This window comes from Aegilops tauschii, chromosome 1, assembly GCF_002575655.3.
Source record: "Aegilops tauschii subsp. strangulata cultivar AL8/78 chromosome 1, Aet v6.0, whole genome shotgun sequence".
Classification (NCBI taxonomy): Eukaryota; Viridiplantae; Streptophyta; class Magnoliopsida; order Poales; family Poaceae; genus Aegilops; species Aegilops tauschii.
In genome coordinates, this window is record NC_053035.3 from 440,533,258 (window position 1) to 440,605,346 (window position 72,089).

At 46.1% G+C, this 72,089-nt stretch overlaps 2 protein-coding genes across 6 annotated transcripts in view; one reads left to right on the forward strand and one right to left on the reverse strand.

Moving 5' to 3' along the window:
* Positions 1–33,187: 33,187 nt before the first annotated feature.
* LOC123496885 (ADP,ATP carrier protein, mitochondrial-like) lies at positions 33,188–34,318 on the reverse strand (the record flags this gene model as incomplete). The annotated part of the gene is made up of 2 exons (XM_045232285.1): positions 33,188–33,738; positions 33,827–34,318. Coding segments are annotated over 2 exons (753 nt in total), but the record flags the coding sequence as incomplete, so codon positions are not given.
* A 30,614-nt stretch (positions 34,319–64,932) lies between these two features.
* LOC109744125 (uncharacterized) overlaps positions 64,933–72,089 on the forward strand; it is a 7,473-nt gene continuing 316 nt past the window's right edge. The window contains exons 1-8 of one of the 5 annotated variants that reach the window (XM_073500544.1): positions 64,934–69,547; positions 69,648–69,749; positions 69,856–69,963; positions 70,068–70,164; positions 70,612–70,712; positions 71,614–71,726; positions 71,817–71,865; positions 71,978–72,089. The exon at positions 71,978–72,089 is cut by the window's right edge and continues 316 nt beyond it. In XM_073500544.1, the coding sequence (XP_073356645.1) occupies positions 69,657–69,749; positions 69,856–69,963; positions 70,068–70,164; positions 70,612–70,712; positions 71,614–71,726; positions 71,817–71,865; positions 71,978–72,089 (673 nt within the window). In that variant the 5' untranslated portion in view covers positions 64,934–69,547; positions 69,648–69,656. Of the gene's footprint in view, positions 69,548–69,647; positions 69,750–69,855; positions 69,964–70,067; positions 70,165–70,611; positions 70,713–71,613; positions 71,727–71,816; positions 71,866–71,977 lie in introns of all 5 variants that reach the window. The other 4 variants (XM_073500545.1, XM_020303218.4, XM_020303219.4 and 1 more) reach the window with 4 other exon arrangements.

Sequence of the window (72,089 nt, forward strand, 5' to 3'; positions counted from 1 at the left end):
GCATCAATTGTTGATGGTTAGTAAAACCACTAGTTTCTAGAAGGGCCAGGGCAAGAAGGGATACTTCATGAAACGGCAAATCAATTGCTGCTCTAGTGAAGAAACCCAAGGTTGAACCCAAACCCGAGACTAAGTGCTTCTGAAATGAGGGGAACGGTCACTGAAGCAGAACTACCCTAGATACTTCGTAGATGAGAAGGCTGGCAAGGTCGACAGAAGTATATTGGATATACATTATATTAATGTGTACTTTACTAGTACTCCTAGTAGCACCAGGGTATTAGATACCGGTTCGGTTGCTAAGTGTTAGTAACTCAAAATAAAAGCTGCGGAATAAACGGAGACTAGCTAAAGGTGAGATGACGATATGTGTTTCCAAGGTTGATGTGATCAAGCATCGCATGCTCCCTCTACCATCGAGATTGGGTTTAAACCTGAATAATTGTTATTTGGTGTTTGCGTTAAGCATAGACATGATTGGATTATGTTTATCGCAATACGGTTATTCATTAAAGGAGAATAACGGTTACTCTGTCTATTTGAATAATACCTTCAATGGTCTTGCACCTAAAATGAATGGTTTATTGAATCTCGATCGTAGTGATACACATGTTCATGCCAAAAGATATAAGATAGTAATGATAGTACCACATACTTGTGGCACTGCCACTTGAGTCATATTGGTATAAAACGCATGAAGAAGCTCCATGTTGATGGATCTTTGGACTCAGTCGTTTTTGAAAAGATTGAGACATGCGAACCCTGTCTATTACTATATATGCATGAAGAAAGTCCATACAGATGGATCATTTGGACTCACTTGATTTTGAATCACTTGAGACATGCAAATCATACCACATGGGATAGATGACTGAAAGGCCTCGTTTTCAGTAAGATGGAACAAGAGAGCAACTTGTTGGAAGTAATACATTTGATGTGTGTAGTCCAATGAGTGCTGAGGCACGCAGTGGATATCGTTATGTTCTTACTTCACAGATGATTTGAGTAGATGCTGATAATATTTACTTGATGAAACACAAGTCTAAATTATTGAAAGGTTCAAGTGATTTCAGAGTGAAGTTGAAGATCGTCGTGACAAGAGGATAAAATGTCTGTGATATGATCATAGAGATGAATATCTGAGTTACGAGTTTGGCACACAATTAAGAAATTGTGGAAATTGTTTCACGACTAATACCGCCTGGAACACCATATTGTGATGGTGTGTCCAAACATCATAACTACACCCTATTGGAAATGGTGCATACCATGATGTCTCTTATCGAATTACAACTATCGTTTATGGGTTAGGCATTAGAGACAACCGCATTCACTTTAAATAGGGCACCACGCAATTCCGTTGAGACGACACCGTATGAACTATGGTTTAGAGAAACCTAAGCTGTCGTCTCTTAAAAGTTTGGGGCTGCGACGCTTATGTGAAAAAGTTTCAGGCTAATAAGCTCGAACCCAAAGCGGATAAATGCATCTTCATAGAATACCCAAAACAGTTGGGTATACCTCCTATTTCAGATCTGGAAGCAAAAGTGATTGTTTCTAGAAACGGGTTCTTTCTCGAGGAAAAGTTTCTCTCGAAAGAATTGAGTGGGAGGATGGTGGAGACTTGATGAGGTCATTGAACCGTCACTTCAACTAATGTGTAGCAGGGCACAGGAAGTTGTTCCTGTGGCACCTACACCAATTGAAGTGGAAGCTTATGATAGTGATCATGAAACTTCAGATCAAGTCACTACCAAACCTCATAGGACCACAAGGATGCGTACTACTTCAGAGTGGTACGTAATCCTGTCTTGGAAGTCATGTTGCTAGACAACAATGAACCTACGAGCTATGGAGAAGCGATGGTGGGCCCGGATTCCGACGAATGGCTTGAGGCCATAAAATCCGAGAGGATCCATGTATGAAAACAAAGTATAGACTTTGAAAGAACTACTTGATGGTCGTAAGGATGTTGGGTACAGATGGATTTTAAAGGGAAGACAGACAATGATGGTAAGTGTCACCATTAAGAAAGCTCGACTTGTCATTAAGATTTTTTCCAGCAAGTTCAAGGAGTTGACTGCGATGAGACTTTCTCACCCGTAGCGATGCTAAGAGTCTGTTAGAATTATATTAGCAGTTACTGCATTATTTATGAAATCTTGCAGATAGGATGTCAAAACATTGTTTCCTCGACGATTTTCTTGAGGAAAGGTTGTATGTGATACAACCAGAAGGTTTTGTCAATCCTGAAAGATGCTAACAAGTATGCAAAGCTCCAGCAATCTTTCTAAGGATTGGAGTAAGCATATCGGAGTTGGAATGAACGCTTTGATGAGATGATCAAAGATTTTGGGTTTATACAAGGTTCATGAGAAACTTGTATTTCCAAAGAAGTGAGTGGGAGCACTATAGAATTTTTGATGAGTATATGTTGTTAACATATTGTTGATCAGAAATGATGTAGAATTTCTGGAAAGCATCCAGGGTTATTTGAAAAGTGTTTTTTAATGGAAAACCTGGATTAAGCTACTTGAACATTGAGCATCAAGATCTATAAGGATAGATCAAAAACGCTTAATAGTACTTTCAAATGAATACATACCGTGACAAGATTTTGAAGGAGTTCAAAATAGATCAGCAAAGGAGTTCTTGGCTGTGTTACAAGGTGTGAGTATTGAGTACAACTCAAGACCTGACCAGGACGAAGGTCGTCCCCTATGCTTTAGACGTAGGCTCTACAGTATGCTATGCTGTGTACCGCACCTGAAGTGTGCCTTGCCATGAGTTAGTCAAGGGGTACAATAGTGATCCGGGAATGGATCACATGACAGCGGTCAAACTTATCCTTAGTATCTAGTGGACTAAGGAATTTTCTCGATTATGGAGGTGGTAAAACAATTCGTCGTAAAGGGTTACGTCGATGCAAACTTTGACACTAATCCGGATGACTCTGAGTAGTAAACCGGATTCGTATAGTAGATCAGTTATTTGGAATAGCTCCAAGTAGCGCGTGGTAGCTACATCTACAAGATGACATAGAGATTTGTAAAGCACACACGGATCTGAATGTTGCAGACCCGTTGACTAAAACCTCTCTCGTAAGCATAACATGATCAAACCCTAGAACTCATTGAGTGTTAATCACATGGTGATGTGGACTAGATTATTGACTCTAGTGAACTTTGAGTGTTAATCACATGGTGATGTGAACTAGATTATTGACTCTAGTGCAAGTGCGAGACTATTGGAAATATGCCCTAGAGGCAATAATAAAATGGTTATTATTGTATTTCCTTGTTCATGATAATTGTCTGTTGTTCATGCTATAATTGTATTAACTGGAAACCGTAATACATGTGTGAATACATAGACCACAACATGTCCCTAGTAAGCCTCTAGTTGACTAGATCGTTGATCAATAGATGGTTATGGTTTCCTGACCATGGACATTGGATGTCATTGATAACGGGATCACATCATTAGGAGAATGATGTGATGGACAAGACCCAATCCTAAGCATAGCACAAGATCGTGTAGTTCGTTTGCTAGAGCTTTTCTAATGTCAAGTATCATTTCCTTAGACCATGAGATTGTGCAACTCCCGGATACCGTAGGAATGCTTTGGGTTACCAAACCTCACAACGTAACTGGGTGGCTATAAAGGTGCACTGCAGGTATCTCCGAAAGTGTTTGTTGGGTTGGCACGAATCTAGACTGGGATTTGTCACTCCGTATGATGGAGAGGTATCTCTGGGCCCACTCGGTAATGCATCATCATAATGACCTCAATGTGACCAAGTGTTTGGTCATGGGATCATGCATTATGGTACAAGTAAAGTGACTTGCCGCTAACGAGATTGAACAAGGTATTGGGATACCGACGATCGGATCTCGGGCAATTAACGTACCGATTGACAAAGGGAATTGTATACGGGATTGATTGAATCCTCGACATCGTGGTTCATCCAATGAGATCATCGTGGAACATGTGGGAGCCAACATGGGTATCCAGATCCCGTTGTTGGTTATTGACCGGAGAGTCGTCTCGGTCATGTCTGCATGTCTCCCGAACCCGTAGGGTCTACACACTTAAGGTTCGGTGACGCTAGGGTTGTAGAGATATTAGTATGCGGAAATCTGAAAGTCGTTCGGAGTCCCGGATGAGATCCCGGACGTCACGAGGAGTTCCGGAATGGTCCGGAGGTAAAGATTTATATATGGGAAGTCCTATTTTGGCCATCGGAAAATGTTCGGGGTTTTTCGGTATTGTACCGGGAAGGTTCTAGAAGGTTCCCAAGTGGGGCCCACCTGCATGGGGGACCCACATGAATGTGGGTAGTGGTGGCAAGGCCCCACACCCCTGGTCAAGGCGCACCAAGATCCCACCTTAGAAGGAATAAGATCATATCCCGAAGGGATAAGATCAAGATCCCTAAAAAGGGGGGATAACAATCGGTGGGGAAGGGAAATGATGGGATTTCTTTCCCCCACCTTTGCCAACGCCCCAATGGACTTGGAGGGCAAGAAGCCAGCCCCCTCCACCCCTATATATAGTGGGGAGGCGCATGGGAGCAACACCCCAAGCCCTGGCGCCTCCATCCTTCCCGTGACACCTCTTCCTCCCCGCTTGCGCTTGGCGAAGCCCTGCCGGGATCCCGCTACTTCCACCACCACGCCGTCGTGATGCTGGATCTCCATCAACTTCTCCTCCCCCCTTGCTGGATCAAGAAGGAGGAGACGTCCCCGCTCCGTACGTGTGTTGAACGCGGAGGTGCCGTCCGTTCGGCGCTAGGATCATCGGTGATTTGGATCACGACGAGTACGACTCCATCAACCCCGTTCTCTTGAACGCTTCGGCTCGCGATCTACAAGGGTATGTAGATGCAATCCTCCCCTCTCGTTGCTAGCATCTCCTAGATTGATCTTGGTGACACGTAGGAAAATTTTGAATTTCTGCTACGTTCCCCAACAGAACCCAATATCATAGATTTCTGCTTTTCTGCATTCGACGATCTTCAATCTGCATAATATAGTGAGGATAATTATATATACATGCAATGAAAGAGCTGAGCTATATATAGAGACTTAATGACAGAAGTAGTACTTACAGACAGTAGCAAGTGACCGTTAGTTTTCGAGGGCCTTTTGATTGAAAAACTGGAAGAACTCCTCAAATGGAACAGTCAACAGATCAATTCCAACGAGGTCGTGCTCCTCTTTAACTCTCAGCATCAAAGTATCCTCCCCCCTAGACTCTCTGCAGGTTTTCATGTACCAATCATGGAATCTTCGCATCATCGTTATTAGAGGAGGACTTCCATCTTTGACGAGCGCCTTCCCGTACTGGTATCTGAATTCGTCCACCTCCATTATATCAAAATGTGCATCGTCGTCGTGCATGTAATCTGCAGGATTGGTATCGGCCAAGATCCCCGGATGATTAGCGACGATATCGCTAGACACCATGAGCGGGGGGCACGATTGGTTCGCTTGTTCACCGAGCTGGGGATTTTTTTCCCACTTCTTCATTCTCCTAACCTTCGATAACTGCAAGTACTTCCCGACCGCTCCACTTCGATATATGACCTTTCAATAATGCGCTCATAGTTGGTTGGTTTTCGGCGGAGACGGTGGTGGTTTCTTCAGGGCATCGATAGTGTGCTTTGCTTTCACCGGATCTATCTTCTCCTTCGAGGTGGATGTTTCTTAGCTCTTTTCGTTTCAAAGAAGTTCTTCACATAGGCTTGACAGATCTCCGCATTTTGCTCCACGGTCCTCTCGTATGGTAACTTCTCTACAGGCTTGAGAGATGGACCGAATCTGTATTTCCTCGCGGCTCTGGCTGTACTGCTAGACGCTGGAGCAGACGGAGCGGCTGCGGCTGTCTTCTTTCCTTGCTTACGAGGCGAAGGCGAAGGACTACGACGTGCCGGAGCAGCCGAAGCGGCGGCAACTCTCTTCCGCCCATCCTGACGAGGCGGAGGAGGAGGCGGGCTGCTCGGACGCGCCGGCGCAGGCTGAGAAGGAGGCGAAGTGCCGCCACGCGCCGGAGAAGGAGGCGGAGTGCCCTGATCACTCGCCGGAGGAGGAGGCGGAGGAGGAGGCAGAGTGCCCCCTGACTCACCGGAGGAGGAGGAGGAGGCGGAGGCGTCCAGTTAGGAAGGTTGATGAACTCCTTCCGCCATAGGCATGGAGTCTTCAGAGCAGAACCCAGCCGAGTCTCCCCTTCACTGGTAGGGTGGTCAAGCTCGAGCTCCTCAAATCCCTCCATTATTTCATCCACCATCATCCTAGCATATCCTTATGGAATCGGCCGACAGTGAAAAGTTGCGCTGGGTTCAGGAGGTGCAACAGAGCCGACAACCGCCTTGACTTTGAAGTTCTGCCATTGCGTCATAAGGTGGCAATGTTGAGACTCCGTGATAGTATCCACGGGGTAGCTAGCAGGAGCCGTGAAGACAGGCTCCTGAAGCAGCTCGGTGGAAGCCACGCTGCTTCTCCGCTGAGATGGCGCGGTAGCTTCGGCAGGTCTCTTGCTGTGAACTACTTCTCATTCCTCTAGCGCTTGTACCCTTGCGTGCAGTGCCTGCAGTTGGGCCTACTCCACTTTCCTCCTCCTCTCCCGGCCTTTGTAACCGCATGCGTCCAGAAAACCAGCCCTCCACGGAATGGAGCCTGGCGTGCCTCGTGTCCGTCCAGGGTGCTCAGGATTCCCGAGGGCCATTCTGAGCTTGTCGTTCTCTCTGTTGGGAACGAACGTCCCTTCCTACGTTGCGGCGATATAGTCCTGAAGCTTCGTGACGGGTATTCGCAGTTGCTCGTTCGTCCAAACGCACTTCCCTGTTTCAGGGTCCAAGGTTCCGCCAACCTCGAAGAACCAAGTCCTTGAACGGTCTAGCTAGTTCAATGTCTCTGGTTCGACCCCTTTATCAAGCAGGTCATTCTCAGCCTTCTCCCACAACGACCGGGCTTTGAGGTAGCCACCTGACCCCGTGCGATGGTGATGCTCCTTCTTCGCAGCATTTATCTTGTTTGTCGCTGACATCTTCTTACTCTTGTCTGATGTCTTGTGCGCCACAAATGCGTCCCAGTAATGTCTGATCTTCTCAAACCGGCTGGTGAATTATGGTGTCCTTTCTTTGTCGACAAACTTTGTTTTCAGCTCATTCTTCCACCTCCTGAATAGATCTGCCATCTTCTTAAGAGCATGGGACTTGACCAATGGATCTATAATAGCTGGCTTCTCCAGATCCTCCTCTGGCGGTAGGATGAAATTTGCCTTCATCGTGGTCCAAAGATCATCTTTCTGCCTATCGTTGACATAAGACACCTCAGGGTCTTCGTTCTTAGGCTTGTACCATTGGTGGATGCTGATCGGGATCATGTCCCTAACAAGAACCCCGCACTGAGCAGAAAATGCTTCCTTGGTCCGGATGGGTTCAATCGGTTGGCCATCGCGCGTGATTGATGTGATCGTAAACCTTTCATACGAGCGCAACTTTTTCTTCGGGCCTCTTCTCTTTACCGAAGTTGTGCTCGATCCGGAGGGCTAGAAAAAAGAAGAAAGAAGAGAGTTAATATGTGTACATACCAAAGCAATTAATGCATCAATTAGCTATAGTCAGCACAGGCTTAATTAATATATATATATACCTAGCCGGACTCCGTTCGGTCACCGGAGCCGTCATCACGGTGTCCTTCTTCCACCGGCATTCGATCACCGGAGCCATCATAATCATGTCCTTCCTCCTCCATTGTTCGATCACCGTAGTCTGCTTCACCCTCTCCTTCCAGACCATCGGTGTCGTTGAGATACGACAAGACATCACCTCCAGCTGCGATTATGTCCCCCAACACCTGTTCTGCTTCCTCGTCTCGGCCGTGCTCCATAGTTTCTGCAAATAATACAACATGGCAATTATTATACAAAACATGACAGATGGATATATTAGTGGCAAACGTAGACCTAGCTAGCTAATCACAACAAGGAATCATATTTGTAGCCTCGACGCTTCTCTAGGGTTTGGGGTGGCCTCAGCAACACTTCTAGGGTTCGGGGTGGCCTCGACGACAATGCTCTTTTAACTTGGTAAATTTGGGTAGCCTCGGCAGCGCTTCTAGGGTTTGGGCCGGACCGCCTCTCTCGCGTTTGTCTAGCGTCAAAGGATTCAACAAAACCATGTCTTCATCATTAGGCGAAAGTAACAGGCGCATGATGGTACGAAGCTCTCCAAGACTCCGTTCCAGAATAACTTTGGAGAGCTTCGTACCATCATGCCCCAGTTACTTCCGGCTAATGATGAAGCCATGGATTTCTTCAATACTTTGACACAAGGCAACCTCTCGACCCCTCGGCGATCCTCGACCCTCGACCGCTCGGCGATCCACGACCCTCTATACCCTAGTTCCCGGCCCTCGATACCCTCATGTCACGTTTGTATAGTGTCAAAGGATTCAACAAAACCATGTCTTCGTCATTAGGCGAAAGTAACAGGCGCATGATGGTACGAAGCTCTCCAAAGTTATTTTGGAACGGAGTCCCAGATAGGATAATTCGCTTTTTGGTACAAAGTTCAGCAAGAGCCTTCCGAATATCGCTATTTGGAAGGCCTTTGCTGAAATTCGTACCAAAACACGAATTATCATATTCGGGACTCCCTTCCAAAATAACTTTGCAGAACTTCGTACCGTCATGCCCCGGTTACTTCCGGCTAATGATGAAGCCATGGATTTCTTCAATACTTTGACACTAGGCAACCTCTCGACCCCTAGGTGATCCTCGACCCTCGACGACCCTCGAACCCTCAGCCCCTCGACGACCCTCGAACCCTCGACCCTCGACCCCTCAACCCTCGGACCCTCGGCAACCCTCGACCCCTCGGTGACCCTCGAACCTCTACCCTAGCTAGTTCCCGACCCTCGACCCCTCGGTGATCCTCGACACCCTCATTCCCGATAAAAAGAAGAAGAAAAAAAAGAGGAGAAGAAGAAGAATAAAAAATAGAAGAAAAAAAAGAGGAGAAGAAGAAGGAATAAAGGAGTACTTTTTCTTCTTCTCCTCTATTCCTTCTTCTTCTCCTTTTTTTCTTCTACTTCCTCTTCTTATTTTTTTCTCCTCTTCTTCTCCTTCTCCTTCTTCTTCTCCTTCTTCCTTCTTCCTCTTTTCTTCTTTTTTCTTATTTTCCTTCTTCCTCGACGACCCTAACCCTAAACAGTACAACTTCCTCGACGTCCCCGCCTCTCTCATGAACAAAAAAAATCTATGAATAAAAAAACATCATATTCTACGAACAAAAAACATCTTATTTTCCTTTTTCCTCTCCTTTTTCTTCTTCTTCCTTCTTCCTTCTTCTCTTTTCTTCTTTTTTCTTATTTTCCTTTTTTCCTCTCCACTAACCTAAAATGCACTAATAGTACAACTAACCTAAAATGCGCTAAATCAACTAACCTTAAATGTAACTTTTGCAACTCAATTTTTTCTAAATATGCACATATATATGAACATACACATAAATTGACAAAAAAATCATACATCAATGCATACATATCCATGGATCATACATACATCTGCATATACACATATACATACAACATCCATATGTACATACATCAATGAACAAAAAAATTATAAAAAAAGTAGCAGAGAGTAGGCCAGGGCGGCGGCGCACGGCAAGCAGAGCAGGCAGGAGCGGCAGCGCGGGGGAAGGGAGGGCTCACTGGGCGGCGATGGCGAGGTCGGGGAAGAGGGCGGCGACGGAGAGGTCGGGGCAGAGGGTGGGGCAGAGGGCGTCGACGGCGAGGTCGGGGCAGAGGGCGGCGACGGTGTCGACGACGAGCTTGATCGGGCAGCCTGGCTGCGGTGTCGGGGGCAACTGAAGATGAAATCTGAAAAACGCTAAGTGTTTGTTTATATAGCAAAGCCATTAGTCCCAGTTCGTGGTACCAACCGGGACCAATGCCCCCTTTTGGTCCCGGTTGGTGCCACCAACCGGGACCAAAGGTCTCTTTTCAGCAGCCCAAAGGGCGGGAAGCAGAGACCTTTGGTCCCGGTTGATGGAACCAACCGGGACTAAAGGTGGGCATTGGTGCCACCAACCGGGACCAAAGGTGGGCATTGGTCCCGGTTCGTGCCACTAACCGGGACCAATAGCCTGTGCTTGGCACAGCCGCGGTGGATGTTTAGTCCCACCTCGCTAGTTGAGGGGCTGCCGCACCAGTTTATAAGAGCGGCTCTGCCTCCTCTTTCGAGCTCATCTGAACTGCAGGCTTATGAGGCTAAACACATTGTATCTGCCTGTGGGCCTACTGGACTTTTTGCGGGCCTGAATCCTGGCCCATGGGTGGGTTTCTAGTCGTATTCGCGCCGTGGTGGCCCAGTAGGTGGCATTTTTCCAGTTTTTTTTTCTTTGTTGCTTTATTTTTTTAATTTTGTTTCTACTTACAACAAAATACGTACAGTTACTATTTCTATTTATTTTATTTTATTTTGTTTTATTTTATTTCTACTTATTTATTTTATTAAAGTTTATTTTGTTTCTACTTATTTATTTTATTTAAGTTTATTTTATTTTATTTTGTTTCTACTTATTTATTTTATTAAAGTTTTTTTTGCTTCTACTCATTTATTTTATTAAAGTTTATTTTATTTTTTTATTTTATTTTGTTTCTACTTATTTATTAAAGTTTATTTTGTTTCTACTTATTTATTTTATTTTATTTTTTGCTTTTTTATTTATTTTATGCAAATTCTATTTGCTTTTAATGTTTTGAACAGAAAATACTTTGATAATTTTAGTTACATAAATTTTATATAATTTTAGTTTCAATAATACTAGAGGTTTAGAAAAGCTTTTTAGTTGATTCCTTTAGCTATTAGAGTTTCATAGTAGAGGTTCTAAGGAATTTCAAATGAACTCCGAAAAGGTTGAAAGTTGGCATGGTATCATCATTTCACCCACATAGCATGTGAAAAAAAGTAGATAGGGTTACGGCAAAAACTGGATGCACTTCATACGGAAACTCGTCTGTTACAACAGGCATTTCATTTCTTCACATGTAACTGCAGTGATATTCTAGATCAAAGGCATCATCATAATAGTTGTGGAGAGAAAGTCTTCACTTTTTCTTCGCTTGTGTTCTCTGCTTATTGCGTCGTAACCATGGATAATCTTCATCGTTTACCAAGGTGCTTGGGTCAGCCTTGACTTTGAAGGGAGGTATTTCATGAAACTTTTCATAATCTTCGGACATGTCTGTCTTGCCCTCCACTCCCACGATGTATCTTTTTCCTGAAAGAACTATGTGGCGCTTTGGCTCATCGTATGATGTGTTCGCTTCCTTATCTTTTCTTTTTCTCGGTTTGGTAGACATGTCCTTCACATAGAAAACCTACGCCACATCATTGGCTAGGATGAACAGTTCGTCTGTGTACCCAAGATTGTTCAGATCCACTGTTGTCATTCCGTATTGTGGGTCTACCTGTACCCCGCCTCCTGACAGATTGACCCATTTGCACTTAATAAAAGGGACCTTAAAATCATGTTCGTAGTCAAGTTCCCATATGTCCACTATGTAACCATAATATGTGTCCTTTCCCCTCTTGGTTGCTGCATCAAAGCGGACACCGCTGTTTTGGTTGGTGCTCTTTTGATCTTGGGCGATCGTGTAAAATGTATTATCATTTATCTCGTATCCTTTGTAAGTCAATACAGTCGAAGATGGCCCCCTGGACAACGAGTACAGCTCATCACAAATAGTGTTGTCACCTCCGAGACGTGTTTCCAACCAACTGCCGAAAGTCCTGATGTGTTCACATGTAATCCAGTCGTCACACTGCTCCGGGTGTTTGGAGCGCAGACTGTTCTTGTGTTCATCAACATACAGGGTCACCAAGGTAGAGTTCTGTAGAACTGTGTAGTGTGCTTGAGACCAAGAATGTCCGTCCCTGCATACTATTGAGTCCCCTCCAAGCGTGCCTTTTCCAGTCAGTCTCCCCTCATACCGCGATTTAGGGAGACCAATCTTCTTAAGGCTAGGAATGAAGTCAACACAAAACCCAATGACATCCTCTGTTTCATGGCCCATGGAGATGCTTCCTTCTAACCTAGCGCGGTTACGGACATATTTCTTTAGGACTCCCATGAACCTCTCAAAGGGGACATATTGTGTAGAAATACGGGGCCCAGAATGACAATCTCGTCGACTAGATGAACTAGGACGTGCGTCATGATATTGAAGAAGGATGGTGGAAACACCAGCGCGAAACTGACAAGACATTGCGCCACATCACTCCTTAGCCTTGGTATGATTTCTGGATCGATCACCTTCTGAGAGATTGCATTGAGGAATGCACATAGCTTCACAATGTCTAATCGGACGTTTTCCGGTAGAAGCCCCCTCAATGCAACCAGAAGCAGTTGCGTTATAATCACGTGGCAGTCATGAGACTTTAGGTTCTGGAACTATTTCTCTGGCATATTTATTATTCCCTTTATATTTGACGACAAGCCAGATGGGACCTTCATACTGAGCAGGCATTCAAAGAAGACTTCCTTCTCTTCTTTGGTAAGAGCATAGTTGGCAGGACCTTCATACTGCTTTGGAGGCATGCCGTCTTTTTCGTGCAGATGTTGCAGGTCCTCCCTTGCCTCCGGTGTATCTTTTGTCTTCCCATACACGCCCAAGAAGCCTAGAAGGTTCACGCAAAGGTTCTTCGTCACGTCCATCACGTCGATTGAAGAGTGGACCTCTAGGTCTTTCTAGTAGGGTAGGTACCAAAATATAGATTTCTTCTTCCACATGGGTGCGCGTCCCTCAGCGTCATTCGGAACAGATAGTCCGCCGGGACCCTTTCCAAAGATTACGTGTAAATCATTGACCATAGCAAGTACGTGATCACCGGTATGCACAGCGGGCTTCTTCCGGTGATCTGCCTCGCCTTTGAAATGCTTGCCTTTCTTTCGACATTGATGGTTGGTCGGAAGAAATCGACGATGGCCCAGGTACACATTCTTCCTGCATTTGTCCAGGTATATACTTTCGGTGTCAGCTAAACAGTGCGTGCATGCGTGGTATCCCTTGTTTGTCTATCCTGAAAGGTTACTGAGAGCGGGCCAATCGTTGATGGTTACAAACAGCAACGCGTGCAGGTTAAATTCGTCATGTTTGTGCTCATCCCACACACGTACACCGTTTTCATTCCACAGCTGTAAAAGTTCTTCAACTAATGGCCTTAGGTACACATCAATGTCGTTGCCGGGTTGCTTAGGGCCTTGCATGAGAACTAGCATCATAATGAACTTCCGCTTCATGCACATCCAAGGAGGAAGGTTATACATAGATAGAGTCACGGGCCAGGTGCTGTGATTGCTGCTCTGCTCCCCGGAAGGGTTAATGCCATCCGCGCTTAAACCAAACCATACGTTCCTTGGGTCACCTGCAAACTCAACCCAGTACTTTCTCTCGATTTTTCTCCACTGCGACCCGTCAGCGGGTGCTCTCAACTTCCCGTCTTTCTTACGGTCCTCTCTGTGCCATCCATCAACTTGGCATGCTCTTTGTTTCTGAATAGACATTTCAACCGTGGTATTATAGGAGCATACCACATCACCTTCGCAGGAACCCTCTTCCTGGGGGGCTCACCGTCAACATCACCAGGGTCATCTCGTTTGATCTTATACCGCAATGCACCGCATACCGGGCATGCGTTCAAATCCTCGTACGCACCGCGGTAGAGGATGCAGTCATTAGGGCATGCATGTATCTTCTGCACCTCCAGTCCTAGAGGGCATACGACGTTCTTTGTTGCGTACGTACTATCGGGCAATTCGTTATCGTTTGGAAGCTTCTTCTTCAATATTTTTAGTAGCTTCTCAAATCCTTTGTCAGGCACAACATTCTCTGCCTTCCACTGCAGCAATTCCAGTACGGTACCAAGCATTGTGTTGCCATCTTCACAATTGGGGTACAAGCTTTTTTGTGATCCTCTAACATGCAATCGAACTTCAGCTTCTCCTTTTGACTTTCGCATTGTGTCCTTGCATCAACAATGACCCGGCGGAGATCATCATCATCGGGCACATCGTCTGGTTCCTCTTGATCTTCAGCAGCTTCCCCCGTTGCAGCATCACCGTATTCAGGGGGCACATAGTTGTCATCGTCCTCTTCTTCTTCGTTGTCTTCCATCATAACCCCTATTTCTCCATGCTTGGTCCAAACATTATAGTGTGGCATGAAACCCTTATAAAGCAGGTGGGTGTGAAGGATTTTCCGGTCAGAGTAAGACTTCGTATTCCCACATATAGGACATGAGACAACACATAAAACCATTCTGCTTGTTTGCCTCAGCCACTTCGAGAAAATTATGCAGGCCCTTAATGTACTCGGAGGTGTGTCTGTCACCGTACATCCATTGCCGGTTCATCTGCGTGCATTATATATAATTATGTGTGTCAAAAACCATTACAGATTCACATGGATAGATAAGTGACCAAATTAATAGAAGTTCATCATCACATTAAAACCAAAGTACATACATAGTTCTCATTGAACAACATATAGCTCTCCAGAGCATCTAATTAAACCATACATTGAAACTATGTAAAACCTTTCAATGGAACAACAAATGCGATCATAATCACAACCAGGGTAACAATTGATCCAACGGCATAATGATACCAAGCCTTGGTATGAATGGCATATTTTTTAATCTTCAACCGCATTGCATCCATCTTGATCTTGTGATCATCGACGACATCCGCAACATGCAACTCCAATATCATCTTCTCCTCCTCAATTTTTTTTATTTTTTCCTTCAAGCAATTGTTTTCTTCTTCAACTAAATTTAACCTCTCGACAATAGGGTCGGTTGGAATTTCCGGTTCACATACCTAGATAAATAAAATCTATGTCACGTTGGTCGGCATAATTGTCATAAACAATAAATGAACCAAATAGTTATGAAAGATAACATACACCACATCCGAATCATAGACATGATGAGGGCCGATGGGGGCGGATACCAAAACCATCGCACTATATAATAACAAGCAATAATAAAAGTAAGAAAATTAGACAAGTATCTATGTAAAGTATGATTTTTTTTCTTTTAGAAAGAAGATAAGAACAAGAGGCTCACCACGGTGGTGCCGGCGACGAGATCGACGCGGGTGCTCGACGGCGGTGAAGACGGGGACGGAACGTGACGGACCGCTAAACCTAGACAAATCTCGGGGAAAATGGAGCTTGGAGGTCGAGCTTCGAGAGGAGAAAGCTTAACTAGTGTGGCTCGGCCATTTCATCGAACACCTCATGTGCATAGGAGGTGAGCTAGAGCAGCACAAAGCTCTCCCCTTGCCGGCCAGAAAAAACAGAGCACTGTGGAGTGCTCTGCCGCGGCGATGGGGTATATATAGCCACCTCATTGGTCCTGGTTCGTGGCTGGAACCGGGACTAAAGGCTCCCCTTCTGTCCCGGTTCTAGGCACGAACCGGGACCAATGGCTCAATTGGTCCCGGTTCGTGCCTAGAACCGGAACAAATGGGTCCACACGAACCAGGACAAATGCCTCCCGAGGCCCGGCCGGCCCTCTGGGCGCACGAACCGGGACGTATGCCCTCCATGGGTCCCGGTTCGTGACAGAACCGGGACTAATGGGCTGGCCAGGCCCCAACCAAAGCCCTGTTTTCTACTAGTGGCTGCTGATAGGATTGTGATGGTCCATCTGTAATATTTGTTTTGACTTTATCCTTTTATTATTGTGTGTAGGATGTGGAGTCCCTGGAGAAGTGGAAAGGTCCCAAGGCTGCCGCCAAAGAAGAAGCTAAGGTCACGGACAAAACAAGAAACGTCATTCTGAAATTCGGACCTATAGAATTGTGATGCTTTCAATCATTTCTAAAGATGGCAAGGATGTACTTTTGTTACTTTCAAACATTGCGAAGATTTCATGGACCGAAAAAGAAAGATGCGTGTCATTCTGAAACTTGTTGTTTGATGCTGGCACTCTCTCAGGTTGTTAATTAACGAGCAATGCCAGTGTTTTTGTAATCCTGTGTACATGTAGAGTTAGCCTATGTTTTTTTTTAGGAACAGTTAGCCTGTGTCTTTGCTTATTATAAGTGTTAGCCTGCATCTTCATACCTGGAAGAAAAAACCTGCGTCTTCATGGTCTTTGCTGACTGAAACATTTCATGTATTGTTAAAACTGAAGCTTACAGTGTACGGCTTTTTTTTAGAAGGGTGTACGTGTTTGCTTTTTTTTAGATGTGGGTGTACGCGTTTGCTGATCCAACGCAACAATAGCAGTGAGCAGGCCGCCGCATTTTGTAAAGCACGACGAGCGGACGTGGAGTTTCGGGAGTGAACACTAAAATCAGAAAAAAAATAAAAAAGCATTCAGAAAATTTTGAATTTCTTTTGTGCCATACTTTCACAAATGTTTGTTATGCATGCAAAATTTCATTGCAAAATCACATTGGTGGAATGTGTGATAAAAAAACAAAATCGATGCTCTGAAAATGTTAGTTATAAAAGCATTTTGGAGCTCTAATTTTGTTTTTTTGGCATGACTTACACCAATGTGATTTCGTGATGAAATTTTGCATGGACAACAAACATTTGTGAAAGTGTCACACAGATTTTTTTGCATTTTTTTCTTCTTTTTTTTTACTTTACTGTTACGTAGAAAGGTACTTTCGAAAACGAGCAGGCGTTTTTCCTTTTTTTTTTTGAGGGGACAAGTGAAATATCGGATCAGGCCTTTGCTCAAAATGGCACCGGCCCGACTCGGTTCGATTACGGCCAGAGGCCCAGGACGTGCCTATATATATACTAGTAGCAACAAAGGAGAGTGTATCCGTTTCAATTAAAAAAAAGAGTGTGAGATCAAAAGCGGAGCGGCGAGGCGAGGCGCCGCGCGGCGACAAACCCTACTGATCTTGGAGGCGAAGGAAGCGGGAGGCCATGCCGCTACGCGTGATCAAAGGGTTTCCTTCACCTGATTCAGCGCTCCACAGCATCATCTTTTGTTAGATGATCAAAGGGTTTCCTTCACCTGATTTTTCATCAAGAAAAAACCAAATATTTTCTGCTCATCAGCATCATCTTTGACTGAACTTGTTAGGTACTAATCATTGTCATGGTGAGTGAAGTAAGGTTTTGCAATTCTCTTTACAAAGTGACAGTAGATGGTGATTCCCATAATAAAATTATTGTTACCGTGGTTGGATGAATGGTAGATGAACAATTTCTCGAGGATGCTACATGACAACTTGTAACACTGAGTAAATTACGAAGAAGCATTATCTTTAAGGTTAGGTCATCAGAAAAGCATCACTTGTCGTTTTTACATCTAACCACCATCATTGGGTAGGATAGAAAGCATTGATCCGGAGCTCGTGTTTAAACAGCTAGCAGAACTGGTTATCAGGGAAACACGCATGAAACTGAAGAAAAGGGTCAGGTGAAGGAAACACGCATGAAACATGAAAACAGCTAGAAAGACCCAGCCATGAAGACCCAGCCAAAGTGACATGATCAGGGCCTATATCATTTCTGGCTGTTCTGCCACGGGATGCCCTTGCTCGCCGAGGCCTAACTGCATCGTCAACCTGACCTCCCTGTGCAAGTGTGCATAACCTGACCAAGAACGGCGTGTACAACCGCGTCGCCGACGCCAGACTTCCGGATCGAGCAACTTATAGCTCTGCAGGTTCTTCCAGTCGCTAGTCGCTGGGGCTAGAGAGGCACCGGCATGACATGCTCGACGCCGAGGTGACCACGGATGGCCTGGTGTCCTTGCAAAACTAGCAAGTCTATATCACTTCTCCCGTCGCTCGGGCTGTTACAACAACAGAGAAGCCCTATTATTCAACCGGGGCCACGATTTGAGCTAAGGACCACGCCATGCATCACGCGCCATCCCACGAGAACGAACACTCCGGCGAGCTAGCTACGACATGTGCAGAAAGCAAAGGCTACGGGCATGCACGTGAACAGGCTCAATGTGCATGCATACTTATTCTCTGACGAAACTGAAGGAAAAACAACACCTAAACTGAAGATGTGCGGTAGGATTTCAGTGGCCAACACCTGGTCCTCAACACGTACGTGTGAAGATGTCGAGGGCGCGTTCGTCCAGCGGTACGCCGAGCCCCTCTGCCTCCTGGACTCCGACGCCGAAACATCACCGCCGTGATAGGGAACCCCGGCCCGCCGCTGTTGACACCAGCCTCGTCGTGTCATGGCTGGACGGCGGACGCGTGGTTGCCCCACTCCGTGCTCTATGTAATCTTCGGCGGCGTCGTGCACTTGTTCCGCCGCAGGTCGCCAAGCTCGCTGCCGGACCGCAGGCATCAAACCAGCCACTCATCTGGGTGGGCAAGGAGGCCGATAGATGGCTCGACTCCGGCTCCGACGCGCGGGATGAAGGCGGGCGGAGCACAGCGGCCGCGAGCCGTTCTGGAGTAGTGGAACGCGGCGCCGGCAGGCTCTGCATGTGGCAAGGGTGAAGCGCGTCTACGGAGAGCTCGGGAGCAAGCGGTGAAGCGGCGTCCTGCAAGAAGCTCCACGCGGTAGGAGTTCCTCGTCGGCGTTGGAGCAGGCGCTGTGGATGCGCTCAAGCTAGCTCCTCGTCGACGACTGCGCTCAAGCTCAAGCTGCTCCGTTTCCTTTCACGCGCGGATACTCTCCTCGAGGCCTCGACTTGACAAGCCCGCCCATTGGATGAAATAGATGCTGGAATGAGGGAGGATGGGGATGGCACGGCCTCGGCGCTCAGGTTCTCATGACCGGCGGCATGCGACGCAGCTCCTCCCGGCTGATGGACGATCATCCAGTATTAGCCAGCCAGCCAGGCAAGCGACGGCGCGCACATGGCGGCTCAGCCTTCAAGGAGAAGAACAGGGAGGAAATCACACACTAGCCGCTTACATTGCGTGGAATGTTTGGAAAGAAGGAAACCGCAGGGTGTTTGAGCAGAAAGAGCTGATTGCTGGACTGATCAGAGACGAGGTGAAGGTGTACTTTGAGGCCACCAGAGCGGTGGTTGCTGGGGCATGTAAAAGCAGACGGCGTTTTTCCTTTTCGGTTTCTGTATGTCTAGCCAATCTCTGACTGTCGGCCGGGCTCCTGGCCTGGACTTTTTTTCCAACCGGGCTCACAACCCCTTCCATTAATTTTGCAATCAACGGAAATACATCAGTCTGTTTTTCAAATAATGCATCGAGCATCCACATGCTAAAGATAGCTAGACCGAAAGATAGAACTAACCGCAAGCAAAATGAGACTGAAAGGGGAGAGCGGGTTGACGCATCATCAGGAAACCCACCGCAGGACGATCCTGGAACGGACCATCCGCCATGGGGCGAAAACCTGATGACACATACATGCCACTGCCCAACCAAAAAACACCCAGGGGAGTTCCCAGGATGAAACTGCCAATAAACCTCTACGACTAGGCGAACCACTACCAGGAAACACAATTGCCAGTGGGCATCAAACCCCAGTGGACAACAGAACGCAAAAGGAAAGATCCAAGCGCCGATCCCATCTAACCAATTTGGATCCCATCTCTGTCTCCCAAGAGAAGTCTACCACGCGGGAAGGACCTGTCCGCCAGCGCAGCAGCCGCGTGTGCTAACCTCTTCACTCCAGCTTGGAACTTCACCTTCTCTTCCTCCTTGAGCAAACCTGCCCAATATAACATAAATGAGCAGACAGTGAAAACAGCCTCCAGAGGAGTACGAGCAACATATTTTTCAAATGTAACTTTATTGCGGAGATTCCAGATCCCCCAACATATGGCAGCAATGATCATCATATAAAAGCGCTTCCCTCCTGGGAAAAACTTATAGAGCCAAGCGAAACTTTGCCAAAGTGATCGAGGACAGTGAGAAGTCCCAGCCGTCACACCCAGCACCCCCCAAACTGAACGAGCAAGAGGGCAAGTAAAGAATAAGTGATTTGCTGTTTCTATATCCGTACAAAAAGAACACACAGGATTGCCAGGCCAATTCCTAATACGCATATTATCCCGAGTCAGCACGGCATTCTGAAACAGTTGCCATAAGAAGATTTTAATTTTCAGCGGAATAGGTGCTTTCCACACCATTTTATAGTTGGGGCCTGATAAGTTTCTTTCCAACCATTCATAGATAGATTTAGTAGTAAATTTGCCTTTACTACTAAGAGCCCATGCAATTTTATCTGGAGAATCATTCAGCAAAAACTTTTTTGCTTCCATTACCATCCAAGCCCACTGCTCACCCAACATGCCAACCAGTCTGCGTCTAAAGCCTAGTTCATAGTTATTCGCAACCCAGGATGCAACAGTGCACTCCTGGTCTTGACAGATACTAAACAGCTCAGGGAAACGATCTTTCAATGTGATATTCTCAACCCAAGGATCGTACCAGATTCTAGTCAGGTTTCCACTTTCAATAATGATTTTTCTGCCAGCCATATACGACTCTTTGACTTTCATGATAGCCTTCCAGCAAGGAGAATCAGATAAACGACTCCGAATATTAGCTACAGTCTTATTTTTGAAATATCTTGCACTTACTATACGCTGCCATAACCCATCACTCGTTTCTAGTTTCCACCACCAATTAACGAGTAGGGCAATATTCTGCTTATGAAGATCTTTGATACCCAGACCCCCAATCTTCTTAGAACGACATATTCTTGTCCACTTAACCATATGGTATCCATGTTTCTTGTTTTTCTTCCTCCAAAAGAAACGTCTACGGTGTTTATCCATCCTCTCAATAAATGTTTTATTGAAGAGGAACATCGACATGAGATACGAGGGAATCCCATCTAGGCTGGAACCCAACAAAGTGAGCCTGGCCCCGGAGGAAGCCGCATAGGCGACCCAGGCATCAAGCTTTTTGACCATTTTTCCATCAAGGAAGTCTAAATCCGCATTCTTGAGAGCGGAGTAAGTAACTAGGACTCCAAGATATAGGTAAGGAGCCCACTTGGCATCCAAACATGTCAGCATAAGCTAGATCAATATCATTGTCACCTCCAATACTAAAGATCTCACTCTTCTCAAAATTGATTTTTAATCCTGACATAATCTCAAAAAGATAGAGCAATAGTTTGACGTTGATGGCTTTGTCTATATCATGTTCGAAACAAAGCACCGTATCATCAGCATATTGCAGGATGCAAACCCCATTCTCAATAAGATCAGCAGCTAACCCTTTGATAAGATCGTTTTTTGGGGCCGTAAGCACCATTTTGGTCAGGCAATCAGCAGCAAGATTGAATAGGAAAGGGGAGTGAGGATCACCCTGCCTCACCCCCTTAGCACTTTGGATGTATGGTCCTACCTCATCATTGATCTTGACACTTACCGTGGTATTTCTAAGAATTTGAGAAACCCACCCGCACCACTTAGAGTTAAACCCTCGTTTCACATGGCAATCGAGTAAAAAGTCCCAATTGACTTTGTCATAAGCTTTCTCGAAATCAAGTTTAAGAATCACCCCCACTCGCTTTTTAATATGGTATAATGTAAAATTTCATGTAAAGATAGGATGCCATCAACAATATGCCTCCCTTTAATGAAAGCATTCTGTTGAATACTAAACAGCTTATGAGCATATTTGCTAGCCCTAATATCCATGGCTTTGGTAAGTAATTTGTATGGGCAACGTAACAAGAAAATGGGCCTATATTGCTGGATTCTATTAGCATCTATCAACTTAGGCAACAGAGTTATGATACCGTAGTTTAATCGTTGCACATCCAACTTGCCTTCATGAAACCACTCAAACAGGTGCAATAGATCTTGAGCTACCACCTCCCAGAAATGTTGATAGAATTCGACAGGGATATCGTCTGGCCCAGGGGCACGATTAGATTTCATGTCAAACAAAGTTTTTTTGATCTCATCAAGAGAAAAGGGCCGAGTCAAGTCATCATTGTCATCAGGAGTAATTTTCTCATCCTGAGACCATAAAGTTGCATCAATCTGGCAAAGATTGCCAGGGGCTGGTCCAAATAGGGATTTGTAATAGTCAGTAGCATGGGCAACTAGGTTTTTGGTACCTTCTATAGTTACAGACCCACATTCTAGAGAAATCATGGAGTTTTTCCTACGTCGCCCATTGGCTACTTTATGAAAAAAATCTGTGTTATTGTCCCCTTTCAATAACCATCTCTCGTTAGAAAACTGGTGCCAATGAAGCTCTTCTGCAACATACATGTCATTGAGCTCTACTAGAATCTCCAGCTTCCTAGTATAAGCTTCCCCACACAGCCCATCAGCCTCTTCCAGCTTTTCAAGCTCCTGAAGCTCGAGCTTGATGAGTCTTTTCTGATTTTGTTGTGACCAAAAATGTTAGAACCCCATCCTTTAAAGAATTTCTTAAACCTCTTCAGCTTAATGTTCAAGGAGTCAATGGGGTTGATAGTGTACACCGGCCTTGACCAAATCTCAGATACCAGAGGGAGGAAATCTGGATTGTTAAGCCATGCATTATCAAATTTGAAGCACCTGTTACCTGGTGCTCTAGAAGAAGCCCTCCCACTGTCTAACAACAAGGGTTGTGGTCTGATAGCTCTTTGACCAACTTATGAACAGAGGCAAGAGGATATAAATGCTCCCAATCAGGGGACATAAGAACCCTATCTAGTTTTTCTAGAGTTGGGTTGTCCTGTTTATTGGACCAAGTATAACAGCCACCTGTCATACAGATCTCTCTCAGCCCAAGTAGGTGAATGACAGAATTAAACACATCAGAGAAATGAGACATAGGTGTTTTTTTATTCTTCTCCCCACTATGACGGATGATGTTAAAATCCCCCCAACCAGATATGGCTTGCTAGTATTATGACACATAGCAGATAGTTCAGCAATGAATTCAGGTTTCTGCTCATCGTGGGCAGCACCATATACAGTCATCAAGACCCAACTACAGCTTTTGTTCTTATCGAACAGATCTAGTTGTAGGACATATTTACCATGTTTAGTCATAAGGATATCGAAATTGTCTTTACTAAGCCCACAAAGAATACCACCTGATTTCCCCCGAGAAGGAGCCCATTCCCAATGAAACTTCTGGTTTGGGTCAATCTTCCTAAAAAAAGGAAGGTTTATAGGTTTCTTTCATAGTCTCTTGTAGACCAATAAAATCCAACTTATTAGCATCAATCATGTCAGTGAGACAGGTAGACATGCCCTTTTTGCCTACCCCCCTACAATTCCAAAAGATGCCTTTCATTTATATCTTTCGGGCTTATCCCTTACTCTGGTAGGTCTGGCAGGATCCATAGCAGCCTTACCCACTCCTTTATTCTTTTGACTTCTTGTCATAGGTCTAACAGACTTATTAGGAGATAACACCATCACCGATTTCCTGTGTTGATTCTTTTTTTTCTTTTCCTTAGACTGGACAAGGATAAAAGAGTCCTCATCACCCATATTATCATCGTCCCAAGTTAAGGAAAGAGGCACATCATTACCTAACCCATCATTGATGGTTATTTTAGGGAGATTAGCATCCTTATTTTTATCATGCAATAAATTTCAGGATAGTTCTAATTCGCGCAAGATATCTACAGTAGCAAAATCATCATCCGGAATTTGCACTCCCATCAAAGAAGCACGTAATATAATGGCAGTATCAGACAGAGCAGAAAACTGATTTTTTGAGTTGGGCATTTTCATACCTTCCAAGTCACGTTTCCTCATGCTGTTGGTAGCCACATCTCCCACTTTTTCCAGCTTCTGCATCTGCCTGCGCGGAGCAAATTCCTCGCGGATCCCATTATCATGAATTGGCGACCCAGATGGAGACTCAACTGTATATGCACTACAGTTATCTCCCCCTTCCATGGACCCCTCCTCCAGTGGCACAATATGAGGTAATGAAGGCCAGACCACATAATCTGACAAAGGAGGAAATGCGTTTCCATGAGTGTTTTCATCCTGACAGAGATACAGAGGTGAGGGTGGAATAGGAGTGATAAACCCCCAAGCACCTTTATGTATATTAACATCATTTGTGGGAGATCCAGACATCTCATCCACCTCCAGCTCCTCAGAGACTGTTCCATATGATGTACTACCAGTTTGCGAACCACAATAAGACACTTTTCCAGCAGCATGTTCTCTGGCCATGGTTTCAATCAGCAGCTCCGTATGATTACCTTCGTCACTTTCCTCTTCCTCTTCACTTTCAGCAACTGTAGTCAACCGCTGCATCCCTTTGTCATAGTTCTGTGATGAGAAAGTGCCGGCCATGGATGCACTTGTCTCCCCTTGCCCAGTAGAAGAAGCAGGATATGATTCCATCCTCGCTTTCTTGGGGAAGGAAGGAGATGCACTACTGTCAACAGCAACGGAAGACTGGCTTTTATCAAACCCTACTGTCACAACTTTTTCCACTCCATAAAAAAAGTCATAGTATTGCTCCCCCAGCATCCCTTCAGCTCAGGGGGGAATTTTCTCAACTTCTCTGCACCCAAGAAGGATTCTAGCATATTCAGGCTTATGAACCGTAGCTTCATCAACTTCTAATGTTATCCCAACCAAGCCCCCAACATATGCCACATGTTCAGTGCATCTCTTTTCTATAGGAATGTTACGAATCCTAACCCAGGCTTTCTCCATGATTCCTTTAGCTCCTATCGAAGCAATCCAAGGAGTAATACAAACCACAATAGCCCCCTCCTTCAGAGGCATGCATTTCCCATAACAACATGCTCTCTCAACTTCACTAGCATTAGGAAATCGCATCACAAACTGAGCAGGGCCAATGGAACGGGCCGTACAGCGCCATTTCTTTTTACCAGGTTCTTTTGCAAAGATGGCGTTGAATTCCTGCGCAATCTCTTTCACAGTAGCACACCCCTCCACAATAGTAATCACCACGTTGTTAGTTTTTTCTACACTCTGCTTGGCAGCACACATATCAGGAATATAGAAAAACCCCTGGCCAGGCGACTGGAAGCCGCACATGAATGGAACACACTCCCAAGGCCTCAGAATCTGACATAATTGAGCCATATGACCTAATTTGTTGCATTTCTCGCAACGGATAGTAGGACAGCGAGGAGCGAAATGACCTGGGAGAGAGCAGTTGATGCAGAGCTCGGTGGAGCTTTTGGTCGTCGCTTGCCCAGAAGGTGGAGGCAGAGGCGGCTCCTTGGTGCTCGTCGTCGATTCCTTGGCCGCACCGCTCATGGCTCGCGCGGCGGCTTCCCATCTGTCCCCGACTTCGCCTCCACCAGATCTCACGTCGCCCGTCGCCGGCAGTGGTGGATCTGGCCACTGCCAGACCATGTGGCGAGTCTGGTTTGGCAGCGAGGCCTTGCGCCCACCGCTGAATCCTCCCCGCGCCGTGTTGTGGCGCCCTCTGCCGAATCCGCCCCGCGCCGTGTTGTCTCGCCATCCTCCAGATCTCCCTCCGCCACGATCCCCCATCGCAGCACGTGGCGTCACCCCTGCCTGCTTCGCCGCAGCGACCTGGGCGAAGGAGCGGTCGTCGCCGCCGGCCTTGCCGCGCCACCAGCCGAAGGAATCACGGGAGGGGAGATTGGGAGGGCAAACCCTAGCACGCTCCCACAGGTGCTCGAAGAGATGTGCGTCTCGCGCACGCGTAGTGGTGGTAGGTGGGGGAAATGGTGTGGCTCTCCCCGCCTCCCTCGCTCTAGAAGGCACCACGCCAGGATCAGGGCTGGGTCCCTCATGGCGGTCAGGCGGCCATGGGGGTGGACCCACACATCCATCCGCCATTGGTGGGCGGTGGGTGGGGCTCGGGGCCGCCCCAACACGATCCGCCCCGCACACCTGGTGCCCCGCACGTCTCCCGTGCACCGCGCCTCGTGTCGGGCCATACGTCGCGCCCGCTGGAGACGACCACGTCGCCGGTAATCGGTCCCGAATCTTCGCGAAGTGGCACGGCAGCGAGACGATTTCATCGATGTCGATGTGTTCCCCCACACGGAGAAACCGGGCGTCCACCGTGACCCCGCTCCCGTCAATCAGGACGAGATGGAGAGCGTCTCGTCGGAGAACCAGCACGCCGTCGTGGAACGCGAGCGTACGCGTCTGCAGATCGGCGGCTCACGACACGCGCCATCGCTCGTCAGGCGTATCGCCCTGTGGGTCGCGTGAGCACGCCATCTCTCTCACAGTAGTGCATCTGAGGGGACAAGCCGGAGATGGGCGGCAGCGGCAGCACATGGGGGGCACATGCTCGCCGTCCGTCCTCGGCCACGGCGCTCCCGGGTAGGGACAGGACAGGATAGGGGAGAACGAACGCACACACTCGCCGCGATCGATGCAAGATACTCAGGAGGAACCTGGTACGTGTTGCATCGGCTCCTGCCCTGGACTTGACTGAGTTCTTCCTGTAAACCTTCTATTCTTCTTCAATGCAAAAGCAGAACTCCTGCTGTTGATGTCAAAAGAATACGGCGTGGCGGCTTGGAGTTCAATGCGATGCGGTCAAGTCCACAGGACCAAGGCCTGGACCACAAAGTTCCGACCCTGGAGGTGAAGCAGGAAAGAGCTGAATAGGGCGTTTCGGTGTCCAGGCTCATCTGCATCCGGTTAGACAAGAATTTGTAAAAAAAATTTAAAAAAGTGTACGGTAGACAATGTGATGCGTGAAACCCGCTCAAAATTTCAAGTCATTTGAACATTTGAGCAGCTCTCAGCAAAAAGATAAATCAGACCAAAATAGTACATGCACAGTAAACATTTTTACAGACCCTCAATTTGTCTTTTTCGCTGAGAGCTCCTCAGATGTCCAAATGATTTTAAAATTAAAGCGGACCTCACGCATCAAATTTTCTATCGCACAAAAAGAATTGGAATTTTTTGAATCTTTCTAGTATTTGTTTTAATTGTTTTCATCAGCGTGGGTGAGATGAGCTCAGGTGCAGAGATGGATTTCCCAGAGCTGAACCTCTTGTGTATGACTAGCCATGATACGGTAACATGGTCCTCTCTCGATCTAGCTCTCCCAAGTAATAGCTTAGTATTCCTTGCAAAAAAAAAAGGTAGTAGCTTAGTACAAGATATCACACGAATGGGAAGAAATCCACTTAGTATTCCTCACAAATAAAGGTAGCAGCTTAGTACAAGATATCACACGAATGGGAAGAAATTCATCGGCACAGTACGAACAGAAGAACAAGGAAGGAGGGGAATTGAGGTTAGGTAGCCGCCGGGTGCCGTTTCGCCTTGATCCACTGGATGCCCCTCTCTCTCTGGTCAGCCCCTTGCTTAAGTAGTGTCGCCCGTCACTGGCAGCTAGTTGGCCCAGTCCGGCCCGGTGAAGGGAGTGTTGGCCCGTGTACCGCACGTGTCGCTGGCGTTGTGATGTGGGTCCGCCCTAGTAGGGTCGCTAACACCCCCCTCTCTTTGTGATGAGGCTTGCCCCCAAGCCTCCAGCTTCAGGAAACGAGCTTGAAGCGCCAGCTTGTCTTCCAAGGTGTCACTTATGGACGATGGATCGGACCACGTCACCTTCACTTGTACTACCTCCGTCCTGATTTATTGGTCCCCTTTATATTTTGTGCCCAACTTTAACCATAGATTTGACTAACAAAATATAATTAGTATGCCATAAAACTTACATAGTTGCATTCATATTTGAAAGAGGCTTCAAATATACTATTTTTGTGGTATATAATTTATTTATTTATAGTTAAATCAAAGGTCAGAGTCTGATACAAAATACAAGGGGGGCTAATAAACCCGGACGGAGGCAGTTCCAGCATGGCGCCGTTGCTTCTCTTGTGCCACCTCGTCTTCAGAATTGCAACGGGGACAACGAGCTCGTCAGAACAGATAGGAAGATCGGAATGCACTTGCGTACCAGGGAGGATCGCTCGACGCAGCTCTGAGACATGGAATACTGGGTGCACCATTGCATGCGCGGGGAGTTGCAGCCTGTAGGCCGCGTCATCCACCAAATAAAGCTTTGAAAGGAGTCATTCCAATGGCAGAGTAGGATGAATTATACCAGAATTGAGCCGATGGTATCCAAAAACTCCATCGCTTTGGGAAAACATGCATTGAAGCAACGCCAGAAGGTCTCTATGCACTTGTTGACACGCTCCGTTTGACCATCGGTCTGCGGGTGATTCACCGTGCTCATTCGCAACTTTGTTCCTGCATATTGAAACAACTCTTGCCAGAAGTGACTGGTGAAAACCAGGCCACAACCGGACACAATTGCTCCGGGGAATCCATGGGCACTATAAATTTGATGCATATATAGCTGGGCAACCCACAAACAATTGTACTTGGTCGTTTATGGATGAGCCAGAGGTAGGAAGTATGCAAACTTGGTCGTTTGTCCACGAGAGAGAACCCACAAACAATTGTACTTGCCTGATTGCGGGAGCCCATTCATAAAGTCCATTGTGATCATCTCCAAAGGTTGTTGTGGTATGGGCAAGGGCATAAGTAGTCCTAGTGATGCTGCACGGTCTAGTTTTGCTTCTTGACATGTCTGATAGCATTTGACTTGTACGTGCAGTTTCATCTTGGGCCAAGCAAATTTGAGGGATGAAAACATACTTTTCTCTATTAGAAATGCTCTTGTTAACCGAGAAAAAAATGTAGCTTAACATTGAAATTCATCTGCATACTCCACTTCGGTATACCAAAAACAATTAGGAAAACGTTTCGTGCGGCCCGCCGGCCTACGCACTGGGCCGGTCGTACGCGCGCCTTCCAATCGTGTGCAGCGATTCGTGCTGGCATTGCGCCACCCGCCTGTCCACGCGCCGCGCACCTCGCATCCTTATCCTGTGGGGACAAATTTCAGCCACTCGGTCTCGCTCCCTTCGCCCCGCCTCTCTTTCTCAGCCGGAGCAGTGCCGCATTGCCGCACCGCTGCTCAAGCCTCCTCTCTCCACTACAGCGAGCCTGCTCCACCCATGTTTCTAGCTGCTCCCCGCCGCACCGCTAGCTTGCCTTAGGGTCTCGCTCCCGCGGCGGCCATGTTGCGTCGGACCTCGCGTGCAACCGCCGGTGACATGTGCTGGAACTGGCGATGTCACCACCGTTGTGACCACACGGACACGTTTTTGCTGGAACCGACAGGACACAGTGCTGCATCCGCCGTGCGCGCGTGCTGGAGCCAGTGTATGGATGATGCCGAAATCGGACGCGCAACGCGTGCTACATGCTCCCATGCTGGAAGAAGTTTTGGCCATGCTGGAACCAGCCGCATCTAGTGCTGGAACAGGCGAGTGGCCGTGCTGGAACGGCGTGCTGGAATGCTTCAAGGCACCAGCAACGAGCGACAAATGCTGGAACCAGCTGGTGAATTTGCTGGAACTGGGAATTACCCGAGCTACATGAGGTGCTGATTTTTGCTGGAACCAAGGTAACAGAGGAGCTGCAACCGGTGATGCAGATTGCTGGAAGCGATTGCCAAGGAAGCTGGATCCGGCATTTTGTTTTGCTTCAACCAGATGGGAGTGGCACCGCGACGACGGGGGTGGTGCCGCCGCGGGTTGCAACCGTCAAATGGAAAAGCTACATCTAGCGGTTTGTTTTGCTGCATTGGTATACATGGGCGAATGCAGTGACATTGAGACGACGGCGAGGGGCCGCGGGGCGGGGCGGCCCACCCAGGTACTGCAACCATGGAGCTGCAAGGGGGGCTGCGAGACTGCGGGGTCAAGGAGGCGCCGCGGTGGAAGGCCGTGAGCGTGGGCAGCGATGGCTGCTGCAACCGGTGTCGTCAGGTGCTTTTGACGAGTCTCGGGAGAAGGTCTGGGGGCGCCGAGCTGGCTGTGCAGCGAGGAAGCCGGGCACCAAGCTGGCTGCGCCGCGGGGCGCGGGGGCGCCGAGCTTAATGTGCAGCTGTAGGGGCACGGAGGCGCAGCTGTTTGCAGGGGGAGAAAGGTTGGAGAGGAACGACTTAAGCTGACGTGTGAAATCAGATGGCTCCACGCCCTTGTATCGGACGCTGAGCAGGTGACCGGCCAAAAATTCGGCCGGCGCGCCGGCACCTTAGCACTGGCCAAACAATTATTAAACCCATTAAGAGGCGCTAGAATGGTGGCCAACCAGCTACGCCATGTGGCGCATTCTGACTGGTCACGGTGAGAAAATGTTTTTTGGAGTTTTTTTAAATGATAGGAAGACTTTTTTTAGAGAAGTTTTTCTAGGTTTTTTTTCTTTTTTCATTTAAGATGGTTGTGATGTCCATGTGACGCGAGAATATTTTTTAAATTTTTTGACATGATGGTGAGATACGCATAGCTTTCTCTCAAGCAGCCCACAATGACGAGCCCCAACCACTAGTTAATATCAACCATCGTTGTAACTCTCTCTCTCTCATACACACACTAATTAACAAAGAGAAATCAGAACAGGATTTTAGAGGGATGTTACCCTGATCTGTGGACTCATCAGGGCCGAATTGTCCGGATAGACACGTGCACCGTCTATCACGGAGCATTACCACAACCCACCCCACCCAGGAAAACATGGAACAAAAACGAAAAGAAAGTCTCAATTCGTTGATCAAGTCCTGGACTGAGCAACACCTGAACTAGTTTCATCATGTTTCAACAAGCTGGCATTGGCTGATTGTATTTTTGTTTTCCTGTAATCATTTTTTTACATATTTTAGTTAATGAAAATAACCGTAGAATGCATTATTCTACCGTCTTTGGCTCAAAAAAGAAAAAAAAAAATCATCGCCTTCACTTGTCTTCTGCTCCTACATTCCTACTTCACAGCATAAACCCCGCACGCAACCTACCGCCGGCGTCCAGTGACCCTTTTCTTTCTACACTTTCTTCTAATTAACAGCGGCTAGTAGCACTGTAGCAGAGAGACATCAGATCAGGCCGGGAGGGAAGAAGGACACCACGCGGCGATAGAGGCTTGGCGATCGCCACGGAGACGAAGAGGATGATGGGGATCTCTTCGACGGGCAGTGCACTCGATTGGGCTGACTGGGGATTGGAAGCTGACGGTGACGGCGTCACGGAAGCACCAGTGGAATGTCGGCTCGTGCATGCCTGGCCTCACAGTGACAGGCATCAAGCACGCCGCAAAGACCACCGTGCTTCTCTCCCTCATCATCCGCTTCGTCTCCGTGACGATCGCCTCAGGCGCTTCGGTTTCGTCACCGTCACTATGGACGGTTCCACTATTTCGACCCATACACCTTCACCACGGCCATTGCCTTTGTCACTGTGACAGTCGCCTCTCGCTCACCCTGATGCACCGCGACTCCGTCCATCTACGGCGTGACGTAGCCGCGGAGGCGCCACGAATTTGTCGGGTAGAACACACTTAAGGAGTTCAAGTTCCTTCACAATACACTGTAACTCATGAGATTGTTCAACCACAGAATGGTTATTCACCATCTTGTAGTCATGAAAACTCTCCATGATGTACAGTTCCCTGCCTGCATCTGTTGCACCGAATTTTGCATTCAGTGCATCTCATAGTCTTTCCGTGATCTATGTGCATGTACACATCACACAGACGGTCAACAAGAACACTCAGAATGCATCCCACAAACATAACATAGTATTGGCTTCCTGGAATTTTCTCTGATCTTCGCCAGTCATTCCTTCTGGAGCATCAACACTAACGTGGAAAACTTTCAGAGCAGTAAGCCAGAGTGTGGTCTTCACCTGCCACCTCTTAAAGTGCACACTGGTAAACTTATCCGGCCTCAGTGCATCAGCGAATCCAGCCATAGTTAACTCAGGAAATTGCCTACATTTAGGTTTTTGGATTGTTGGAAAATTAGGCAAGTTCATGATTAATTCGAGTAAATAATTCATGACTAGAACAGATACTAGCATGCAACAATCTAGCAAACTAGAAGAACAGCAAAACATGCAGAACAACAACATACACGAAACAACAGCTGTAGAGACAAACATGAACAGATGATGTTGGATGTACTGTTCGTTAGCTATTGTGGGTGCGACGAATGTTGATGACGATGTTGGTGACGATCTGTTGCTGACGGCGATGAAGACGATGATGAGTAGCACCGCTCGACTTGGACGGAAGACGACCCGTGATGACGAATTTGAGCAGTCGCGCAGAGCACGTCGGTGTTTGGGATACGAGGCAAAACCCTAGGTGTTTCCAGTGTTTCTTTGGCCGTAGCCGGTATATATATTAGGACCAAAGGCGGTATTGTGTCACGATCACAATCCCAAACCGACTTGGTTTCTAATTCGCGAGCGAGCGGCGCGCGTGTGGTCTTCCATTTCTCTTCTCACACACTAGGTAGAGCGGTAGAGGTCCAACTCTTGTTCAACTTCCGGGCACCACCACTTGCCATTTTACACATGGACCAGTCTTTGAGATTTCAAAAATTGCTATGGGCCTAGCCCATTAATAAATTCTAACAACAGGGTCGCCCTTTGAGCTTGGCGTCGCGGGAAAGGAGGGAGATCCCGGCGGCGAGACCTGACGATGGGGGCTGCATCCCCGCTCCTGAGTTGGGGCAGCAGGCAGCACCAGCAAGCCAGCTGCTGCATGCGACGCCACACAAGCAAGGGCGCCAGCAGCATCGCGATGCAGCCTGAGCTTGGCCAGCGGCGTGCTCTCCACCTATGCAAATGCAACCGCCCCCGCGGGCGATCTTCTGCATGCCTTCCTTCTTCCCTGCCGGGCCGCCCCCGCCCGTCCGCAGCGCGCGAGCGACTGCGAAAGAAGCGGTCGGACCAGGAACCTTGGCGATCAGCGTCGTCGGTCATTGTCGTCGTTGCGCCGCCCATCTTGGTTGCTTTGCTCTCCGTGGATGACCCCAACCATATCGATCGCCAGACCAACTGGTGCGGGTAGCGCGGCGTTGAGGCGTCCTGGCCAAACTAGTCTCGGTGCAGCCACGCGAGGACGCCGCCCACCAAGCCAGCCACACGATTGCGACGCTGCTCTCTTTTTTTCTTTTTACTAGCGAGGGGACTCGTGGTCATAAGAGTAGAACCTCATCAAAAAAGGACTTGCCTAGTCTCAAGAGGGCACTCCACATCCGCTCTTGGAGGTCGAAACAGAGGATGCTCTCCCGCCCCGCATGGGCATGGCCACATGTCTGCGCCGCCAGGTACATCAGATCGACACACCATTCTTCTTCTCAAGACGAAGCAAACAGGTGCAAGCACGCCTGTGCTTGCAACAACACTTGTGCCAACAAATATGAATTGGTCATGCATAAAAGACAACACCAAAGATAAGATATACTGGAACAAACTCCAGACATAACTATAATAAACATCCAACGCCTTCATGCGTGGCAGTTTGGATTCAAAATCATGATAACAAACATTTAGTTTAGGAGCTTGCCACCATCTAATAAGCAAGAAACACTGGTTTTGGTTTGCATCATGATAATAATAAACATTTAGCTTAGTTGCCACCATCTAATAAGCAAGAAACACTGGCTTTGGCTTTGGTTTGGAGATAGATACTGATTCGAAACTGCTGCTACATCAGATCAGTATGAATGCAGTTCAGACCTTCCCCTTGGTGAGAGATGCCTGCACTTGATCATATCCAGCCAACATAAAGGCTCCCGCGACACCTGACCGAAGAATGTTCGCACCAGCTCCCTTGTACAGCAACCTTGGGGTGGCACCCACATCAAGCAACACTTCAGAGAAGCTAAAGCCATTCATCATCATTCTCCTCCTAATTGTATCAATTGGGTATGTTGCAAAGGCCGACACGTTGGTAGTCACCCACGCTAATGCAAAACTGGCTAGGAAATCATCCTGCTGCAGACATATCAAAGAGAAAGAGAATTAATTCGGGCAAAGGTGATCATATTGACACTGTCAAGTTTTGACAAGCAATGACTACCTTGGTACTGCCAGTGAGAACAATAGACTTGAGGGCGCCATAAAGTCCAAAGTACAGGCCACGGTATATCCCTGCTCCATACGAGGAGACGAAATACCCCCTGTATAGATCCTCCACGTGTGGTCTGGGTCCCAATATACGACGATAAACATCCAGGTGACCATCAAATTCCCATTTGCCTTTGATCTTAAGATCATTGGCAAGCTTGGTCCTTGAGACCTCCAATGGATAAAACAACAGCAGCGACATGGCTCCTGCAATGCTCCCACACCCAGCATGCCAAAGGAACCGTCTGGAGTATCCATCCTGACTGTTAGGCGAGGCCCTGCCCCAAACAGCCGGAAGAACAACGGCGTTGCAGTAGTCATTCAGAGAGAAGACCAGGGACCATGTCAGAAAGAAAATAAAGCACCAATCAAGACATTGTAGCCAAATGCAAAATATTGAAACTTGGAGATTCAAATAGACGAACGAGGCTACAAATTCAGTACAAGTTCAGGGCTACCTGCTGAGGAAAATAACGTATCACATTAGAAAGATTTCCTCTCCAGAGGGACCGGAGACCTTCAGTCTTGACAAGGCGTTTGCAGCAGTCTGTAATCCCCTTGAATGGCTCAGGAAGAATACGAAGCCTCACAAGTTCCTCTTGGTATTGCAGCAGGAGCTTCACCCTTTCGAATGGAGCCGCAGCAGATGTTGGAAATAACCACGCTGTCTAAGTCCGGGTCGGACTAGAGTCAATCACGTGTACATGTAGGAGTCCTAGTCCTAGTTAGCTTTAGGCTGTTTGGTTTAGCTCCTATATATACTTGTACCCCTGTAAGGTTTTTTAACCTAGATCAAAAAGAAATAAAGTATTAGGTGCGACACACACCTATTGCTATCCATCAGCGTCTCGTATTTGTTTCGTGTGTGTGCGTGAGTTCCCGGCAAGATCAATCGATCAAGTACGTCTAGCTAGCTTCCACAGATTCGATCCACCTGCCTGAGTGCCTACTTGGTTGCAACGTACGTGCGTGTGTTGGTCAAAAGTATCGACCGGCTAGAACACATCAAGCAGCCGGGTTGTGCACGTGTGTCACCTCGACGGAAAGTACTCGTCGACGTCGGGACCAGTGCCAACAATTGGTATCCTCGGAAAGCAATCGAAGGATCATGTCGACCACGGGCAAGGAGATTGTGACGGCGGCAGCGGGAGCACCGATGCCGATGGTGGGGGGATCACAATTCCCCCGTCTGGATCGAGAGGACTACGCACTATGGGCGATGAACATGGAGGTCGCGATGGAGGGAGCTGAGTTCTGGGAAGCCGTCGACCCGGGCGGCGCCGAGTACGCAAAGGGCGCGGCGAAGTACCGGAAGGATCGTCAGGCGTTAACAGCGATCTACTCCGCCATGCCGAAGGATGTGCTGCAACACCTCGTCGGAAAGAACTCGGCGAAGGAGGCATGGGAGACCATCAAGATCCTGCACCAGGGTCATGACCGTGTCAAGGAAGCACACCTTCAATCCCTGATGAGAAGCTACGAGTGCCTGAAGATGGATGAAAGTGAGACGGTTGATCAGTTTGCCGCCCGTCTCAAGACCCTCGTCAACGGCATACGCAGCTATGGTTCAACCCTAGAAGAAGTTGCGATCGTCCGACGATTTTTGCGCGCCGCGCCGGCACGCTACATTCAGATTGTCACGTCGATCGAGCAATGTCTCGACCTGAAGACTCTCACGGTTGAGGATCTCGTCGGAAGGTTCAAGGCCCACGACGAGAGAATTCGTCTCAGTTTCGGCGACACGGAGGCGAGTGAGCACCTCATGCTTACAAAGGCGCAATGGATCGCCCTGTCGAAAGAAAAGCAAGGCGGATCTACGAGCAGCGGCAAGAAGAAGGGGAAGGGGAAGCAGCGCTCGGCGAGAAAGAACTTCGCTGACTCGGACGACGAGGATGCGCCTGCACCACCGAGGAGGAAGTTTGACATCAGAAAAGTGAGGTGTCATAAGTGTGGCCTCCTCGATCACTTCAAGGCTAACTGCGAAGAAGCACCGAAGCAACGGGCGCTTATGGCCGAGGAAGGAGACGATGGGGATATGATGCTAATGTGCGAGCTAGTGGACGAAGAGGATCCAGATGATCTTGGTCAGCCGGACACGGGTCCGGTGAGTGCATCTGCGTCAGTAAACCCAGGCGAAGTTATGGCGCCAGAAGACCATGACCCAGGGCGTGATAGTGTGATTACGTCAGTAAACCCAGGCGAAGTCGTGGCGCCCGAAGACCATGACGTAAGGCGTGACGATGTGATCGCGCTCGAGAACGGCGAAGACGTGGCGCCAGAAGTCCATGACACAAGGCGTGACTGTGTGTTCGCGCTAGATTCAGGCGATGACATGGTGCGAGAAGTCCATGACACGAGGCATGATTATGTGGTCACGCTGAAATCAGGCGAAGACGTGGCGCCAGAAGTCCACAACACCATGTGTGACGGTGTGGTCACGCAAGAAAACAACAAAGACGTGTTGCCAGAACAACCGGAAACTTCGGCAACACGGAGCGATGCTCCAGACGATGGCGCGCGGCGAGACGCGTCAGGGACCTCACCTGGATCAGCTGGCGTCCCAGGAACAGGAGTTGCAGCCTCTCCTCGAAGCACAAGGAGCAGCGCAAGGAGCGCGTCCAGTGCTGGCGCTACAAGCGACACGCATGGCCTACGAGGCATGCACGCTGTGCCGTGCAGCTCAGCCAGCTGCACTGGAGGCAGTGGCCCCGCGGACGGGCCGAAAGCTGGGCGTGGCCCAGCACCAAGCTCCCAGCCGGGGAGCCCAGCAGGCAGGCCGGCTACTGGCAGGCCAGAACAGCCAGAAGGCCCAGCCGTGGCTCAACTTTCAGTAGAACACGTGGCTGGAGGACCAGAAGGGCATGCACGTGAAGCATCTCTAGTGTTTTTGGCTGGTTCAACTTGTGAAAGTGCAGCTAATTTGGAAGGTACCAAATTGCTAGAAAATGGAACTTTGGCAAGTTCAGAAGCAAGCGTGTTTTCTCCGGTAGCACGAGAACGACGCGTGTTGGATCTCTCTCCAAAGGAAGCGCTTCAAATAAATTTGGTGACGATGAAGAGTAAAGGGCAACGATGTTTGCACATCGGGGAACCGGAAAATTTTGAAGACGCAAAGACGGAAGAGTGTTGGCGTCGTGCTATGAATGAAGAGTTGTGGTCGATCCGAGACAACAATACATGGGAGCTCGCGGATCTTTCCAACGGTCAGAATGCCATAGAGCTCAAGTGGGTGTACAAAGTCAAGAAAGATGCCGAAAGGAACTTGATGAAGCATAAAGCAAGGCTTGTAGCTAAAGCATGCATGCAAAAGCAAGATGTGGACTTCGAAGAAGTGTTCGCTCCAGTTGCAAGGATGGACTCGGTGAGACTACTTATAGCTTTCGCGGCTCAAGAATCTTGGAGGATACATCACTTGGATGTGAACTCCGCGTTTTTGACCGGGGAGTTAGAAGAAGAATTGTATGTGAAGCAACCACCAGGGTACATCCAAGAAGGAGAGGAACACAAGGTATTGAAGCTACACAAGGCGTTGTACGGGCTACGACAAGCTCCTCAGGCATGGAATGTTGAGCTTGACCGTACATTGATTTCTCTTGGATTTGAGAAAGCCCCACTAGAGCATGCTATGTACAAGCGAGGTGATGGCAATGATCGTCTACTAGTGGGCATCTATGTGGATGATTTGCTGATAACTGGAGCAGACGAAGAGGTGATTGCAAACTTCAAACTACAAATGAAGAAGCTATTCAAGATGACTGATCTAGGGCTCTTGAGTTACTACCTCGGGATCGAGGTACAGCAAAAGCCGGAGGGGATCATAATATGCCAGGAGGCATATGCAAAGAAGGTACTTGAAAGCTGTGGCATGAAAGATTGCAATCCACCTCGTCACAGACTAAGCAAGAAGAGTGAAGCACCCGCGGTTGATGCAACGGAGTATAGAAGTGTGGTCCGAAAGTTGAGGTATCTCACGAATACAAGACCGGACTTGGCCTATTCCGTTGGCATAGTGAGTCGCTTCATGGAAGCACCCACGACGGAGCATTGGGCAGCGGTGGAAAATATACTCAGGTACATCAAAGGGACAACAAATTTCGGTTGTGTCTACTTGAGAAAGAAGAAGAAGGAGATGGTGGAGCTACTTGGCTACAGTGATAGCGACATGGCAGGAGATGTGGACGACCGTAAAAGTACCTCGGGTGTGGCATATTTTTTGGGAGGAAGCATAGTGAGTTGGCTGTCACAAAAGCAGAAGGTGGTCGCATTATCATCTCGTGAAGCAGAGTATATTGCAGCTGCAACCGCGGTGTGTCAAGGTGTGTGCCTTGGAAGGCTACTCGGTGACCTCACAGGTAAGGAACCGGAAGGAGTGGTGTTCAATATTGATGACGTGTCTACAATCTCTCTATGGAAGAATCCAGTGCATCATGGTAGATGCAAGGACATCGATATGAGACATCACTACCTAAGGGAGTGTGTGGAAGAAAGCAAGATCGACATCAACTACATTTGCACCGATGACCAGCTTGCAGATATCCTAACCAGATCTTTGGGACGACAGAAGTTCGTGAAGATGCGGCGAAGGATCGGCGTCCAAGCTGTGAAATGAGGACATCGTGTTTAGGGGGGTGATTGTTGGAAATAACCACGCTGTCTAAGTCCGGGTCGGACTAGAGTCAATCACGTGTACATGTAGGAGTCCTAGTCCTAGTTAGCTTTAGGCTGTTTGGTTTAGCTCCTATATATACTTGTACCCCTGTAAGGTTTTTTGAACTCAGAAAAAAGCAATACAAAGCATAGGTGCGACACGCACCTATTAGCCATCAAATATCTTGTGTTTCGCCGAGTTGTGCTAGTTTAGATCAATTAAGTATCCAGCCGTTGCTACGTACTAAGCTAGCTAGCTTCAACATCCATCAGCTAGTTTTGTACGGGCACGTTGCCTCAGGAAGAATCAATCAAGCGTGGTTTCGTACGTACGTGTTCGGTCGACGGAAAGTACTCGTCAAGGAGCCGTCGTGCAACGTTTGATCGGGCCTGTGCCAACAGCAGACTTTGATATCACTGAAACGCCTCCCGCAAGAAAGAATTTCTCAAGAACACCTGGCTGGTTATGCCTCTCTGCCATGACACAAGCTGAAAGTTCTAAAGGTTACTGTTGGAACGCATAACATTATCATAACTAAATGAATAAGTTTATTGTGCCTCTCTGCCATGAAAAGCTGAAAGTTCTAAAGGTTACTGTTGGAACGCATAACATTAATAACTAAATGAATAAGTTTATTGTGTAATAACTAATAAGCGAGCACAACCTGGACTACAACAAGGAAACCTTTTGGCCAATAACATGAAATCCAGAAACAAACACACACAAGGAAACCATTTTTTTTTTATTTACTGAGATTATAAGTAAACCTAGCAACACTCTAGAAACCACTATCGGCATACAAATCTACAGACCGATCACAGCAGGGAAATTTAATCCATAAATAAACGCACAGAGGGCAACCATTTTCTCATTCGCCCAATAGATATAGAGATGATGAATAGACCTAGCAAGACTCTAGTAACCTCAATCGACATAGAAATCTACAGACCGAGTACAACAAGGAATTGATTTTTGGCCAATAACATCAAATCCAGACATAAACGCAGAGGGAAACCTTTTTTTTTATTTACTCCATGGAAACAAAGATGATAAGCAGACGGTGGACCGGTTTGAGAAACCACAGTCCACATAGTAATCGATAGACCAAAAAAATTTAGTCATAAGTAAATCGATAGACAAACAAGGAAGGCCTACCAACTTTATTCTTAGTTAGAATCTTAGCTGGTTAATTATTGTTAATGATTATCTTAAGCAAACTAAGCACTGACTGGTAAGACTTTTCGGAAGGGGCAAACTACATCCTTCTGAGTATGGAAAGAAACAAGATACTCCAGTGAGGGACTCAGTAAACTCGTTTTTTTTTCGAAAAGGGGGATCGCCCCGGCCTCTGCATCAGAGTGATGCATGCGGCCATCTTATTAACAAAATAAAAGGTTCCAACAAGGTTCCAAAGTCTCCGACTGAAAAGTATTAAAAAGACAGCTCACACAGAGCTAAAGAGGCTAGAAACATAGACTAGCCAAGATAAGACGCCACAACCGGCTGGCTAAAGATAGATAGGTAAACTAATTGCATATCCTATTACATGACCGCCATCCAAACCGGTTGAAGATATCCCGAGCTACCATCTCCCAGCGGATAGATCCAGTAACCAAATGCTCCCTGGCCTCCATCGGAGTGAGTAGCGACCATGAACGGATCACGGCCGTGGCTCGGAAAATAAACTCGTACGTAAGTGAATCTTTACATAGGGGAAATAACCAGGCATGCAAATTTGACAACAACAATCACATAAGAGAAAAGAACATGTTTCACAAACTTACCAAGCCTATCATCTCCTAGGCATGAGATATATTAACAGCATAACCATACCAAGAGAACAATAATTAAAGCAGCACAAGACATGAAAACAGAGGTTACTTACTCTGGTAACTGGAAAACTGGCCCAAAGCTGTCAAACCACAGCACGAATCTGCACACAAAAACATGAAGTAAGTCGGCCAACTGCAGTATAAGTGGGAGTACAAAAGTAATATATTCTACAACTAAGTAAACTAACAAAGAGAGAGTTTGACAAGTAACTTGAAATCAACGAAGAAGGGCACAAAAAAGTAATCCTCCATGGAAACAGAGGTGATAAGCAAACAAGTCACACGGTAACAGCAATGCTGGCACTCCATCGTCAAGAAGGGTACCCAAATATATTAACAATCAAAGAGAATGCACATCACGAACCCTACTCAAGCTTTCCATCTCTACCAATATGGAAGAACCCCACTCAGAGCACAAGTAATAAAACAGTAAGTACAAGCGTGGTGACAGAGTATACATCCTTTGTAGTGTAGGAACCCAGATTGTCCCAAATATGCACATAAACAAGTTAAGCAAGTCATCTAGCAACTATTGAAGGGTAGGCATATAGGAACCATTCCTAAAATAAGTTTGCAGCAAGATCAAATCGACATGGACAGTCACACACACACACACACACACACACAAAAAAAGGCATGCCTTTTGTTGGTTCCATTCCATCCATGGAACAGAGGAGATTTATACTTCCTACAAGGAAGCAACGATGGCACCAAGTCCTCAGTACCCAACAACAGAACGAACGGAATTGAAAAAAAGAAGAGTTCTTCTCCTTTTTTTTCCCAGCAGATGGGAAATCAAATCTCTTCTCTTTTTTTCCAACAGATGAAAAAAAACAAGAGAACCTTTTTTTCCTGGGTTTCTTCAAACTCGCACATGCACGCAGCAAGCTAACTAAGAACCCTACTACACCCAACAACCGTAGAAAAATTATTCGAGGAGAAGGAGAGATTCCGGAAGAGTAACATGAAAAACAAGAACCGTTTGCACCCTGTTCTTCCACCAAGAAGAGAAGAGGGGAACAGGGCCAAACGGAAGCTAATCCGCGGGAAGAAGATAAACAAATGAAAATCCAGGCAGAGGGAACAAGAAGAGCAGGGGGATCCAAACATAGAACCCTAAGAATAGATGCGGCGGCCATTACCGAGGGCAGGAGAGCTTCTGTGTTTCTTTGCTTTGCTGCCCCTTCTCTTCTCCGCCTGCTACAGCCTACGATCGCCCAGTCCCAGCCCCGTCTCCCCTGCCTCAAGCAGCAGGGCAGACTGCTTTTGCGTCGGACGCGCACGAGTGCGTGATCCAGTATGACAGCATGCGCTTCTACTATGGCTCACCGACAGTTGGGACCCGCGCACCATGGGCCCAGTGGTCAATGTCTCGGGTGAGGCTGGGTCGATTCCCATCCTAGGCCACCCACGCTCCCCGGGCTAGAGAAGGCTGCAGCGTGTGAGCTAGTAGGTGGTAGCTACACCCGGTGTACAGACGCAGCGTGCGGCGGAGCGCTCGATACGCTGGGACATTCGCGCCAGGTGCACCCTGCACCGTGTCCATTCAAAGTGCATCGCAAGTGATGTTACTCTGTGCATTTGGGGGCCACAGCTTCCGGGCGGATCTTTTCAACTCTTGTTCCAGGTGATTTGCAGTTTGATTGCTACAAAAACAAAAGAAATTGCAGCTCCACGACTGTATTTGTACAAAGTAAGAGCAACTCCAACGCGCTCATCCATTTCGTCCGAGCGTGTCTATTTGAATTAAAACGGATATAAAAATCAGGCCAACGCGCCTACCCAAATGGATGCACGTTCGTTTTTCGTCTGCCGGGTGACTTATTCCTGGCCCAAATTTGGGCATCATTTGCGTCGACACGGACACGAGGCGGACGCGCGAGACGCCCGCCTACTCCTCCCCCTGGCCCGCTAGTGGGTGGCACATAGGCCACACTCTTCATCCCTTCGACAGCTAGCCCCCGGCCGCTCCCACTTCCGGTGCCCTCGCCAGCAGCCCGCACCCACATACCTCCCATGCGGCACGCCACCTTCCCACATCACCGCCTCGCCGCCGGGGCACCACAGCTTCACCCACACGTCGGCGCGAGCACCACCTCGGCCCCCCGCGCCCCCGGCCAGCTCCTTCGGCAACGGCGGGACGCTCGTCTGACGCCGCCAGGCTAGCTAACTGGTCCAGGGGAGGCACGTGTGTCTTTGCCGGCCTGCTTCTTCGACGACGCCCGCAAGTTGCAAGACAGTTTGCCAGCAAGGTACAAATGGACTCCGCCGACGAGTTTTTTTTCACAATTTCCTTTGCAACTCAGATGATTCTTCATCGACGATGAGGAGATGGTGGCTGCTGTGTTGGTCGTCCATGACCACCTTAGTAGGCAGCGGCCGCTGTTCCAGGGCTCGATCCAAGGGCACACTCCGGCGTCGGATTGCAACCGAGAGAGCGGCCATTTCCTTCTTTGGAAGGACTACTTCAAGACACCCAACGTGCTCTTCAAACCCCACCGATTCCGATGCCGTTTCCATATGGCTAAGCATGTTTTGAACCATATTCGCGAGGGAGTTGTCGGGTACGATAAGTATTTCGAGTGCAAGGAGGATGCCCTTGGAAAGATTGGCTTCTCCTCTTATCAGAAATGCATTGCAGCTATCCGGATGCTTGCATACGGAGTTCCCGGTGATCTAGTACATTTGTACGAGCGAGTTTACGTGCCTAGACTCCATGTACAAGTCCTGCAAGGTTGTGATTGCAGTGTTTGGCCATGAGTACTTGAGAGAGTCAAATGTTGAAGATACAGCCCGCTTGTTGGCGGTGAATGCTGAAGGAAATATGCCCTAGAGGCAATAATAAAGTTATTATTTATTTCCTTATATCATGATAAATGTTTATTATTCATGCTAGAAATTGTATTAACCGGAAACTTAGTACATGTGTAAATACATAGACAAACAGAGTGTCACTAGTATGCCTCTACTTAAACTAGCTCGTTAATCAAAGATGGTTAAGTTTCCTAGCCATAGGCATGAGTTGTCATTTGATGAACGGGATAACATCATTAGCAGAATGATGTGATTGACTTGACCCATTCCATTAGCTTAGCACTTGATCGTTTAGTTTGTTGTTATTCCTTTCTTCATGACTTATACATGTTCCTATGACTATGAGATTATGCAACTCCCGAATACCGGAGGAACACTTTGTGTGCTACCAAACGTCACAACGTAACTGGGTGATTATAAAGGTGCTCTACAGGTGTCTCCGATGGTACTCGTTGAGTTGACATAGATCAAGATTAGGATTTGTCACTCCGATTGTCGGAGAGGTATCTCTGGGCCCTCTCGGTAATGCACATCACTGTAAGCCTTGCAAGCATTGTAACTAATGAGTTAGTTGCGGGATGATGCATTACGGAACGAGTAAAGAGACTTGCCGGTAACGAGATTGAACTAGGTATTGAGATACCGACGATCGAATCTCGGGCAAGTAACATACCGATGACAAAGGGAACAACGTATGTTGTTATGCGGTTTGACCGATAAAGATCATCGTAGAATATGTAGGAGCCAATATGAGCATCCAGGTTCCGCTATTGGTTATTGACCGGCGACGTGTCTCGGTCATGTCTACATAGTTCTCGAACCCGTAGGGTCCGCACGCTTAACGTTCGGTGACGATCGGTATTATGAGTTTATGTGTTTTGATGTACCGAAGGTAGTTCGGAGTCCCGGATATGATCACGGGCATGACAAGGAGTCTCGAAATGGTCGAGACATAAAGATCGATATATTGGACGGCTATATACGGACACCGGAATTGTTCCAGGTGATTTCGGAGAAAACCGGAGTGCTTGAGGGTTACCGGAACCCTCCCCCCCCCCCCCCGGGAACCATGGGCCTTGATGGGCCCTAGTGGAGAGAGAGAGGGGCCGGCCAGGGCAGGCCGCGCGCCCCCTCCCCTTGAGTCCGAATAGGACAAGGAAGGGGGCGGCGGCGCCCCCCTTGCCTTTCCCCTCTCCCACTCCTTCCTTCCCCCTCCTAGTGGGACTAGGAAAGGGGAGTCCTACTCCCACTAGGAGGAGGACTCCTCCTCCTGGCGCGCCCTCAAGGGCCCGCCGGCCTCCCCCCTTGCTCCTTTATATACGGGGGCAAGGGGGCACCCTAGGACACACAAGTTGATTGTTCCAAGCCGTGTGCGGTGCCCCCCTCCACCATATTCCACCTCGGTCATATCATTGCAGTGCTTAGGCGAAGCCCTGCGCCGGTAGCTTCATCATCACCGTCATCACGCCGTCGTGCTGACGGAACTCTCCCTCGGCACTCTGCTGGATCGTGAGTTCGTGGGACGTCATCGAGCTGAACGTGTGCTGAACTCGGAGGTGCCGTGCGTTCGGTACTTGGATCGGTCGGATCGTGAAGACGTACGACTACATCAACCGCGTTGATAAAACGCTTCCGCTTACGGTCTACGAGGGTACGTAGACAACACTCTCCCGCTCGTTGCTATGCATCACCATGATCTTGCGTGTGCGTAGGAAAATTTTGAAATTACTACGTTCCCCAACAGTGGCATCCGAGCCAGGTTTATGCATAGATGTTATATGCACGAGTAGAACACAAGTGAGTTGTGGGCGATACTAATCATACTGCTTACCAGCATGTCATACTTTGATTCAGCGGTATTGTTGGATGAAGCGGCCCGGACCGACATTACACGTACGCTTATGCGAGACTCGTTCTACCGACGTGCTTCGCACACAGGTGGCTGGCGGGTGTCAGTTTCTCCAACTTTAGGTTAATCGAGTGTGGCTACGCCCGGTCCTTGTGAAGGTTAAAACAGCACATACTTGACGAAATATCGTTGTGGTTTTGATGCGTAGCTAAGAACGGTTCTTGCTCAGCCCGTAGCAGCCACCTAAAACTTGCAACAACAAAGTAGACGACGTCTAACTTGTTTTTGCAGGACATGTTGTGATGTGATATGGTCAAGACATGATGCTAAATTTTATTGTATGAGATGATCATGTTTTGTAACGGAGTTATCGGCAACTGGCAGGAGCCATATGGTTGTCGCTTTATTGTATGCAATGCAATCGCCCTGTAATTGTTTTTACTTTATCACTAAGCGGTAGCGATAGTCGTAGAAACAATAGTTGGCGAGACGACAACGAAGCTACGATGGAGATCAAGGTGTCGCGCCAGTGACGATGGTGATCATGACGGTGCTTTGGAGATGGAGACCAAAGGCACAATATGATGATGGCCATATCATATCACTTATATTGATTGCATGTGATGTTTATCTTTTATGAATCTTATTTTGCTTAGATCGACGGTAGCATTATAAGATGATCTCTCACTAAATTTCAAGGTATAAGTGTTCTCCTTGAGTATGCACCGTTGCGAAAGTTCGTCGTGCCGAGACACCATGTTATGATCGGGTGTGATAAGCTCTACGTTCACATAAAACGGGTGCAAGCCAGTTTTGCACACGCAGAATACTCGGGTTAAACTTGACGAGCCTAGCATATGCAGATATGGCCTCGGAACACTGAGACCGAAAGGTCGAGCGTGAATCATATAGAAGATATGATCAACATAGTGATGTTCACCATTGAAAACTACTCCATCTCACGTGATGATCGGACATGGTTTAGTTGATTTGGATCACGTGATCACTTAGATGATTAGAGGGATGTCTATCTAAGTGGGAGTTCTTAAGTAATATGATTAATTGAACTTTAATTTATCATGAACTTAGTACCTGATAGTATTTTGCTTGTCTATGTTGTTGTAGATAGATGGCCCGTGCTGTTGTTTCATTGAATTTTAATGCGTTCCTTGAGAAAGCTAAGTTGAAAGATGATGGTAGCAATTACACGGACTAGGTCCGTAACTTAAGGATTATCCTCATTGCTGCACAGAAGAATTACGTCCTGGAAGCACCGCTAGGTGCAAGACCCGCTGTAGGAGCAACACCGGACGTTATGAACGTCTGGCAGAGCAAAGCTGATGACTACTCGATAGTTCAGTGTGCCATGCTTTACGGCTTAGAACCGGGACTTCAATGACGTTTTGAACGTCATGGAGCATATGAGATGTTCCAGGAGTTGAAGTTAATATTTCAAGCAAATGCCCGGATTGAGAGATATGAAGTCTCCAATAAGTTCTATAGCTGCAAGATGGAGGAGAATAGTTCTGTCAGTGAACATATACTCAAAATGTCTGGGTATAACAATCACTTAATTCAACTGGGAGTTAATCTTCCGGATGATAGTGTCATTGACAGAATTCTTCAATCACTGCCACCAAGCTACAAGAGCTTCGTGATGAACTATAATATGCAAGGGATGAACAAGACAATTCCCGAGCTCTTCGCGATGCTAAAGGCTGCGGAGGTAGAAGAAGCCCACCAGTTTCAAGAAAAGGGTAAAGGGAAGAAGGGGAACTTCAAGAAGAACGGCAAGCAAGTTGCTGCTCAAGTGAAGAAGCCCAAGTCTGCACATAAGCCTGAGACTGAGTGCTTCTACTACAAAGGGACTGGTCACTGGAAGCGGAACTACCCCAAGTATTTGGCGGATAAGAAGGATGGCAAGGTGAACAAAGGTATATGTGATATACATGTTATTGATGTGTACCTTACTAATGCTCGCAGTAGCACCTGGGTATTTGATACTGGTTCTGTTGCTCATATTTGCAACTCGAAACAGGGACTACGGATTAAGCGAAGATTGGCTAAGGACGAGGTGACGATGCGCGTGGGAAATGGTTCCAAAGTCGATGTGATCGCGGTCGGCACGCTGCCTCTACATCTACCTTCCGGATTAGTTTTAGACCTAAATAATTGTTATTTGGTGCCAGCGTTGAGCATGAACATTATATCTGGATCTTGTTTGATGCGAGACGGTTATTCATTTAAATCAGAGAATAATGGTTGTTCTATTTATATGAGTAATATCTTTTATGGTCATGCACCCTTGAAGAGTGGTCTATTTATATTGAATCTCGATAGTAGCGATACACATATTCATAATATTGAAGCCAAAAGATGCAGAGTTGATAATGATAGGGCAACTTATTTGTGGCACTGCCCTTTAGGTCATATTGGTGTAAAGCGCATGAAGAAACTCCATACTGATGGACTTTTGGAATCACTTGATTATGAATCACTTGGTACTTGCGAACCATGCCTCATGGGCAAGATGACTAAAACGCCGTTCTCCGGAACAATGGAGCGAGCAACAGATTTGTTGGAAACCATACATACTGATGTATGTGGTCTGATGAATGTTGAGGCTCGCGGCGGGTATCGTTATTTTCTCACCTTCACAAATGATTTGAGCAGATATGGGTATATCTACTTGATGAAACATAAGTCTGAAACATTTGAAAAGTTCAAAGAATTTCAGAGTGAAGTGGAAAATCATCGTAACAAGAAAATAAAGTTTCTACGATCTGATCATGGAGGAGAATATTTGAGTTACGAGTTTGGTCTTCATTTCAAACAATGCAGAATAGTTTCGCAACTCACGCCGCCCGGAACACCACAGCGTAATGGTGTGTCCGAACGTCGTAATCGTACTTTACTAGATATGGTGCGATCTATGATGTCTCTTACTGATTTACCGCTATCATTTTCGGGTTATGCTTTAGAGACGGCTACATTCACGTGAAATAGGGCACCATCTAAATCCGTTGAGACAACGCCTTATGAACTGTGGTTTGGCAAGAAACCAAAGTTGTCGTTTCTTAAAGTTTGGGGCTGCGATGCTGATGTCTACTACACAACCTTCTTCTTGTAGACGTTGTTGGGCCTCCAAGTGCAGAGGTTTGTAGGACAGTAGCAAATTTCCCTCAAGTGGATGACCTAAGGTTTATCAATCTGTGGGAGGCGTAGGATGAAGATGGTCTCTCTCAAACAACCCTGCAACCAAATAACAAAGATTCTCTTGTGTCCCCAACACACCCAATACAATGGTAAATTGTATAGGTGCACTATTTCGGCGAAGAGATGGTGATACAAGTGCAATATGGATGGTAGATATAGGTATTTGTAATCTGAAATTATAAAAACAGCAAGGTAACTAATGATAAAAGAGAGCGTAAACGGTATTGCAATGCTAGGAAACAAGGCCTAGGGTTCATACTTTCACTAGTGCAAGTTCTCTCAACAATAATAACATAATTGGATCATATAAATATCCCTCAACATGCAACAAAGAGTCACTCCAAAGACACTAATAGCGGAGAACAAACGAAGAGATTATGGTAGGGTACGAAACCACCTCAAAGTTATTCTTTCTGCTCGATCTATTCAAGAGTCCGTAGTAAAATAACACGAAGCTATTCTTTCCGTTCAATCTATCATAGAGTTCATACTAGAATAACACCTTAAGACACAAATCAACCAAAACCCTAATGTCACCTAGATACTCCATTGTCACCTCAAGTATCCGTGGGCATGATTATACGATATGCATCACATAATCTCAGATTCATCTATTCAACCAACACAAAGTACTTCAAAGAGTGCCCCCAAAGTTTCTACCGGAGAGTCAAGACGAAAACGTGTGCCAACCCCTATGCATAGGTTCATGGGCGGAACCCGCAAGTTGATCACCAAAACATACATCAAGTGGATCACGTGATATCCCATTGTCACCACAGATAAGCACGGCAAGACATGCATCAAGTGTTCTCAAATCCTTAAAGACTCAATCCGATAAGATAACTTCAAAGGGAAAACTCAATCCATTACAAGAGAGTAGAGGGGGGAGAAACATCATAAGATCCAACTATAATAGCAAAGCTCGCGATACATCAAGATCGTGCCAAAGAGAGAACACGAGAGGGAGAGATCAAACACATAGCTACTGGTACATACCCTCAGCCCCGAGGGTGAACTACTCCCTCCTCGTCATGGAGAGCGCCAGGATGATGAAGATGGCCACCGGTGAGGGATTCCCCCTCCAGCAGGGTGCCGGAACGGGCTCCCGAGAGGTTTTTGGTGGCTACAGAGGCTTGCGGCAGCGGAACTCCCGATCTATTGTTCGTTTTGATGTTTTTAGGGTATATGGGAATATATAGGCGAAAGAAGTCAGTCGGGGGAGCCACGAGGGGCCCACGAGAGTGGAGGGCGCGCCCCCCTATCTCGTGGCCTCCTCGAAGCTTCCCTGGCTTGCACTCCAAGTTCCCTGGATTGCTTCTGTTCCAAAAATAACTTTTCCGAAGGTTTCATTCCGTTTGGACTCCGTTTTATATTCCTTTTCTTTGAAACACCGAAATAGGCAAGAAAACAACAATATGGGTTGGGCCTCCGGTTAATAGGTTAGTCCCAAAAATAATATAAAAGTGTATAATAAAGCCCATAAACATTCAAAACAGATAATAAAATAGCATGAATGCTTCATAAATTATAGATGCGTTGGAGACGTATCAGATGCTTATGTGAAAAAGCTTCAACCTGATAAGCTCGAACTCTAATCGGAGAAATGTGTCTTCATAGGATACCCAAAGGAGACTATTGGGTACACCTTCTATCACAGATCGGAAGGCAAGACATTCGTTGCTAACTTGATGAGGTAATTGTACCTGCTCCCTTATTGGAAAGTAGTTCATCACAGAAATCTGTTCCTGTGACTCCTATACCAATTAGTGAGGAAGCTAATGATGATGATCATGTAACTTCATATCAAGTTACTACCGAACCTCGTAGGTCAACCAGAGTAAGATCCGCACCAGAGTGGTACGGTAATCCTATTCTGGAGGTCATGTTACTTGACCATGACGAACCTACAAACAATGAGGAAGCAATGATGAGCCCAGATTCCGTGAAATGGCTTGAGGCCATGAAATCTGAGATTGGATCCATGTATGAGAACAAAGTGTGGACTTTGGTTGACTTGCCCGATGATCGGCAAGCCATCGAGAATAAATGGATCTTCAAGAAGAAGACTGACGCTGATGGTAATGTTACTGTCTACAAAGCTCGACTTGTTGTGAAAGGTTTTTGACAAGTTCAAGGAGTTGACTACGATGAGACCTTCTCACCCGTAGCGATGCTTAAGTCCGTCTGAATCAAGTTAGCAATTGCCGCATTTTATGATTATGAAATTTGGCAAATGGATGTGAAGACTGCATTCCTGAATGGATTTCTGGAAGAAGAGTTGTATATGATGCAACCTGAAGGTTTTATTGATCCAAAGGGTGCTAACAAAGTGTGCAAGCTCCAGCGATCCATCTATGGACTGGTGCAAGCATCTCGGAGTTGGAATAAACGTTTTGATAGTGTGATCAAAGCATATGGTTTTATACAGACTTTCGGAGAAGCCTGTATTTACAAGAAAGTGAGTGGGAGCTCTGTAGCATTTCTAATATTATATGTGGATGACATATTGTTGATTGGAAATGATATAGAATTTCTGGATAGCATGAAAGGATACTTGAATAAGAGTTTTTCAATGAAAGACCTCGGTGAAGCTGCTTATATATTGGGCATCAAAATCTATAGAGATAGATCAAGACGCTTAATTGGACTTTCACAAAGCACATACCTTGATAAAGTTTTGAAGAAGTTCAAAATGGATCAAGCAAAGAAAGGGTTCTTGCCTGAGTTACAAGGTGTGAAGTTGAGTCAGACTCAATGCCCGACCACTGCAGAAGATAGAGAGAAAATGAAAGATGTTCCCTATGCTTCAGCCATAGGCTCTATCATGTATGCAATGCTGTGTACCAGACCTGATGTGTGCCTTGTTATTAGTTTAGCAGGGAGGTACCAAAGTAATCCAGGAGTGGATCACTGGACAGCGGTTAAGAACATCCTGAAATACCTGAAAAGGACTAAGGATATGTTTCTCGTTTATGGAGGTGACAAAGAGCTCGTCGTAAATGGTTATGTCTATGCAAGCTTTGGCACTGATCCGGATGACTCTAAGTCACAAACCGGATACATGTTTATATTGAACGATGGAGCTGTCAGTTGGTGCAGTTCTAAGCAAAGCGTCGTGGCGGGATCTACGTGTGAAGCGGAGTACATAGCTGCTTCAGAAGCAGCAAATGAAGGAGTCTGGATGAAGGAGTTCATATCCGATCTAGGTGTCATACCTAGTGCATCGGGTCCAATGGAAATCTTTTGTGGCAATACTGGAGCAATTGCCTTGGCGAAAGAATCCAGATTTCACAAGAGAACCAAGCACATCAAGAGACGCTTCAATTCCATCCGCGATCTAGTCAAGGAGGGAGACATAGAAGTTTGCAAAATACATACGCGTCTGAATGTTGCAGACCCGTTGACTAAGCCTCTTCCACGAGCAAAACATGATCAGCACCAAGACTCCATGGGTGTTAGAATCATTACTGTGTAATCTAGATTATTGACTCTAGTGCAAGTGGGAGACTGAAGGAAATATGCCCTAGAGGCAATAATAAAGTTATTATTTATTTTCTTATATCATGATAAATGTTTATTATTCATGCTAGAATTGTATTAACCGGAAACTTAGTACATGTTTGAATACATAGACAAACAGAGTGTCACTAGTATGCCTCTACTTAAACTAGCTCGTTAATCAAAGATGGTTAAGTTTCCTAGCCATAAACATGACTTGTCATTTGATGAACGGGATCACATCATTAGGAGAATGATGTGATTGACTTGACCCATTCCGTTAGCTTAGCACTTGATCATTTATTTTGTTGCTATTGCTTTCTTCATGACTTATACATGTTCCTATGACTATGAGATTATGCAACTCCCGAATACCGGAGGAACACTTTGTGTGCTACCAAACGTCACAACGTAACTGGGTGATTATGAAGGTGCTCTACAGGTGTCTCCGATGGTACTCGTTGAGTTGGCATAGATCAAGATTAGGATTTGTCACTCCGATTGTCGGAGAGGTATCTCTGGGCCCTCTCGGTAATGCAGATCACTATAAGCCTTGCAAGCATTGTATCTAATGAGTTAGTTGCGGGATGATGCATTACGGAACGAGTAAAGAGACTTGCCGGTAACGAGATTGAACTAGGTATTGAGATACTGACGATCGAATCTCGGGCAAGTAACATACCGATGACAAAGGGAACAACGTATGTTGTTATGCGGTTTGACCGATAAAGATCTTCGTAGAATATGTAGGAGCCAATATGAGCATCCAGGTTCCGCTATTGGTTATTGACCGGAGACGTGTCTCGGTCATGTCTACATAGTTCTCGAACCCGTAGGGTGTTGGGGAACGTAGCAATAATTCAAAATTTTCTACGCATCACCAAGATCAATCTATGGAGTCATCTAGCAACGAGAGAGAGGAGTGCATCTACATACCCTTGTAGATCGCGAGCGGAAGCGTTGCAAGAACGCGGATGAAGGAGTCGTACTTGTAGCGATTCAGATCGCGGTTGATTCCGATCTAAGCGCCGAACCACGGCGCCTCCGTGTTCAACACACGTGCAGCCCGGTGACGTCTCCCACGCCTTGATCCAGCAAGGAGAGAGGGAGAGGTTGGGGAAGACTCCGTCCAGCAGCAGCACGACGGCGTGGTGGTGGTGGAGGAGCGCGGTACTCCAGCAGGGCTTCGCCAAGCACTACGAGAGACGAGGAGGGAGGGAGGTAGGGCTGCGCCAAGAGAGAGACGTTCTCGTGTATGTGGCAGCCCCAAAACCCCCACTATATATAGGGGAGGGGGAGGGGCTGCGCCCCCATCTAGGGTTCCCCCCCAAAGGGGTGCGGCCAGCCCTAGATGGGAGTTGGGGGGCGGCCAAAGGGGGAGAGAGGGGGGCGCCCACTAGATGGGCCTTAGGCCCATCTTAGCCTAGGGTTTCCCCCTTCCCCCCTTCCTGCGCCCTGGGCCCCTTGTGGGAGGCGCACCAGCCCACCTAGGGGCTGGTACCTTCCCACACTTGGCCCACGCAGCCCTCTGGGGCCGGTGGCCCCACCTAGTGGACCCCCGGGACCCTCCCGGTGGTCCCGGTACATTACCGATAGCACCCGAAACTTTTCCGGTGACCAAAACAGGACTTCCCATATATAAATCTTTACGTCCGGACCATTCCGGAACTCCTCGTGACGTCCGGGATCTCATCCGAGACTCCGAACAACTTTCGGGTTACCGCATACTAATATCTCTATAACCCTAGCGTCACCGAACCTTAAGTGTGTAGACCCTACGGGTTCGGGAGACATGCAGACATGACCGAGACGACTCTCCGGTCAATAACCAACAGCGGGATCTGGATACCCATGTTGGCTCCCACATGCTCCTCGATGATCTCATCGGATGAACCACGATGTCGAGGATTCAATCAATCCCGTATACAATTCCCTTTGTCTATCGGTATGTTACTTGCCCGAGATTCGATCGTCGGTATCCCGATACCTTGTTCAATCTCGTTACCGGCAAGTCTCTTTACTCGTTCCGTAACACATCATCCCGTGATCAACTCCTTGGTCACATTGTGCACATTATGATGATGTCCTACCGAGTGGGCCCAGAGATACCTCTCCGTTTACACGGAGTGACAAATCCCAGTCTCGATTCGTGCCAACCCAACAGACACTTTCGGAGATACCTGTAGTGCACCTTTATAGCCACCCAGTTACGTTGTGACGTTTGGTACACCCAAAGCATTCCTACGGTTTCCGGGAGTTGCACAATCTCATGGTCTAAGGAAATGATACTTGACATTAGAAAAGCTCTTAGCAAACGAACTACACGATCTTGTGCTAGGCTTAGGATTGGGTCTTGTCCATCACATCATTCTCCTAATGATGTGATCCCGTTATCAACGACATCCAATGTCCATGGTCAGGAAACCGTAACCATCTATTGATCAACGAGCTAGTCAACTAGAGGCTTACTAGGGACATGGTGTTGTCTATGTATCCACACATGTATCTGAGTTTCCTATCAATACAATTCTAGCATGGATAATAAACGATTACCATGAACAAGGAAATATAATAATAACCAATTTATTATTGCCTCTAGGGCATATTTCCAACATAGGGTCCGCACGCTTAACGTTCGATGACGATCGGTATTATGAGTTTATGTGTTTTGATGTACCGAAGGTAGTTCGGAGTCCCGGATATGATCACGGACATGACGAGGAGTCTCGAAATGGTCGAGACATAAAGATCGATATATTGGACGGCTATATTCGGACACCGGAATTGTTCCGGGTGATTTCGGAGAAAACCGGAGTGCTTTAGGGTTACCGGAACCCCCCCCCGAACTAATGGGCCTTGATGGGCCCTAGTGGAGAGAGAGAGGGGCCTGCCAGGGCAGGCCGCACGCCCCCTCCCCTTGAGTCCGAATAGGACAAGGAAGGGGGGGCGGCGCCCTCCTTGCCTTTCCCCTCTCCCACTCCTTCCTTCCCCCTCCTAGTGGGACTAGGAAAGGGGAGTCCTCCTCCTAGTGGGAGGAGGACTCCTCCTGGCGCGCCCTCAAGGGCTGGCCGGCCTCCCCCTTGCTCCTTTATATACGGGGGCAAGGGGGCACCCTAGGACACACAAGTTGATTGTTCCAAGCCGTGTGCGGTGCCCCCCTCCACCATATTCCACCTCGGTCATATCGTTGCAGTGCTTAGGCGAAGCCCTGCGCCGGTAGCTTCATCATCACCGTCATCACGCCGTCGTGCTGACGAAAATCTCCCTCGGCACTCTGCTAGATCGTGAGTTCGTGGGACGTCATCGAGCTGAACGTGTGCTGAACTCGGAGGTACCGTGCGTTCGGTACTTGGATCGGTCGGATCGTGAAGACGTACGACTACATCAACCGCGTTGATAAAACGCTTCCGCTTACGGTCTACGAGGGTACGTAGACAACACTCTCCCGCTCGTTGCTAAGCATCACCATGATCTTGCGTGTGCGTAGGAAAATTTTGAAATTACTACGTTCCCTAACAAATGCTAGCAGGGGCTTCACAGGGATGCTTGGTAGCATAAACTGTATGCACTGGGAGTGGAAGAATTGCCCTTCTACTTGGCAGGTGTAGTATAGAGGGCATGTCAAGGCTTGCACTGTCATACTTGAGACCGTGGCCTCACAAGATCTCTAGATCTGGCACTCTTTCTTCTGCATGGCCGGATCACACAATGATATCAATGTGCTTCAACACTCTCCGGTGTTTGCAAGGCTTGATGAAGGCAATTGCCCGACGGTGAATGTTAACATCAACGACCACAACTACAACAAAGGATGCTACCTAGCTGACGGTATCTATCCTCAGTGGACTACTATTGTCAAGGCAATCTCTAACCCTGTAGGAGAGAATAGGAGGAGATTTGCACAAGAGCAAGAGAGTGCTAAGAAGGATGTGGAGCGTGCCTTTGGTGTTCTGCAATCTCAATGTGGCATCGTTCGGTATCCTGCTAGAATTTGGAGCACCAAGAAGTTGTGGAGGGTGATGACTGCTTGTGTGATCGCACAATATGATCATAGAGGATGAGCGTCCGGAATGTATCTATGATCAAGGGTTTCAGTTTCAGGGTGAAAATGTTGTGCTTGAGCATAGAGGAGCGGCAACGTTTGCACACTTCATCCAATTTCATCATCAAATGCGTGATTGGAAACTCACATTCAACTGCAAGATGATTTGGTTGAGCATATCTGGGCACACATTGGCAACCAATAGATGTATCTTTTTTTTAAATATATTTGAGACAATTTAATTTTTATTTGATTTGTAAACTATGATATATTTATTTGGCTTGTGAACTATGATATATTTGTTTGCATGTGAAACTATGTAAAATGTTTGTATTTTGTTTGAATTATGTTTGAAGACCCACGGCAAGCCGGTCCCGAGGGAGAATGGGTCTGCGTGTTGGGCGCATTGCCGACCCAAACACAAAAGAGGGCGAACGAGCAGCGGCCGGCCGACCCAAACAGACAAAGCGCGCGTTCGTTTGGGTCGGCATGTTGGAGTTGCTCTAACTTCCCCCCTTGAAACAAGCAGCAATTGTTGTCTTATATAGAGTTTTTTTTTCTAATTCTACTACAGGGATGCTTAAAAAAAAATTGTGGGCGGGGCCAAGATTGCTTAGTAATGATGTGCCAGCAAAATAATTAGCGGCATGGTGCCTTAGATGACACTAATATGACGCCATCGATAGTAGAATGCCCGTGTGTTGCCACAGGCCTTTTAATTTGTTTTCTCGATTACACCTATAAATACATTGCATATATGTTTCTCGCTCCACCTCTCTCTCTCCCTTCCCCTCTCCCCTCCCCCTCCCCTCTCTCTCACACACACATTCTCCTCTTCCTCGCTCAGTGTTGACATTCACCGGCTACAGTATATCCGAAAAGCTAAAACATTAAAGGGAAACAATGTAATAGGATGAATAAAACAATGGATTAAATAACATATATAAAGTTAATGGAACTTCTGAGTAAGAACAATGATCTCCGCACATAAGATTAGTACAAAACTTGATGGCTTCCATCACCAAACTTCTTCGGAAAGTAGGTGATGACGAAAGTAAACCGAGACATGGCCTGCATTCTCCATTTCAAGATGGTCAGCATAAGAAGATCCATGCGCACAATAGTACTTGACTCAAACACAAACTTCTTATCATGGACTTACAACATCCACATTTTAACATTTCATCAAATCGGTAAAAAAATGATAGCAAAATATTGTAGTTTCTCCTTTACGACCACTCCATTCATCCCCATCTCCTTGTTGTTCTCAACTTCCAGCGCAGCCACGAGGGCCTCAGCCCACTTGATCTGCTCTTTAATGCCCCCACCTTCTAAGTGCTCCACCTCTCAAGATCATTTGTACTGGTGTAAAACAACTGTTAGTTCTTCCATCTTGTTCCAGTGAATCCAAAAATAGTAGTTCATACCCAGAAGAAATAAAAAAGCATGTCATAATTAGTAAACAATTATAGCAAAAAAAATAAACAATAATACGATCTTGAAAACAGAACCTCCACCTGCACAAGTAGATTTTACAACTGCAGACCTCTCCCACTCCTCATATTTGTTTACAAAATAATACAAAATATACACTACCAATCCAAAAATTTGAGTCCAAAAGAACTGGATCCTCCTACATCATTGGCTAAGTTGCCTGCATGCTGTCGAGATACTGACTTCCTCATTTTCATATTTAAGCAGATATCTTGCAGAAGAGATACTTTGGTAGGGCCAAAATTAGTAGCATCAACTGGACAACAGAACCTTCTGTCCATTGATCCTACAGTATTACATATTCTTAACAATTACGGTTCAGTAAGAACAGTAGGTGTCAACGAAGAACTAACAATAAGTATATCTTGTATTCTTTAAAGATGGTTCCTAAAGAATATTAAAATACTAAGATATTGCTATTACGTACCTGATGGTCTGCATAGACCTTCAGATTGTTGGAAAATGATTACCTACAAAAATGGTATACTCGTAATACTCAAGTTCTCACAAAGTTCCACAGGCACACTACGAAATAAATGCAAACCTGGGAAATGTTGACATTTTAAAATGTTGCAATCAACAAGAATTTGTGCATCATGCTGTATAGTTTAGCTCCACCAAAATCTAAACACTCTCTGATTACTCAAGGACGTAACTTATTAGCATTCTATGAATATCTGATATCACCAACCGTCCATGATTTATTATGATTAACACATTTACTGGATGATGTGGCCAATGTGTCATCTAATATTGAATATTGATGTTCTCCATAATTACTAAAAGAAAGCAAGGAAACTTTCTGCATATAGATAACTGAATCTGCGTATTATTACTCTATATACTCACAAAACACCAAGCTGCATTGAAGTCAGGTAGGGGTGCATGGGCGCCAGCCACAACATTTCCGTTGTCGTTGGCCTTGCTCGCCGCTGCTTGAGCCCGATGAGCAAGGCCATCTTTCTGAATCAACGAAGATTGCACCACAAATAAAATAGAAAATCATTGTGCGGCAACAACAAATAGATTGAACGATCGAGCGATTCAAGCAAATGTACTACTATTTATGTAAAATAATAAAGTGAGATGCTGACTTGTTTGATTACTTGTCAAAATCATCTGCATAGTAAATGTACTACTATTTATGTAAGAAGTCTTCCTTTATTAGTTCACCTGTTTGCTGACAAATAACAAAGCTTATATATTTGATGTCTAAATCAACTAAGGAACAGGATAAGCTTCAGTGTAACCCACAAATAACTTAGCACCACATGTGGACACAGCCCCCTCCCATGCGTCGCCCTCCCTCCAGTGTAACCCTCCCTCCTCACCGCCATAGGAGAGGTGCAGCCGGGATTGTGGCGCCGAAGCTTGTGCTTTTCCTTCGCCGTGTTCTGGCCTTGGGCTGTGTGGCATTCGTCATGCTTTTGGAGAGCCTCGGCACATTTGATGTGTCCTGATCTGATCTAAGTGACCACCCGGCGGCATCCATCCATGTTATTGGGGAACTTTCTGATCTTCCGACGGTGTGGTGCCTTGCGATCCAGGCAAGGAGGTTGTGGCCTCCTTCGGAGACTTAGTTGGATGGATGTGTCGTGCCAAGGGCCTTAGTGTTTGGTGATGGCATGCCTTGACAGTGCATCTTCATTCCCTCTCTAGAGCCGGCATGCTTCCGTGTTCCTTGTTCAGTCGTGGTTGAGGACCTCGATGCCTTCAGTTATGTGTTTATATGTATATCCTTCCTACATGAAGTGTTGAGGCTTAGTAATCTGCTTTCGAGCGCATCTGTATCTTTCTATTTTCTGTTGTTCTTGTGTACCTGAAATCCAAAGGACCATATTTTCTATTGGTGCAATTACCATGTTCATTTGTTTGTTTCATAAAATCAGGATATTGTAAGTGTAGAAAGGAGGTGACAGAACATTAAAGGAAGCCCCTGTTCAGCAAGACTTTAGAATGTATCAACAACAAAGGTACCATTAGCATTTCTTATAGCAAGCAACTTTCTGTTATAATATATATGATTATATTATAATATGCAAATTTCATGGGCAAGATGACTAAATTAAGTTCATAATCGCAATATCCATGCTCTACAAACTTAAATATGCCACCCTACCTCGCAATCTCATGTAGAAAACAACTCAACTTGACAAATTCAAATTTGAAACATAACCAAAAGACAGCAGACATGATAACTATGTACCTAACAGATTTATTTATCAAAAGATGAATTGTGGTGCATGGTATGCCATCAGTGAGGAATTTGGAAGGAAAATTAGCATGCAATGAAACCCATGTCAAAGATCAATTAGCTAGAGCCAGGACCCACTGAATCTACAGAAAATAAAATGATAAACCGAGACACAATGATTAGAAAGGAAGCAAAAAATGATAATAGCACATCTTAGTTTAACAAAGCAATATCAATTGGTGTCTAGTTTCTAAAACCTACAACAAGCGAGAAGTGGTGGGGATGCTTCTATTGACAGGAATTGTATTGTTACACCACATCCATTAAGCTCTTCTCCTTGGTAAACCACATTTATTAAGTTCAAGGACAACTCAGAGTAAGATGTGTCCTGACATGAGCTTGTGACTTCATAAGCACGTCTTGGTTGATGTCTTTGCAAGCTGGGGAGAATTACATCAGCATATCCATAAGTGAACTTGATTCCCTTGCCAAGGTATGTGCGATGAATGTGACCATTAAGAAAGTTGATTTAAACCAAGTTATGATGAATATCTTGTTTGCGCCTCTGCTTAAGTAGTTGCTCATTGGAATATTAATAAGCCTTTCCAACAGGAACCTAAGCAATGCAACAACAGGGGAGGAACAACATTTAGGTTGGTGATTTAAAGATGATTGGTTGAGCCACAGAAACCACTTGCACTAATAATATATTAAACACAATGCAGAAACCACTACTGTATGAGTTGTACTTTAACTGGTCTTATCCAAATCAATTTCATGTGAACATAACAAGTGAAATTTAATATAATGTTTATTTCCTATCTACTTATAGCTGGGAAATCCTCTGCAACATGTACAAAAATGATAAAATTTATTATTCCATTATGCAGCTGAGATGTGTCAAACTGAATGAAACTATATAAATCATCTTACAGCAGGTGTACCCCTTGTGCTTGTAAGAGGGAAAATCTGAATAAGTTATCTTACAGTAGGTGCACCTCTTGTGCTTGTAGGAGGGAAAATCTGAGTCCCAGTGCTACTGCCCAGTATAACTGCTACAACCTCGTTTGGATCGTCATAATTCATCCGGAAGGATGTTCAGAGAACCTGCAAATTTTTGCATAAAAATGTTAGATATGCTGACGATGTCGCCTCCTAACAAGGCAGGCAAGGATCATGAATTCGGACAACCTCCTCTATGCCCTCTTGTGCATGATGTAATCGTCCCCAAGCTTCAGCCTCTCACAACTAGAGCCCTCGCTGCTTCTCCTCACTGGGCACACGCACGGCTTCCCCTCTAGGGGCAGCATACTATTGAACAACATCGACGACTTCCACCCTACAACTGCAAAAGAACACATCCATCAGCAACAACGAAATCTTCAAAATTCCTCAACTAAAACATATGAGTTGTTTTCGGATCGAGCAAAAAAAGGGAAATAAGAAAAGAAAACAGAGTGCAAGAACATTACACTTTCATACATTAGACAACAAGCCATACACAAAGAGTAAGAAGCACAGGATCATAATAGGCATGCTTGAACACTTAATTAATAAAGTAGCAGGAACATGATTTATTAACCATATAAGAATTTTTCTCAACCATGTAATCTATGATCTGTGTTGAAATGTAGTGCACATAGCCTCTCCATATATCCAGAAACAAAGCATCATCAATAAACTTTAGTATAATCATATCCATCCAAATTTACCGATGACAATACATAGCGATTAGTTGTTAAATAGGTAAAAAACAGCTGGGCTAAGCCCTCGGTTTTCTTTCAACAAACCACTTAATAAAGAGGCACACCAGGATGTGGTCTGCACACCAAGAAGATGGTATGGAGGTAATGTGGGTGCAACCGTGTTTTCTTTCAGTAAGCGGCTTGGAAATGTGGGCACGACTTCGAATTAGCTAATATCAAAGAATTCAGAACCAATAGGTGGTGAAGAAAGAATAAATAAAGAACTGAACATTAATGTGTAATATCTAACTGTACAAATGCAGCATTACTGTATTTATCTTCCCAATTCTCATAATGTTTTTGAACGATAAAGCAAACAAGAACCAAAGAACAATTAAAAATATACGTTTGAATTTCTCACCTGGTTTATTACAAAGTCTTTCATCTTATCAACCACATCCTGGTGTGCTTCTTTATTAAATCATCTTCTTTCTTTGATGTTATTTTCCTGCAATAACAAAGCATGTGATTGACATAGATGTGTCACACAATATTTTTCAGTCACCCAAATGGATGCTACCAGGTCTCTTCCTCCTTGCAAAAAGAATGTTTTATTTGGCTGTTGCTACCTCAAAGGGTCGCTCGCCCTATTTCTTCCTGGTAGTATACATGCTAACACCAGTCAGAAGATGAAGTATAGAGAAATAATCAAAAGAAAGGAGGGAGAGAAGCACATATGATGAACACGAACATCCAGAGCTTCTATTAATGTGCTGGCCAGCCGTGGTCTTGAGGATCAGTGTACCACCATCCTGCGAAGCAGACAATTAGACGAATCTAGCAGGAATCGTGATGTCAAAATCGGGGAGGGGCATGAGAATCAGAGAACAAATCGTGAGAGACTATACAACCTTAATTATGAGGGTCCGCAGTGAAGGGAGGCTGGCAGTAGAGGGCTCGTGGGAAGGGTCGGCTTCCGAGGAGTCGCCAGAGGAGTCCATGGTCAGCCACTGATGGAGTAGTAGAGGATTCCGTACGTCGGCTTCCGAGGAGTAGAAGGGTCGGCTTCCGAGGAGTCGCCAGACGGTGATCTGCGGGACGAGATCGGCACCCACCTTCTGTCGGGCTGCTCTGCTCCGACGACGTGGAGGCTCTACGGCGGCTCCCCCGGCCTGGCCACGACGACCACCAATGTGCTCTCCCTTTACCTTGGACGAAGGGAGGAGGGAGGCCGAGACCCGCGGCGACGCAAGGAGGAGGGCTGGGACAGGTAGTCGAGGGTTGGGGGCTGCGAGGGGATTGGATTTCCCTTTCGCGTCAGAAAAAACGGGTGCATCGTGGGGAGGGGACAAAAAAAACGGTTGAAAATAAACCGAACGAAAGTGATGGGACTGATAAAACCTGGACGTAATCCTACCAACTGCTCCATTCGGAGTAGAGATTAGTGATGTGCCTCATATATGTTATTAATGCCGCTTTGCTAAATCTTGTTATAAAAAAACAACTTTTTGGTAGTCCTAATGAAGATGTTGCATCCCATCTTAACACTTTCGTTGAATTATGTGACATGAAAAAGAAAAAAGATGTGCATAATGATATTGTCAAATTGAAATTATTTCTGTTCTCACCACGAGATCATGCTAAAACTTGGTTTTCATCCTTGCCTCAAAATAGTATCGATTCTTGGGATATGTGTAAAGATGCTTTTATTGCCAAGTATTTTCCTCCGTGAAAATTATTTCTCTTAGAAATCAAATCATGAATTTTAATGAACTTGAGTATGAAAATGTTGCCCAATCTTGGGAGAGGATGAAATTAATGATAAGTAATTGCTCTACTCATGGTTTAAGTTTATGGATGATCATACAAATTTTTTACGCGGGATTGAATTTCGTTTCTAGAAATATTTTAGATTCCTCCGCGGGGTACCTTTATGGAAATCACAGTAGGAGAAGCTACAAAATTGCTTGATAATATTATGGCAAATTATTCACAATGGCACACTGAAAGAACTCCTACTAGTTAAAAAGTGAATTATGTTGAAGAAATTAGTACTTTGAGTGATAAAGTAGATGCGCTTATGAAAATGGTTGCTAGTAAGAGTGCTAATATTGATCCTAATGATGTGTCATTGTCTACTTTTATTGAGCAAAATAATGATCCCGTAGATGTGAATTTTGTCTCGCGAAACAATTTCAATAGTAATGCTTATAGAGGTAATTTTAATCCTAGGCTGTTTCCAAGAAATTCCTCTAATAATTATAGCAATTCCTACGGTAATTTTTATAATAATAATAATAATAATAATAGGATGCCCTCTGATCTTGAAAGTAATATTAAAGAATTTATCAATTCTCAAAAGGTTTTGAATACTATGATAGAGGAAAATTTGAGTAAAGTTGATGATATGGCTAGGAACATGGATAGAATTGTGCATGATGTGGAAAATCTCAAAACTAAAATTTATCCACCCAAGCTTGATATTAATGAGTCAATTAAAGCTCTCTATGTTTCCACTGATGAAAATAAAGAAAGAACCGCTAGGTTGAGGGCTAAGCGAGAACTCTTAGATAGAGCGATTCAGCCCGGTTTTTGTTGTAATCATTATGAAGATATTAAAATGATTGGTGTTTCATCCATTAAACCTTTGTTTAGAAATATAAAGCTTGATGAAAAGAGGACCGAAGATGAGTCAACTTTAGCTAGAAGGCGTCCCCATTGTTTGGAGGGTGACGATCTTAATGAAAAAATTGAAAAAATTGGGTTTGGAGAGGTCAAAACTTTCAATAGTGATGTGCCCACTACTTTGGATTTCAAGAATTTTAATTATGATAGTTGTTCTTTAATTGAGTGTATTTCCTTGTTGCAATCCATGCTAAATTCACTCAATACTTATCAACAAAATAAGGCTTTTAATAGGGACCCTAGGACGCGCCCTGGTACCTTGTGGGGCTCACGAGGCTTCGCTGACCCTAATTCCAAGCCTATAAATTTAGTTTCCGCGAGAAAAAAATAAGAAAAGAAGTTTCATCGCGTTTTACGATACAGAGCCGTCACCACCTCTCGTTCTTCATCGAGAGGGCAGGTCTGGAGTCCTTTTGGGGCTCCGGAGAGGGGGGTTCGTCACCATCATCATCACCAACCCTTCTTCATTGCCAATTTCATGATGTTCACCACCGGGAGTGAGTAATTCCTTCGTAAGCTTGCTGGACGGTGATGGGATTGGATGAGATTTATCATGTAGTCAAATTATTAGGACTTGATCCCTAGTATCGACTATGTTGTGAGATTGATGTTGCTATGACTTTGTCATGCTTAATGCTTGTCACTAGGGCCCGGGTGCTATGATTTTAGATCCGAACCCCTTATGTTTTCATGAATATATTTGGGTTCTTGATCATACCTGCTAGTCATACACACTTGTTAATTATTGTTCTGAACCGTAGACCCCATAGTGACAATTGTGTGGGATACTCTCTGGGGATGACTGTAATTCGAGGAGTTCATGTATTCACCATGTGTTAATACTTTGTTCCGGTTCTCTATTAAAACGAGGCCTTAATATCCCTTAGTTTCTTAAGGACCCCGCTGCCACGAGAGGATAGGACAGACGATGTCATGCAAGTTCTTATTATAGGCACGTATGACTATATAAGAAATACATGCCTACATTACATTGATGAATTGGAGCTATTATGTATCGCTCTAGGTTGTGACTATTACATGGTGAATGTCATTCAATATAATTATCCATCACTGATCCAATGCTTACGATTCTCTCATATTGGTTTTTACTAAGTTATTATTGTTGTTGCAACGCTATAAAACTGCTACTATTACTGTTACCGTTACTATTGCTACTGTTACCATTGCTATCAAACCATCATACTACTGTGCTATTGATCACTCTGCTGCAGATATTTAGTTCTCCAGGTGTAGTTGAATTGACAACTCAACTGCTAATACTTGCGAACATTCTTTGACTCCCCTTGTGTCGAATCAATAAATTTGGATTGAATACTCTACCCTTAAAAATGGTTGCGATCCCCTAAACTTGTGGGTTATCAGATATTTTAATGTTGGTTTGGTAAGTGGAACAAATTTGAAGTGGTAGTGGTTGTTATGAAGAGTACTAATTACCCAGTAACTTGCATGCCTAAGCTTACAATGCGTGCTTTATTTGTTTATAGTATTGAATTTCTTAAATTGGTTTTATGCAAAACGCGGCCATGACAGCATAATTGTTGTCGTGGTTATATATTTTTTAATTTGCATGCCTAAGCTTTCAATGACGGGCGCTTTAATACACCCGCCACTGCAACAAGAATAAACAATGGCGGGCACATGCATGTTGCCCACCACTGTAGAGACTCTATCAGTGGCGGGCGCCGTCCGCCACTGATGCGATTATAATAGTGGCAGGCGCTCCTGGCAGCCTGACCCGCCACTGCTGGCATTTTTGCGGCCGCTACTGCTAGCCGTTCCTGTAGTAGCGGCAGGCAAACAAATAGATTTTGTTTTCAAGGCCTTAGAGCATATCTAGCAGACCCCGCATCCCGCCGACCCGCAAAACACGTTTGTAGTTCGTGGAAAAACGGCTTTGCGGGCCGACACGGACGGCCGCAGATGCAGACCCCGCATAACAAACCCGTAAAAAATTCTTTCCCGTGTCTTCTTCTTCCTCTCGCCTGTGTTCATAGTCAGCTCCCATCGTCCATGGTAGTCGCCGAATCGATCCAAGAGGCAGCTCCTCCGTTGCCGGATGGATCCAGGAGCTAGCTAGCTATTCCATGGCCGGCTGGATCGATGAGCTTGCGAGCTACTCCCTCAACGTTCGTGGCCGGATGGATCGAGGACCTTGCTAGCTAGCTAGCTAGCTTGCTCGTTCGTGGCCGGATGGATCAGTAGCTTGCTAGCTAGCTCGTTCGTGGCCGGGTAGCGGTAAACGGCGAGTTTCCGGCGAGATTCCGGCGAGTTCCGTGGCAGCAGCGGTAAACGGCGAGTTTCCGGCGAGTTCCGTGGCGGAAGGTCACCGGAGCACGTGTGCGCACGGCGGAATTTCCTTGTCGCGTAGCGTTGACTGGTTTGCAGTTCCCCTTATATTTTGCCTCCAAATCTGCAAAATTAAGGGTCGTGGGGATGAATTCCCAGGGGCCTGCAAAAATTTTACGGGTTTGACCGCTTTTGCGGGTTCTATTCGGGACATTTTTTGACACCACGAAACTGCAAACGCGAATTTTTGCGGATTTGACCGCTTTTGCGGGATCTGCTAGAGATGCTCTTAGGCATAGGGATTCTGCCACAACGACCTTGCGTACCTAGCTTGTTTCGTACCTTTGCTTCAAGGATAAAAACTTTATAGGTCAACCATAACGATTACTCTCCATCAGGCATCAGCTACCAGACTCAAAATGAAGTAATTTTTTCTTTAGATAAGGAAGAATATTGATGAACCAAAGATTAAAAAAAAAATCCGCGAGAGCTCCAAAAAAGGATAGCCTCTGCCGTAGAACACAATTTCGCTCGCCGTACCGGAGAAAAGGAGAAAAGTGATGCTCAATTTCTCGAGCACTACAACCAGCCAGTCATCTATGATGCATGCAAGTAACTCGCATCGGATAAGTTCGGACAAGAGAGTAACTTGCATGCTGATACTGGATTTGTTTTGGCCGTAGTGATCAAAATGGTTACGAATACAGATGAGCTAGCATTTCTTTATTCTTTTATTATATGAACTTGAATTGGTTGTGACCCCTTGTTAGTTGGGCTTTTTTCTTGCGGGTGCTTGTTAGTTGGTTTGTCGTTGACAGAACAAGTCTAAACTCCACAGCACGATGCGATGCTAAAAGTCATGGTGTGCCATCTAGTAGTTACGAGAATAGAGCGAACCAACTCGTGGTTGGATGGTTAGAGGGACTGTGGTATCCCCAGCTCACCAGGGTTCAAATCCTGATGCTCATAGGGGTAGGATGTGTGTGCGTGCGTTCATAGGGGTGAGTGTATGCGCGTGTATACGAGCGTTTGCGTCTGTACTGTGTTCAAAAAAAAAAATTACGAGAGTAGATATCTTGTGTAGAATATTGTGTCATGGCCATGGGGGTCATACGAAAAGTTTGGGATAGTCTAAAGGGGACATTTCTGATTCCGTTTTGCGCCGCACCCTCTTGTTTCTATGCCGGGGCCAATTAAGTGTTTTGCACATCCATGCCATCATTCCCAGTCTATCACATGTGTCTTGTGATTTTGACATATGATATATGTATATGAGAGGTACAATGTATTTTTCACTTGAATTACTTACTTAAAGACTTGATCAACCATGACCCAACATATGGACCCATCATGATCGCATCTTCAAGTTATATTTAATATTCTTCTCTTTAATCATCCTTTCAAGATTTGATCCATCATGGCTCAACTCTTTAGCCCAAGCATGACAACCTCTGAGATCCTCCAGTGAACTCTATCTTGATCATAGTTGATTCAATCTTTGAATTCAATCTTAATGCATAACTAGAATATTGATGAACCAAAGAGGAGGCAGAATATTGATGAACCAAAGAACGAAAAATTCTGCGAGGGCTCCAAAAAGGGATAGCCTCTACCACAGAAAACAATTTCGCTCCTTGTACCTGAGAAAAGGAGAAAATTGATGCACTACAACCAGCCAGCCATCTATCATAAAAGTATCTAGCTTTGCATCACCGAACGTGAATCAAGTCGCGGCCATAGAAAACACAAGTTCCTCCTTAGATGTGTATGTTTTAAAAGGCGTCTTGATTGTAGAAGACATAGTGCATCTTGACCGTGCTAACAAAATTTGTCTAGTTTGCTCCTGTCTGCTCCCTTCTCACGTTGCCTAACACCCCTCCTACAATCTTCAATCCTTGCTAGCCAAGCCAGAAAAAAATCCAACAATAGTACCTCTATTTGTGCCAAAGCTCATCGAATCTTGTAAGCGAACTTTTTTTTTCTCCGAGAGCACACAAATCATGTGCCTTGGATTTATGGAAGACAGGGGGTAAAATAAAAGAAATTTAGGCAAGTTCCCACCCTGCCCCGATGAGAAGCAAACACCACTCCAACTCGAAACACACACAATACAACTCCAAGGCACCAGGTCATGTCCTACACCTACCAACAAAGCCGCTTGTCGACAAACGGTGATCACCTCCAAAGAGCAACAACTCGGAACGACTATCCTTGTCGAGGCACCAACCATCCTCGAGTGCCTAAAAAGAGTTGGCAGGTGGATGTCGTGACTCAGACAGACCCAAGAAAGTCATCGTCCTGGGCTCACCTGCGACTGTGTACATAGTGCTCCTGATGAACAATCCAGAACAAGGAGCACCAAAGGAATGCTAAACCCGTGTCTCGACAAACAATGCTCCCAAAAAAGGAACGATCGACAAACGACGGTCACCTCCAAAGAGCAACAACTCCAAACGACTATCCTTGTCGACGCAACAACCATCCTCGAGGGCCTAAAAGGAGTTGGCAGGTGGATGTCGTGACCCAGACAGCCCCGAGAAAGTCATCGTCTTGGACTCACCTATGACGGTGTACATAGCGCTGCTGATGAACAATCCAGAACATCGGGGAGCACCAAAGGAATGCTACATAGAACCTCCAAGCCGTGTCTCCACAAACAATGCTCCCAAAAGAGGAAGGACGCTGGCATTGGCTATCCGTAAGTGGACCTAAGGTTTTGCCCGGAGACAACCAACCAAGCAACCAAGTAATAGAGAGCGGGGAGCGGACACACCATAGCGACACCTTCTAAGGAGGGGAACGACACGTGGAGGCTGGCACTGACCGGTCAGCGTATTAATTTGTACTCCCTCCGTTCATAAATATAAGTTCTTTTAGAGATTCCATTCCTATATAGACTACATACGGAGAAAAAATAAGTTTTAAAAATATGTCTGTATACATCTGAATGTAGTCCATGTTAAAATCTCTAGAAAGACTTATATTTAGAAATAGAGGGAGTATTAAGCATGGTTAAACTTCTCAAATAATAAGTGCCACACGTGTGGCACGAAGCATTCAGGCCCTGACATTTTTTACAAATAGAAGTTGCCATCCGAAAAGAAGAAAAAACAAACGTATGTTACTTTCACTATGAGTAGTCTCAAACTCAATGGTCAAACTCAAAGATGAATAAAAAAAAAATTAGGGGAGCACATCGTTTGTCGAGAAGAGAAGAAGAAGCATGAAGAGGTGGGCTTAAAGTGGATGATGGGCCGGTGGGCGATAAAAAGAATGAATAGCTCGTCCGCTTCAGTGTGGTGAGCGTTGGTGGTGGCGGCGCAGCGCAGCGCAGGGAAAGGAAGCAAGAAGAAGGGCGACGAACCCTAGCTCTGGTCGGACGGAATCCCCTGTCCTAGCTAGATCCACAGGTGAGAGCAGCAAGATGAGTCCCCCCTATGCGTCTGGTTGGTGCAGATGCAGGCCAACTCACTCTGACACTTGTCCGAATCTCCCCTCCCTCTTTTGCAGGTGAAGCTGATGGCTGCTGTGCTCCGATCCGCGGCGAGGCGGTTGGCCGGCGAGCTGCCGGCGGCTGAGATGGGGCTCCACCGCCTCCCTCTGCACTCCCAGGTAGGGGTCCAAAATCCCCATCCCCTGCTGTGACTGTGAAATGGACAGACTGATTTCTGTTTGATTGCTCAACGGATGGTGGTGTTTGCTTGCATTGGTCAATCAGCTCACCCTTTTGCCCAATGGAAGCTCGGTTCTGAGTCCTCTTGTGCTGCAGGCCAATGTTTGGAGCGCCTCATCTGCTCCTCGCTCTGCCCCCTCTTCTCTGACCAAGGCAAGTCAGACACTTGAATTGTCTGTCTGGACTATCTTGAGCATCTTGTTAAACATGCACCAGTGCAGTAGTGATCTTTCTTCTCAATATTGTTGACGAAACAGGCTAAGGCGGCGATGGAGAGCGCCATTCGCCCGTCATTCATCCCGCGTCACACAGTGTCCACCTCTTTCGGCCGCGCCGCCTCAAAGCCTCTGTGCAAGTTATGCACACACAGCTCAAGTGTTTTTATTATGTGATTTTGATGCTGGCTGGTCATGTTAGCTTCTTGTTCAAAGCTTGTGCTATAGGGGGACCGATTGATATGGTTCAGCCGTTGTTATGCTAGCGTAGTGCCCTGCTTGTTGTCCATCTAATAGAGTGTTGCATCGTTTAAACCACCACCAACATGCATGACTTGAGGATCGTGCGCCTAACGTCTTTCAGCTTGTCTCCTTTGGATTTGAGGATCGTACAAACCCTGCTCAACATCTTGTTGCATGTACTGTAGTAGTAGTAGTACTAGTTAAATACCACTGATCTTCGTTTTGTTTTATTTGTGGTTTTGATGCTGCCTGCTTATCTTAGATGCAGCAGTAATATCTTGAACATCTTGTTACATGTAGCATTCAAGTAATCATCTTTTGTTCTTATTATTCTTGACGAAACAGACCAAGGCGGTGATCGAGAGCACCCTTCTACCACAACTCATCCCGCGCCGCACAATGTCCTCCTCCTCCGGTCGCGCCGCCTCTCAACCAGCCGACAAGGTAACTAACATGATGCCCATGCTCAACTGTATGATGTGGTTTTGGTGCTGGCTAGCTGTCTTTGGCTTGACTGCATGTATTTTCAAAACTTGATACGGTTGCCTGTTGCTATGCTAGCCCAGCTCCCAGGTTTTGTGCTTCCTGCTCATCCAGCAGAGTGCTACAATATGTAAACCACTACTAACATGCTTGATCCGAGTTGCGCAAAAAAAAAAAAAAAAAAAAAAAAACATGCTTGATCCAAGGATCATAGACCCTGCCGAACCTCTTTCATCTTATCTTCGTTGGATTTTGTGAGAAACGTGCTGAACATCCTGGTAGCTGTACTGTAGCAGTTAAATACTGGTCTTTGCTTTGATTGTTGACAAACCAGGCTAAGGCGGCGATGAAAGCGCCTTCTGTTTTAATTGTGGTTTTGATACTGGCTGGTTATGTTATACTATTCGTGTTCAAAGCATGTTATATAGGGGCATGGTCGCATGGACGGATTGATATGCTTGCCCTGTTGTTATGCTAGCCTAGGGCCCATCTTTTGTTCTTGCTGCTCATCTACAAGAGTGCCACATCATGTAAATCACTAAGTTGTTGAACTGATTTTGATGCTCATCAACCAGCTGACAAGGTATATGCAAACACAGACCCCGATGCCAGTGCTGAACTGTATGTTATGGTTTTGATGCTGGTTGGTCATGTTATTTTTGTGTTCAAAGCTTCTTATATAGTGGCATGGATTCATTGCGTAGTTGCCATGTTGTTAATTATGCTAGCATAGTGGCTATTGTTTGCGCTTGCTGCTCATCTAACATGCTTGATTTGGGGATCGTAGACCCCGTTGAATCTTTGACAAAACCTGCTGAACTGTGTTGGATTCCTTTAATATGTCCTTTATTTTGTTCTACAGTTTTGCTTTTACCTGAGGGGCGCGAGGATGACAGCTATGCAAGAACCAGGCTCAAAGGAACTTAGCATGATAATTTTCGTGAGAAGTGAAGAAGAATCGTTGAATGATTTCTGGTGAGGCTGTAATCTCCAAGCTGGATTATTTTGGGATGTTTTCCGTTGTTTTATTATTTTTCATTATTTCACATGTTTTTTTTTCTGTAGGTATTTCATGAGTGTGGTAAAGAAGAATGAGGTTCAGCGTGCAAAGGAGGTACTTATTTGTTTCTTTCCCACCCTTCCCAGCTTGAATACTTCTAGTAGATCTGCAGTGTGCCAAATCTTTCTGTTACTTGTTTTTATTTGCTGTAATCTGTGCATGGCAGATGGAATACAGACATATGCAGTCCAGATACGATAAGGAATGGGAAAAGGTAGAAAATCAGCCATGGTTCCGGAAGTTGGAGAACCTCCAAGATCACCTTTCAAACAAGGCTT